Source organism: Lethenteron reissneri, chromosome 4 (genome assembly GCF_015708825.2).
Source record: "Lethenteron reissneri isolate LAM-NWPU_2019-01 chromosome 4, ASM1570882v1, whole genome shotgun sequence".
Lineage (NCBI taxonomy): Eukaryota > Metazoa > Chordata > Hyperoartia > Petromyzontiformes > Petromyzontidae > Lethenteron > Lethenteron reissneri.
In genome coordinates, this window is record NC_083782.1 from 6,361,528 (window position 1) to 6,432,387 (window position 70,860).

General features: G+C 53.2%; 3 protein-coding genes across 4 annotated transcripts in view; 2 read left to right on the plus strand and 1 right to left on the minus strand.

The window, feature by feature from the left end:
* The first annotated feature begins 14,597 nt into the window (after positions 1 to 14,597).
* LOC133349596 (succinyl-CoA:3-ketoacid coenzyme A transferase 1, mitochondrial-like) lies at positions 14,598 to 50,767 on the plus strand. Its single transcript, XM_061563165.1, has 17 exons — positions 14,598 to 14,753; positions 20,739 to 20,835; positions 25,079 to 25,169; positions 28,790 to 28,925; positions 30,057 to 30,206; positions 31,643 to 31,749; positions 32,464 to 32,524; positions 32,872 to 32,979; positions 35,558 to 35,672; positions 36,530 to 36,624; positions 42,237 to 42,285; positions 43,450 to 43,522; positions 43,912 to 43,987; positions 44,637 to 44,726; positions 45,847 to 45,927; positions 46,383 to 46,484; positions 49,486 to 50,767. The coding sequence occupies exons 1-17, from the start codon at positions 14,682 to 14,684 to the stop codon at positions 49,519 to 49,521; spliced, it is 1,539 nt and encodes a 512-aa protein (XP_061419149.1). The 5' UTR covers positions 14,598 to 14,681; the 3' UTR covers positions 49,522 to 50,767.
* Positions 50,768 to 51,611: 844 nt separating this feature from the next.
* On the minus strand, positions 51,612 to 67,881 carry LOC133349570 (hydroxymethylglutaryl-CoA synthase, cytoplasmic-like). Of its 2 annotated transcripts, XR_009755962.1 has the most exons (12): positions 67,613 to 67,881; positions 64,350 to 64,629; positions 62,939 to 63,113; positions 61,676 to 61,801; positions 60,723 to 60,887; positions 59,890 to 60,058; positions 58,238 to 58,408; positions 56,213 to 56,319; positions 54,995 to 55,120; positions 53,214 to 53,377; positions 52,378 to 52,533; positions 51,612 to 52,332 (listed from the first exon to the last, which is right to left on the minus strand). XR_009755962.1 is itself a non-coding variant. In XM_061563143.1 (11 exons), the coding sequence occupies exons 2-11, from the start codon at positions 64,626 to 64,628 to the stop codon at positions 52,447 to 52,449; spliced, it is 1,569 nt and encodes a 522-aa protein (XP_061419127.1). In that variant the 5' UTR covers position 64,629; positions 67,613 to 67,881; the 3' UTR covers positions 51,612 to 52,446. The 2 variants fall into 2 exon arrangements, 1 of the variants encoding a protein (XP_061419127.1); XM_061563143.1 differs by having other exon boundaries at positions 51,612 to 52,533.
* The window catches only part of LOC133350711 (uncharacterized), a 42,933-nt gene continuing 37,410 nt past the window's right edge, over positions 65,338 to 70,860 (plus strand). The window contains exons 1-3 of the mRNA XM_061565370.1: positions 65,338 to 65,440; positions 66,315 to 66,635; positions 66,851 to 67,025. Coding sequence (XP_061421354.1) covers positions 65,338 to 65,440; positions 66,315 to 66,635; positions 66,851 to 67,025 — 599 coding nt within the window. The remainder of the gene's footprint in view (positions 65,441 to 66,314; positions 66,636 to 66,850; positions 67,026 to 70,860) is intronic.

Here is a 70,860-nt window from a genome sequence, read left to right on the forward strand (position 1 = left end):
CTGTCATTTGTGAGAGCCAGATCGCTTCTGAAAAAGAGCTGCGTAACTTAGTGAGGCCTTACCCGGATAAAAATTAAAGACACATTGTTTCGTTTCGATGTAAAGCTTTCGTGACTGCAGGGATTCATCTTCTTGGTTCTTTCGGTAAAGTCACGTAGAAGGGAAATAATAAAATAAATAAAATAAAACATAATAAAATAATTATATTTAAAGCTTTCGTGACTGCAGGGATTCATCTTCTTGGTTCTTTCGGTAAAGTCACGTAGAAGGGAAATAATAAAATAATAAAATAAAACATATTAAATTATTATATTTAAAGCTTTCGTGACTGCAGGGATTCATCTTCTTGGTTCTTTCGGTAAAGTCACGTAGAAGGGAAATAATAAAATAATAAAAATAAACATATTAAAATTATTATATTTAAAGCTTTCGTGACTGCAGGGATTCATCTTCTTGGTTCTTTCGGTAAAGTCACGTAGAAGGGAAATAATAAAATGATAAAAATAAAACATAATAAAATAATTGTATTTAAAGCTTTCGTGACTGCAGGGATTCATCTCCTTGGTTCTTTCGGTAAAGCCACGTAGAAGGGAAATAATAAAATGATAAAAATAAAACATAATAAAATAATTGTATTTAAAGCTTTCGTGACTGCAGGGATTCATCTTCTTGGTTCTTTCGGTAAAGCCACGTAGAAGGGAAATAATAAAACAATAAAAATAAAACGCTGTCTTTCCGACAAACCTGTTCTTCACTTGAGGACGGCTGCTTGCGTTGTGGCCGAAACGTCGTGAGAATTATTTTATTTTATTATCTTCTTGGTTCTTTCGGTAACAGTCACGTAGAATGGAAATAATAATGTAATAAGAGTAATTTACAATGTTTTATTTTATTATTTCCATTCTACGTGACTTTACCGAAAGAACCAAGAAGATGAATCTCTGCAGTCACGAAAGCTTTAAATCGCAATTTATTTAACGTTTTATTTTGTATCATTTTATTATTTCCCTTCTACGTGACTTTACCGAAAGAACCAAGAAGACAAATTGTTTCGCTTACTCAGAATCACGCGCGAAAGTACAAACTCACGTCACGGCGTGGTGCATTTGCCCTCGTTTATCAGTCAAAAAAAAATAAAACCGGTAAAGCAGGAACCGTCGAGACTCGGAACAGGGAATCGAACCGGAGTTCTCCGGATGAGGGGTCCATTGGCCCATCGCTCTGCTCCTCAGTTGCGTAGCGGCAGCCGTCTTTGTATCTCGGTGCAACAAACAAACAAAAAATCCGGAACACGTGCCGCGTTTCTTGTCCTGTCGACATTGCGTATCTGTGCCGAAAACCGGCTTGAAGAAAAGCGGTAATAACCGGTTTTCTTAAAAAAAACCCGAAGTTAACCGGTTTTCTTTGTTAAACCGGGGATTTTTTTTTTCTCCGTGCGAGTTCCAGGTATTTGAGGACGTTTGAACGATGGCAATTTGTAACCCGGCGATGATCTCAGCTGGTCTGCATCTCCTGTCATCAGTATATAGGTGAAGTGATGCAACTCAAATTATGTATGCGCGTAGAACTTCTTTCGCGCCGTACGCAGCCAACCGTTGCTGATCGGAGGTGCAGGGAAGAACTACAAACTAAACACAAAAAAACAATTCTAAAGAAATGGTTTCAATCTAGATTTAAAAGTGCATAACTCCAGTGCTTTATAGTGATAGGTTTTTACCCTTTCAACTGGTACAAAAACTGACACCTTTATACAAGGCATCATGTTTGCAATAACCACAACACAAGCAGTCAAAATGCAAACAAAAAAAACAACTCTGATAATGGTATGCACTGTCCTTGAAGTTGATTGGTCCACATCCAAGACAGCTTTCCTTAGAGCCTAGTCTCCATTGGTGTTGGACCAGATGACGCCAAAAGGCGTACAACTCAAAAACAGTGCACTATCAGAGTATTGAGAGCTCGGGTAAGCATTTACACTATGAGACCTCCTTTACCAGTGGCAAAATATAGTGATAGTTTTTTACCCTTTCAACTGGTACTTGTATAAAGGTGTCAGTTTTTGTACCAGTTGAAAGGGTAAAAACCCTATCACTATATTTTGCCACTGGTAAAGGAGGTCTGATAATGTAAATCCAGTGTTTACTCATACAACTACGAACCATATTGTAAACTCATAGATACATAGAGATATACAGAGATACATTCAGACCCATAGGAACTCATCGAGACCCACAGAGATATGTACCATGGAGGCACACACAGATACAGAGTTACATAGAGACCCATAGAGATACGTCGAAGACACAAGTCACAATGGTGCGACTTTGGCCATGCCACCCACACTGTGGACCACACAGTAAACCCATACAGACTCACAGAGACTCATAGAGATGCATAGAGATACAGAGACTCGCAGAGACTCATAGAGATACATAGAGACTCACAGAGATACATAGAGACTCACAGAGACACATAGAGACTCACAGAGATACATAGAGACTCACATAGATACATAGAGACTCACAGAGACTCACAGAGATACATAGAGACTCACAGAGATACATAGAGACTCACAGAGACACATAGAGACTCACAGAGATACATAGAGACTCACATAGATACATAGAGACTCACAGAGACTCACAGAGATACATAGAGAGTCACAGAGACTCATAGAGATACATAGAGACACATTAAAGACGCAAGCCACAATGTGGCCATGCCACCCACACTACAGGCCACACAGTAAACCCATAGAGACTCACAGAGATACATAGAGACTCATAGAGACCCATAGAGATACATTAAAGACACAAGCCACAATGTGGCCATGCCACCCACACTACAGCCCACACAGTAACCCCACTGTGGTCTGCACCCCTTCAACGGAGCAGGAGGAGGAGGAACAGCAGCACCACACGAACTCTCTCTCTCTGCTGAAGCCCTCTCGCCGTGCCAGCAGCAGCAGCACCTCCACATTTACATCGAGATCCTGTACAGACCGCTGCTGCCATCACGCGCAAGAATAGACCAGAGTGGTTGATGATTGAGTGGTTTACACGTGCGTCACGCGTACCCCTACATTGACGCTTGCGTCACGTGTGGCCCTACATTATGCATAAGCATCACATTCAACACTGCGGTCGACGCGTCTTTTTGCCAAGGTCGTGTGTCATGAAACCATGTGTTGGGACGCGAACCGACCGGCCGAACTGTGGGGTCACGGAACGAGCACAATACAGTTTGATTTTACAATAGTATTATTACTACTAATAAGAACAAATCTTCTTGGTTCTTTCGGTGAAGTCACGTAGAAGAGAAATAATAAAATAATAAAAATAAAACATTATAAAATGCAATTCTCACGACTTTCGGCCACAACGCAAGCAGCCGTCCTCAGGTGAAGAACAGGTCTGTCGGAAAGACAACGTCTGAATGTGGGAAATAATAAAATAATAAAAATAAAACGTAATAAAATACAATTCTCACAACGTTTCGGCCACAACGCAAGCAGCGGTCCTCAGGTGAAGAACAGGGCTGTCGGAAAGACAGCGTCTGAATGGTGGAAATATAAAATAATAAAATAAAAAACGTAATAAAATGCAATTCTCACGACGTTTCGGCCACAACGCAAGCAGCCGTCCTCAGGTGAAGAACAGGGCTGTCGGAAAGACAGCTTTAAATCGAAAAATAAGAACAAACGTTTTGCTGGCTGACTGGCTGGATGGCTGGAGGGACAGACGGTCAGACCTGAAGGACGTGCAAGCTGCTGTAGTTGTTATCACTGTGTGCAAGGTAGCCACGGGGGATAGATAGCATGGAGCCTAGCTGGCCAGAGTTAGGGTTATTGTACGTACGTTGAACATCTTTCGCACCGGGCGTAGCCATCCGTTGCTAATCGGAGGTTGAGGGGAGGACAACGAACTAAACACAGAAAGTAGTTTTGAAGATTTCGATTTAAAGCTTTCGTGACTGCAGGGATTCATATTCTTGGTTCTTTCGGTAAAGTCACGTAGAAGGGAAGTAATACAATAATAAAAATAAAACGTAATAAAATAATTCTCACGACGCTGTCGCCTCGACAGACCTGGTTTTCACCTGAGGACGGCTACTTGCGTTGTGGCCGAAACGTCGTGAGAATTATTTTATTATGTTTTATTTTTATTATTTTATTACTTCCCTTCTACGTGACTTTACCGAAAGAACCAAAAAGATAGTTTTGAAGATTTCCTGCAAAAACGCCCTCGGCTCCAGTGTACAGCTGCGCTGCAATCCGATCGATTACCCAACCAATTATCGGTTCGATTGCTCGGCGAGTAGGTAATTGGATAACGCGGAAATACGTGGGCGCGGGGGGGGGAGGAATAAGTGTCACCTCCGTACCCACGTGTGCCGCTGGACGGGAGGTGACGTGTTGGGATTGGTGACGTCGTCTGCATCGTCGGCCGTGTCTCGCTGGGCCTGTGTCCCCTTGGGGGGGTTCACGCCTTCGGGGCGGTGGGGGGCGGGGTGATGTGGGGGAGGCAACCTTTTTTAAAGGGGGGCTCCAAGTAATCGTTGACTTCCCTACAAGGTTTCGCAACTCACACGCGCACACCGATATCTCAATATATGCATTTGAATCGGCTGTACGAACGGCGGATAGCGCCAATTGCTAGGCGCGTCGCGTGGGACGCGTTGAACAATCATCGGGCGCGTGCAGCGCGAGTAAATTTGGTGGGGACGCGGTGGAACCGTAACCAGCTCCGCTCCACTTGGATCTCAACTCAGAGGAACTGCCGGCCCACGATGGTGTCCATGGAGATGCAGGGCACGGATCGAATTACCTCCGCCGTTTCCAACATTTTTGTCCACCTTCCTTGGCCCATCCCTCCTGTCCCAGAGTCTCAACTCCCCGTGTCCCCCCCCCCACTGCCCCCCCCCCCCACTGCCCCCCTCACTGCCCCCACTGTCCCCTGCACCAATGCTCATTGTGCCTGACGCAGCCATCTCCCCCCACCACCACCACCACCCGTTCGTCCAATGCCCCCCCACTCATCGTCACGCGCCACGTGGGAGCACCGCGTGCGCAATTGCACAATCGCTGGGACGCCGCTCACGTGACGAGGCGCTCAGCTGACACCGAGGCCACGCGGACCGACTCCGACTGCCCCGCGCCTGTCTCCCCCCCACCCATCACCCCCCCCATCACCCCCCCCCCCACCATCACACGACCCCCGATAACCCCACTCCCACCCCCCATGACGACCACGCCACCACCCGTCCTCAGTGTTCCTGTCCCCCGCTGACCCACCCCCCCCCACCGTATCGTTCCTTTCCTCCCCCCCCACTTACCCTGTGTCCCCCCCCCTTGTCCTCTACACCCTCAATGAATGAGGGTCCCACTCAGGGCCAACGTGTCCCCGTGTCCCCTTTTCCTCTCTGAGTGAATCAATGACTGATGATCCCGGTTAGGGCCCCATGTATTCCAGGGTCTCCTTGCCCTGTGAGTGAATGAGGACCGATTCGGGTCCCATGATGCCCCCTGTGCTGTGAATGAATGAGGGCCCCTTCAGGGTATATTTATCGCGATGTTTCACGTTTTTTTCTCCCCCCCCCCCGAATGAACGAGGAGCCACGTGTCTCATTAATCAATTTTTATGAATTGATTAATGAGGACCCATTTAGGCACCTGATGTCACATGCTCTCGTCACCCTGAACGAATGAGAATCCCAATCAGCGCCCACGTGTCTCTGTGTCCCCTCCTGTGGGTTAATGAATCAGGGCCCACTTAGGGTCCTAGGTGGTTCCGTGTCCCCTCATCCTATGCATTAATTATGGTCCACTTTTTGTTTCTTCCTGGTAAAGTGACGTAGAAAGTAATAAAATAATAAAAATAAAACATAATAAAATAATTTTCACGACGTTTCGGCCACAACGCAAGCAGCCGTCCTCAGGTGAAGAATGAAACACCACCAAGCTTTCATTCTTCACCTGAGGACGGCTGCTTGCGTTTGTGGCCGAAACGTCGTGAGAATTATTTTTTTATGTTCTATTTTTATTATTGTATTACTTCCCTTCTACGTGACTTTACCGAAAGAACCAAGAAGATGAATGCCTGCAGTCACGAAAGCTTTAAATCGAAATTTATGGTCCACTTGATTCACACATGTCCCCTGTTATACGAATTAATTAATTAATTAGGACCCACTCAGAGCCCACGTGTCCCCTGTTCTATGAATGAATGAATTATGGCCCACTCCTGGTGTCCGTGGCTCCGCGTCAGGCTGTCTTCACGAAGGCCCATTCAGGGCCCACGTATCCCCCGCGTCCCCTCGAGGTCTCTGAGTGAGTCGCATGCCTGAGATTGTACAGAAAGATCGCTTGAAGCGCTTCACGCCGCTTGGACCGAGTGTGAGCTATGCTGTGCAGGGGACACGTGTGTGTGTGTGCGTGCGTCTGTCTTTGGGAGCGGTGGCGCAGTGGTTAGCGCATCGCGCTACGAATCCAACTACCCGAGTTCGATTCCCGCTCACTGTCAGAATCAGAATATTTATTTTAACTCGAGGAATCCGATGCGCTATAAAGCTCTTTTCACATATGTCCGGAAGGTCAGTGGCTAATATCTGAACTGGTCCTGGTCGACTCAGCCCTCGTTGAGTACCTCGTGAGATGTGGGAGACAGAGGCGACCAGGCGTGGTGTTGGCCACCCACCTCCTCCGACTTTCATAGGGTGCTACTCGCCAACAGTATTTGTCGTCATAACAACACACTCACCCATCTCACCCATTCACGCACCCACTCATCCGCTCGCTCAGTCACCCACTCAATATCTCACCCAACAACAACAAAAACCGCCATTCGCCACTAAGTGGCGGTGACGTCACCACGACGCTTGTGCCAGGCCAAGTGCACCTTGAGGCCACGTGAAGTGTCGAACGCCCGCTGGTAGGAGGTCACGGGGTAGACCCAGCAAGTGCCACGGGTCGACTGACCGAGATGACTATCTCACCCACCCACTCCACCACACTGCACGTCACAAGCACCTCTCTGTCTGCCTCTATCCATTGCACTGCTCCACCACCGTCTCTTGTTAATCAGAATCGGAAGTTGATTTCCCGACCAAAGCCAATAAGCTCATTTCCAAGCTCTCATAACAATCTTGCTCGATTTTTAAGGAACGCGTTCAACTCTCACCTACTGTTTGGTTCTTTCGGTAAAGTCACGGAGGTAAAAAAAATAGAAATAAAAAATAAATTAAATGAAATCACGACGTTTCGATTGCAACACAAGCAATCATCATCAGGTGAGAAAACCACAGCAAGAATTTTTTTTTTGCTGAAGTGGGAAGGCCATCCAGATATATCAACATAGCCACAACCTCAACCGAGAAGATGGACACATTTTTATTTTTATTTTCTACCTACGCGACTTTACCGAAAGAACCAGAGTATGAATCCTTGCAGTCACGAAAACTTCAAATCTAGAAACTCTCACCTGTCACAACTGTGGTGGTGCTGTTTGTTGCTGGTCGCCTGACCTTTTGACCCACCGACCAATTTCATTTTGCATTCGGCTGATGAAAAAATAAAAATGCCAGGGGGAGGGGCCTCGGTAGACAAAGGGGGAGGGGGGGGGTCAGTGGAGTATGGGGGGGGGGCTCACCTGGGCCAGGCGTGACCGGTAGCGCCAGGTGGGACCTGCCCGCTGGCTGAGTGGCGTGCAGGAGACGTGGACTGACGCGTGCCTCGCTGGTGACGTCAGGCAGTGGGAGGAGCTGGTAGCGTTGTGGGAGGAGCTGGTAGCGTTGTGGGAGGAGCTGGTAGCGTTGTGGGAGGAGCTGGTAGCGTTGTGGGAGGAGCTGGTAGCGTTGTGGGAGGAGCTGGCAGCGTTGTGGGAGGGGCTGGTAGCGTTGTGGGAGGGGCTGGTAGTGTTGTGGGAGGAGCTGGTAGTGTTGTGGGAGGAGCTGGTAGTGTTTGTGGGAGGGGCTGGCAGCGTTGTGGGAGGGGCTGGCAGCGTTGGTGGGAGGAGCTGGTAGTGTGGTGGGAGGAGCTGGTAGCGTTGTGGTGAGGGGCTGGTAGTGTTGTGGGAGGAGCTGGTAGCGTTGTGGGAGGAGCTGGTAGTGTTGTGGGAGGGGCTGGTAGCGTTGTGGGAGGGGCTGGTAGTGTTGTGGGAGGGCTGGGAGCGTTGTGGGAGGGGCTGGTAGTGTTGTGGAGGGGCTGGTAGCGTTGTGGGAGGGCTGGTAGTGTTGTGGGAGGGGCTGGGAGCGTTTGTGGGAGGGGCTGGTAGTGTTGTGGGAGGGCTGGTATTGTTGTGGGAGGGGCTGGTAGTGTTGTGGAGGAGCTGGTAGCGTTGTGGGAGGGGCTGGTAGTGTTGTGGGAGGAGCTGGTAGCGTTGTGGGGAGGAGCTGGTAGTGTTGTGGGAGGGGCTGGTAGTGTTGTGGGAGGAGCTGGTAGCGTTGTGGGAGGAGCTGGTAGTGTTGTGAGGGGCTGTAGTGTTGTGGGAGGAGCTGGTAGCGTTTGGGAGGAGCTGGTAGTGTTGTGGGAGGGGCTGGTAGTGTTGTGGGAGGGGCTGGTAGTATTGTGGGAGGAGCTGGTAGCGTTGTGGGAGGGGCTGGTAGCGTTGTGGGAGGGGCTGGTAGCGTTGTGGGAGGGGCTGGGAGCGTTGTGGAGGGGCTGGGAGCGTTGTGGGAGAGGCTGGTAGTGTTGTGGAGGGGCTGGTAGTGTTGTGGGGAGGAGCTGGTAGCGTTGTGGGAGGGCTGGTAGTGTTTGGGAGGAGCTGGTAGTGTTGTGGAGGAGCTGGTAGCGTTGTGGGAGGGGCTGGGAGCGTTGTGGGAGGGGCTGGTAGTGTTGTGGGAGGGGCTGGTAGCGTTGTGGGAGGGGGCTGGTAGCGTTGTGGGAGGGGGCTGGTAGCGTTGTGGGAGGGGCTGGTAGTGTTGTGGGGAGGGGCTGGAGCGTTGTGGGAGGGGCTGGTAGTGTTGTGGGAGGGGCTGGTTAGCGTTGTGGGAGGGGCTGGTAGTGTTGTGGGAGGAGCTGGGTAGCGTTGTGGGAGGGGCTGGGAGCGTTGTGGGAGGGGCTGGTAGCGTTGTGGGAGGGGCTGGTAGCGTTGTGGGAGTGGCTGGTAGCGTTGTGGGAGGGGCTGGTAGCGTTGTGGGAGGGGCTGGTAGCGTTGTGGAGGGGCTGGTAGTGTTGTGGGAGGAGCTGGTAGCGTTGTGGGAGGAGCTGGTAGTGTTGTGGGAGGGGCTGGTAGCGTTGTGGGAGGGGCTGGTAGTGTTGTGGGAGGGGCTGGGAGCGTTGTGGGAGGGGCTGGTAGTGTTGTGGGAGGGGCTGGTAGTGTTGTGGGAGGAGCTGGTAGCGTTGTGGGAGGAGCTGGTAGTGTTGTGGGAGGGGGCTGGTAGTGTTGTGGGAGGAGCTGGTAGCGTTGTGGGAGGAGCTGGTAGTGTTGTGGGAGGGGCTGGTAGTGTTGTGGGAGGAGCTGGTAGCGTTGTGGGAGGAGCTGGTAGTGTTGTGGGAGGGCTGGTAGTGTTGTGGAGGGGCTGGTAGTGTTGTGGAGGAGCTGGTAGCGTTGTGGGAGGGGCTGGTAGTATTGTGGGAGGGGCTGGTAGTATTGTGGGAGGAGCTGGTAGCGTTGTGGGAGGGGCTGGTAGTGTTGTGGGAGGGGCTGGTAGTATTGTGGGAGGGGCTGGTAGCGTTGTGGGAGGGGCTGGGAGCGTTGTGGGAGGGGCTGGTAGCGTTGTGGGAGGGGCTGGGAGCGTTGTGGGAGGGGCTGGGAGCGTTGTGGGAGGAGCTGGTAGCGTTGTGGGAGGGGCTGGGAGCGTTGTGGGAGGGGCTGGTAGCGTTGTGGGAGGAGCTGGTAGCGTTGTGGGAGGGGCTGGTAGTGTTGTGGGAGGGGCTGGTAGTATTGTGGGAGGAGCTGGTAGCGTTGTGGGAGGGGCTGTAGCGTTGTGGGAGGGGCTGGGAGCGTTGTGGGAGGGGCTGGGAGCGTTGTGGGAGGGGCTGGGAGCGTTGTGGGGGCTGGAGCGTGTGGGAGGGCTGGGAGCGTTGTGGGAGGGGCTGGGAGCGTTGTGGGAGGGGCAGAATACCACGTGAGACCGCCATAGGGCGGTGGTCCTTATAACCTTTACTGCAGCCTTGCATCCCTTTTGGTTCTCCATCGAAAAAAAATGTAATTCTGTTAATAGATCTTCTTGGTTCTTTCGGTAAAGTCACGTAGAAGGGAAGTAATAAAATAATAAAAATAAAACATAATAAAACAATTCTCACGACGTTTCGGCCACAACGCAAGCAGCCGTCCTCAGGTGAAAACCAGGTCCGTCGAGGCGACAGAGTCTGAATGAAACAGCACACGGGCTTGGAGCATATATATAAGCTGGGCGCATTGACAAAGGAATTTGCATATCAACAGGAATTTAGCATATTTATGGGAAATGCAGGAATGTGATTAGTACTGCATATGCATGTGCATTATGCAGGATTAACAGCATCAAAGGGAGCTGCAGTTACTGCTGCTGCAGCAGTTGCTGCTGCTGCTGCAGTTTCTGCTGCTGCTGCAGTTTCTGCTGCTGCTGCAGTTTCTGCTGCTGCTGCACTTGCTGCTGCTGCTGCACTTGCTGCTGCTGCTGCAGTTACTGCTGCTGCTGCAGTTGCTGCTGCTGCAGTTGCTGCTGCTGCTGCACTTGCTGCTGCTGCTGCAGTTTCTGCTGCTGCTGCACTTGCTGCTGCTGCTGCACTTGCTGCTGCTGCTGCAGTTGCTGCCTTATCCATTTTAATATAACACTATGTATTATTCTACCCACCCTAATGTGTATCATACTGCTATATGTTTACTATACAATTACGACACCATACATTACTCTGCACACTGCACCATGCCAGTGAGTGGAACGCGGTCTGAAAGTCACCGTTAACGTGAACACAATCAGTTAAGATCCGAAATGGTTTATTACGTCCTTCCAATGATTGCTAAGCCAGAATCCATCTTCTCGGTTGAAATTGTCTCTGTGTTTGTATATGTGGATCGCCTCATGAACGAATCTCTCATGATAGCCAGATGGCTTGCAGAGAACCTCTGTCTTGGAGAAGTCAATGTCATGTGAGCCCACTGAATTGTAACAGTGATCTGCCACGGCTGAGGTGTTTGTCCTACCGTGTTTCAGGTCTGCCTTATGTTCACGGATGCGGTCCGAGACATGTCGTTTGGTTTCTCCAATGTAACTGCTACCACAGAGGCAACTTAGTTTGTAGACGCCAGGGTACTGTATGTCTGGAACCACATCTTTTACAGACGGGACCAGATCACGGATTTTATGTACTGTGTTGAATCGGACCTGGATCTTGTGTTTAATCAGGATTTTGGAGATCTTTTTTGTGACCCCAGCAATGTAGGGTAAGGTGATGGTCTTGAAAGGCTCCTCAACAGGATCCTTCTTGATGGTTGGAGTGATGGCTTTGCGGATTGTGTAGTCGGAGTAACCATTAGCCTTAAGAGCTTGGCGTACGTGTTTGAGTTCACTGGAAATGTGTTCATGGTCGGAGATGCATTGGGCTCTATGATATAGAGTCTTGATGAGGGAATTCTTCTGGGATGGATGGTGGTGGGAATCCGGTTTTAGATAAGCATCCGTGTGGGTGGCTTTCCTGTAGACAGAGTGGCTCATTGAACCATCAGGTCTCCTTTTGATTAGGACATCCAAAAAGGGTAGCTTGCCATCATTTTCGACTTCCATGGTGAATCTGATGGCTGGGTGTATGGAATTGATGTGGTCGAGAAATTGGTCTAGAGCAGGCCGGCCATGTGGCCAGATGACAAAAGTGAGAGATTCGTTCATGAGGCGATCCACATATACAAACACAGAGACAATTTCAACCGAGAAGATGGATTCTGGCTTAGCAATCATTGGAAGGACGTAATAAACCATTTCGGATCTTAACTGATTGTGTTCACGTTAACGGTGACTTTCAGACCGCGTTCCACTCACTGGCATGGTGCAGTGTGCAGAGTAATGTATGGTGTAGTAAACATATAGCAGTATGATACACATTAGGGTGGGTAGAATAATACATAGTGTTATATTAAAATGGATAAGGCAGCAACTGCAGCAGCAGCAGCAAGTGCAGCAGCAGCAGCAAGTGCAGCAGCAGCAGCAAGTGCAGCAGCAGCAGCAAGTGCAGCAGCAGCAGCAAGTGCAGCAGCAGCAGCAAGTGCAGCAGCAGCAGCAAGTGCAGCAGCAGCAGCAACTGCAGCAGCAGCAGCAACTGCAGCTCCCTTTGATGCTGTTAATTCTGCATAATGCACATGCATATGCAGTACTAATCACATTCCTGCATTTCCCATAAATATGCTAAATTCCTGTTGATATGCAAAATCCTTTGTCAATGCGCCCAGCTTATATATATGCTCCAAGCCCGTGTGCTGTTTCATTCAGACTCTGTCGCCTCGACGGACCTGGTTTTCACCTGAGGACGGCTGCTTGCGTTGTGGCCGAAACGTCGTGAGAATTGTTTTATTATGTTTTATTTTTATTATTTTATTACTTCCCTTCTACGTGACTTTACCGAAAGAACCAAGAAGACGAATCCCTGCAGTCACGAAAGCTTTAAATCGATATGTTAATAGATACCAAGGCCGTAGCCATGGAGTCAACATTGGGGGGGGGGGGGACCAAATCTTCCAGGGGGTCTGGTGGTCCCCCCCCCCCAGAAAAAAATCTAAATTTGAAAACGAATATCGTGCCTAAAATATTTTAAAAATTCACTAACACATAGGATGGGCTTTTTTTACAATAATGTCTAATAGTGTATTGTATTACATTGCTCTGTTGTTTTCTTTTTACCTTTTCTTGTTTCATTGTATGTAATGGCAGAGATGAGGGATTAATCAAGTACAACCATAACGATTATTTGGTTCTTTCGGTTAAGTCACGTCTAAAGATAAAATAATAAATTAAATTAAATAATTTATTATTTTATCTTTAGACTTAACCGAAAGAACCAAATAATCATTTACTGCAGTCACGAAAGTTCTAAAATTAAGATACAACCATAACCACAATCATTTAAACAAAAATACATTTTATAACAATATATTGGGAGAGGGGGGGGGGGGGCATTTTGAGCACATTTGAATATTGGGGGGGGGATGTCCCCCAATATATACAATAATTACGGCCTTGATAAATACACAGGTTTAATGAAACAAAGGAAGTTGTAACTTATGTGCCCGTGCTTAATTTTGTGTTTTCGATGATTTACCTTCTCAACAAATCTGGCCAATGTCTCGCACCCCAGGCTCAGAAGAAGAACGACTGCCACAGACGGTGAGATGCGTAAACATGCACACACTATGAAGAAGAGACGCTGCTCCCCAATGCGTAAGATGCCTTTGTGTGTGCTATAGGATGATTGCTAGAAACGTCGCCTATTATATAGTTTCATTTTGAAGGCCACACGCACAGTTGTCGTTGTGCTGTTAATTGTGCTTGTGCACCACTTTCATCGCAGCAGCAGCAGCAGCACCACCACGTGATTTGTGTAATTTGTTTAAATTACCAGATGGGCGGGGCTAGACTGTGTGTGGGGGGGGGAGGGGGCGGGGCTAGACTGTGTGTGGGGGGTAGGGGGCGGGGCTAGACTGTGGTGTGGGGGGGGGAGGGGGCGGGGCTAGACTGTGTGTGGGGGGGGGGGGGTGGGGGCGGGGCTAGACTGTGTGTGTGGGGGGTAGGGGGCGGGGCTAGACTGTGTGTGGGGGGGAGGGGGCGGGGCTAGACTGTGTGTGGGGGGGGGGAGGGGGCGGGGCTAGACTGTGTGTGGGGGGGGGAGGGGGCGGGGCTAGACTGTGTGTGGGGGGGGGAGGGGGCGGGGCTAGACTGTGTGTGTGGGGGGTAGGGGGCGGGGCTAGACTGTGTGTGGGGGGGGGGGAGGGGGCGGGGCTAGACTGTGTGTGGGGGGGGTAGGGGGCGGGGCTAGACTGTGTGTGGGGGGGGGGTAGGGGGGCGGGGCTAGACTGTGTGTGGGGGGGGGAGGGGGCGGGGCTAGACTGTGTGTGGGGGGGGGAGAGGGGGCGGGGCTAGACTGTGTGTGGGGGTGGGGAGGGGGCGGGGCTAGCTGTGTGTGGGGGGGTAGGGGCGGGGCTAGACTGTGTGTGGGGGGGGGAGGGGGCGGGGCTAGACTGTGTGGGGGGGAGGGGGGCGGGCTAGACTGTGTGTGGGGGGTAGGGGGCGGGGCTAGACTGTGTGTGGGGGTAGGGGGCGGGGCTAGACTGAGTGTGTGGGGGTGTGGGGGCGGGGCTAGACTGTGTGTGGGGGGTGAGGGGCGGGGCTAGACTGTGTGTGGGGGGGGGTAGGGGGCGGGGCTAGACTGTGTGTGGGGGGTAGGGGGGCGGGGCTAGACTGAGTGTGGGGGGGTGGGGGGCGGGGCTAGACTGTGTGTGGGGGGGGTAGGGGGCGGGGCTAGACTGTGTGGGGGGGGTGGGGCGGGGCTAGACTGTGTGGGGGGGGTGGGGGGGCGGGGCTAGACTGTGGGGGGGTGGGGCTAGACTGTGTGGGGGGGGGTGGGGGCGGGGCTAGACTGTGTGTGGGGGGTGTGGGGGGGCGGGGCTAGACGTGGTGGCGCGCGCCTTATAGAAGTGGCTTTGCGCGCGCTCTTTCCGCCACTCGCTCCTAATCATCATCAGCAGCATCATCATCAGCAGCAGCAGGCGAAGATGTTCTCCGTGCGCCACGTCCTGTCGGGGGCGACTCGCCTCAGCGGCACGAGCCGCGTGCCGTGGACTCGGGTGAGTGGTCCACCCCGCTGCGAATGCTCTACCCACTGCTGGATGAAGGCCCCTGTAACGTGGCCGCCTGCTGCGTCCGTGCGTTGCGTCGTTTTTGCGTGGAACCACAAAGGGGGGAGCCCCCCCATTGTCTTGAGAGTGAAGGGAAGGCTTCCACTTCGTTATCTCTTGAGCGTTTGGCCGTTCGCCAGCGTTTGTTTGAAGCAAAGCTTTGCCTTGGCTTGCCTTGCGTAATTAATCGATGATGCTGTTTTAATTAATGCACGCGTGGCTGATTGGGATGTGTAAAACAAAAAAAAAACTGTGAAGTTGAGGCGAATGTTGCTGTTGTGTATGCGTATCGTTTAGTAGAAATGCATTTCGTCGCTGCCGTGATGGTGAAGTATGACCCCCCCCCCCGCTCATCCAGCAGTGGATTGACACATGTGCCGCACGTGTGCACAGTCCACAAGCAACGCACATCTCGTGCACATCGCTGTTAAGCCACTAGCATCTACCACAACGTTAGGCACGGCCAGCAACACGAACGACCCGCCTTTGTCTCCCCATTTGAGGCCGAGTAGACCCAGACGAGGCCCAGTACCCGTTCAGAAAATCGTCACCGGTGTTGGTCGTGAGCGGGAATCGAACTCGGGTCGCCGGGTTCGTTGCGCAGTGCCCCTAACCACAGTGCCACCGCTCCCCGTACACAGCAATATTGTAATGCAAAGACAAAGCTCACCCGTATGGCCTCAACGTAACCTTTGGGGCAAGCTGCTCTTCGCTAACACCTAATGAATACTGTACCGAGACCAATAATCGATTTTCGCCACGAAGTGACGGTGACGTCGCCACGGCGCTTGTGCCAGGCTAGGTGCACCTTGAGGCTGCCCCGTAAAGTGTCTGAAGGCGCCGCTGCTGATGGGGAGGTCACGGGACAGACCCTGCAGGTGCCATGGGTTGACTGAGATGACCGGTAGATGCACCACCAGCTGTACTCCCCACTGTGCCAGGCTAGGTGCAGGAGGTCACGGGACAGACCCTGCAGGTGCCATGGGTTGACTGCGATGACCGGTAGATGCACTGCCAGTTGTACCCCCCTACTGTGCCAGGCTAGGTGCAGGAGATCTCGGGACAGACCCTGCAGATGCCATGGGTTGACTGAGATGACCGGTAGATGCACCACCAGCTGTACTCCCCACTGTGCCAGGCTAGGTGCAGGAGGTCACGGGACAGACCCTGCAGGTGCCATGGGTTGACTGCGATGACCGGTAGATGCACCACCAGCTGTACCCCCCCTACTGTACCAGGCTAGGTGCAGGAGATCTCGGTACAGACCCAGCAGGTGCCATGGGTTAACTGAGATGACCGGTAGATGCACTACTAGCTGTAACCCCCTACTGTGCCAGGCTAGGTGCAGGAGATCTCGGGACAGACCCAGCAGGTGCCATGGGTTGATTGAGATGACTGGTAGATGCACTACCAGCTGTACCCCTACTGTGCCAGGCTAGGTGCAGGATATTTCGGGACAGACCCAGCAGGTGCCATGGGTTGGCTGACTGAGATGACCGGTAGATGCACTACCAGCTGTAACCCCCCTACTGTGCCAGGCTAGGTGCAGGAGATCTCGGGACAGACCCAGCAGGTGCCATGGGTTGGCTGACTGAGATGACCGGTAGATGCATCACCAGCTGTAACCCCCCTCCCCCCTATTGTACCAACTTGCTGTATTTATCCGCCCGGCGCTCCGCGCGTTGTTGTGAATACTGTACACGCACGTTAGCACACCCACGTGTTCACAACACGCGTTGCATAGACACGTGTACTCTCCACTGTGCGTACACAAACACACGCGCGCGCCCCTTAACACACGTCGCGAAACGTCAACAACCTTTCATTGTGAAGACGCCAACCTGCCACTCCTGTGCAGAATGGACTTGTCCCCGGCATAGTGCCGTGGGCAGCTGCTGTTGCTAACCACCGCCAGCGTTGCTGCTATTTCCGCAGCCTGTTGCTGCTGCTGATGATGAGAACGATGATGATGAAGTTGTTGGTTCTCCCTGTGCCCAGGACTGCTGATCACACCCGCCATATTTCCTCACTGACACTCTCCCCTCGCTCTCCCCTCCCTTCTCCCTGCCCACTGCTCGCGCTCCTTTATTCCCTAGATCTCTCTCAGCTCGCCCAGTTCGCAACGCCTCTGGCTTTTGTGGGGTGGAGAACGCAGGGTCAGGCCTGTGTGTGTGTGTCAGGGCTGTGTGTGTGTCTCAGGGCTGTGTGTGTGTCTCAGGGCTGTGTGTGTGTCTCAGGGCTGTGTGTGTGTGTGTCTGAGGGCAGGGCTGTGTGTGTGTGTCTCAGGCCTGTGTGTGTGTCCCAGGCCTGTGTGTGTTAATGTCAGGGCTTTGTGTGTGTGCAAGGGCAGTGTGTGTGTCTCAGGGCTGACTGTGTGTGTCTCAGGGCTGTCTGTGTGTGTGTCTCAGGCCTGTGTGTGTATGTCAGGGCTGTCTGTGTGTGTGTCTCAGGGATGTGTGTGTGTCCCAGGGCTGTGTGTGTGTATGTCAGGGCTGTCTGTGTGTGTGTGTGTCTCAGGCCTGTGTGTATGTCAGGGCTTTGTGTGTGTCTCAGGCCTGTGTGTGTGCAAGGGCAGTGTGTGTGTCAGGGCTGTGTGTGTGTATATCAGGGCTTGTGTGTCTCAGGTCTTTGTGTGTCTCAGGGCTGTGTGTATGTCAGGGCTGTGTGTGTCTCTGGGCTGTGTGTGTGTGTGTCAGGGCTTTGTGTCTCTCTTGGCTTTCTGTGTATTAGGGCTGTGTGTAAGGGCAGTGTGTGTCAGGGCTGTGTGTGTGTGTCAGGACATAGAGTGTTGTGTGCCTCAGCTATGAAATTAGGGCAATCTCCGTGTTAGGGCTGTGTGTGTGTGTGTTAGAAATGTTGTGTATCATGACTATATGTAGTTTCAGGGTTGTGTCGGTGTCACAGCTGCGTGTGTGTGTGTCTGATAGGATTGTATCTGTATACAGCTGGCGCGTGTGTCTGTGTGTGTGCCTCAACTATGGGTATTCGGGCAATCTTCGTGTGAGGGCCCGTACATGTGTGTGACCGTATGTGTGTGTGTCAGGGTTGTGTGAGTGTGAAGGCTGCGTGTGTGTGCGTGTGTGTCAATCGTGTGGAGTGCGGTAGTGTCGGGGTTAGTGCGCTGCGCTACAAACCAGGCGCCCCAAGTTCTATTCCTGCTCACGGCCAACACCAGTGACGATTAACAGAACCGGTCCTGGGCCTCCCCTAGGTTGACTGAGCCTCAAATGAGTACCTGGTGCGATGTGTAAACATCGCCACTGGGGAGACAAAGGCGGCCGGGCGTGCTGTTGGCCACCCACATCGTGTGCCGTGCCAGCCTTCATAGGGTGCTCCTCGCTAACAGTACTTGCCCCAACAGTCTGTTCAGGCTATACGGGGGGGATCTTTGTCATGCTTTTGGGTTGTGTCAGGGCCATGTAAGTCCATGTGTCAGGGTTGTCCATGTGTCATGGTTGACAGCCCCCCTGATCCCTGACCATGGCCTGGTTTGCCCTGTCAGTGTCACCGTAACCTCTGGCCCAAATACGCCGCTACCACGATGGCTGCTTTCCCCTACTGCTGGCGGTCAGCCAGTGACGGAAATTCCAGCAGATTTGTTTTTCTTTCTTCGCAGGGCACGGTCCGTCTCTCTCTCTATCTCGGCCAAAAGACCAGTGGCGCGGGCCCCGCGTCTTGGTAGCGCACCCACCACTTCACAGGAGCAGCAGCAGCAGCAGTAGCTACGATCACTTGTAGCCGCTTGGTCGATCCACTGCTGGATGAAGGCCTACCCCCGCCACTCCCCCACACTCATACAAGTTAATGGGGGTTGTTTGACTGTACTTTACCGCACTGGTCAGCGCGAGGTTGGTACAGGTCGGGTAAAGAAGGAGACTCAGGACAGGTTAAGCTATCGTTCACCACTGGCCATAGCCGTGTGGTCAACGTGTGATCAACGCGCATTCGTGATGGACTGGACTCATAAGAGTGCGCAATCACAAATGTTCTTACTTACTTGGTAGCTGAGGAGAGGTTATTGGGTTCGTGGCACGGCGTGCTCAACTCCGTGCCATGGCCACGCTAATCCGCTGTTTACATCACCGTATCGTCTTAACAGCCGTACCGCACAGATTGGATATCCCCCTTGGTCATTGACGCAGCGTGACGTGTTCTGTGTCGTGGTTGATGTGTGTTGTGCAGTGCGTTCTGTGTTGTGGTGTGTGATGTGGTGTGTGATGTGGTGTGTGATGTGGTGTGCACTGTCCGGTGTCCTGTGCCCTGTGCTGTGCCCAATGTTATCCTGTGTGGTGTACTGCATGGCGTACGGTGCAGTGTATTGAGTGGTTACTGGCACGGCGGTTATTGCACTGGGCTATGAACCCAGTGATCCCGAGTTCATTTCCTGGACACACCTAACATCTGTTGCGAGTGACATTGGAACCAGTCCTGTCCTCTACCCGTCCCCCACCCCTCCCCCCACACTTCCCCCCTACCTTCCCCAATCAGCACGAACCAGCGTGGTGAAGTATGGTAAAAAAAAAACTGTCATGTCCAGCATGGTGTGGTCAGACTCTCATCCATTGCTGGCTTGAGAATGCCTGTACGTATTTCTATCCGGTCTATATGTACAGTGCTGTGTGACCTGCTTTTGTGCTGTGCGCTATGCCGTGTGATGCGGTGTGGTGTACGGCGCATTGCACCGTGTATGATTGACTGCCCGCTGGGCCGTCTGTGCCATGCGATTCGCTGCGCTCGGTGCGGCGCGTGCCTGCGGTGTTGCGTGCCGCGCGAGAGCGTGCGTATTGCACCACCACTACCACACGTCACGTCACACACCACACCACGCCGCCTGTCCTGAACTATCGGGGACAATCTGTGCCCTCTAACCCCATCGCGCCACCGCTGCCACCACCACCGCCGCCGCCCCCGTCGCTGACCTCCACCGCGCCTGTTCCTGTCGCCCTTGACCCATCATGCTGTCTGGCCATCGCTGGCCCCTGCCCGCCCACCCACCCACTCGGAGGGGCGACTCGGGGGGCCAGCGAGCTCTGGCCGCATTCAGCCTCCTTACACCCTGCTGAACTTGGCCGACTGGCTGTGCGTTCCCGCACGCGCGTCGGCGCGTTGCGCGTGTTTGCCCTACAGTTTGGCCAGTTCTTGCCCTAACCTTGAGAAAACATGCGCTGCTGGTACAGTATTGGCTCAGGTAAAGGGTGTGTGATGATGGGGGTTGTGGTGGTGGTGGTAGTGGCGGCGGTGGCCTGGGGAGGCGGTAAGCTGCCACGCGTGACTGTCCGCTGCTACCACACCCCCACCAGAGCAGCATGTGACCAGTTTTTGTTTTTACTGAAGGGCGAGTTTCGTTTTGTTTCAAGGAAATGTGGGCATCTTGCTGAATGGGGGCTCGTACTGAGCCCCCTCCCCTCCCCCACCCAACGTCCGGGGTGGCGGGGGGCTCAGCCCCCCTTGCTGAAGGTTCAGGGGGGCCCCCCACCCACACCCACTAAATTGTTATCGTCAAGTCTAAATATGAATGTTGATACAAAAATGAGTGGAATTAAGCGATGGGTGCATCGCAGCCTTTCCTCCTACACACGGCGTTTGTGAGCGGGGGGGGGTTAGCACCAGAGCAGAACGCACGATAGACACAAGCGGCTCGCGTTGTTAATCATTCCGTTTACAGTTTAAAGCGAGTCTAAGGTTTTGTTTAACAATGACCGTATCGTGCTCCCACCAACCTCCCCTCCCCCGGAGTGCACGCCGTCCCTTTACGCAAGGTCACAGCGCAGCGTTGCGTCGCGCTCTCCGTTTGTGCCGTCGAGGTGCGTGCGTCCTAACGCGTCTCGCCCCCTCCCCGAAGAAGAAGCCCCCGGCGCGTGGGGCGAACCGTCGGACTCCGTGGCAAAAACAGGGGTTGGCGGTTGACGCTGTGGCGTGTTGTGTCACCCGCAGGCCTTTTCGGTGACGTCGTCGCGCGACGCCCAGTTCTTCAACACCCCCGAAGAAGCCGTGAAGGACATCCCCGACGGGGCCACCATCCTCGTGGGGGGTGCGCGCCGCCACATCCACCGCCGCCACCACCACCACTACCGCCATCACCACCACCACTACCACCATCACTACCACCACCATCACCGCCACCACTACCACCACCATCACCGCCACCACCACTACCACCATCACCGCCACCATCACTACCACCACCACTACCACCACCATCACCGCCACCACCACTACCACTACCACCACCATCACCACCACTACCACCATCACCACCATCACCATCACCACCATCACTACCACCATCACCACCACTACCAACATCACCATCACACCATTACCACCATCACGGCCACCACCATCACCACCACTACCACCATCACCGCCACCACCACTACCACCATCACCGCCACCACTACCACCACTGACACCATCACCGCCATCACCACTACCACCATCACCACCATCACCGCTACCACCATCACCGCCACCACTACGACCACTGACACCATTACTTCCACCGACGCCACTACTGCCACCACCAACCATCGCCGCCACCACCACTACCATCATCACCATCATGGCCACCACCACTACCACCGGCACCATTACTACCACAAACACCATCACCGACACCATCACCATCACCGCCACCATCACCGTGACCGCCAACCATCACTGCCACTACCACTGCCCCCATCACTGCCCCCATCACCACCACCATCACCACCACCATCACTGCTACTGCCAACATCACGGCCACCATCACTTTGATAACACCAAGCCTGGTACACCTTGACACACCAAATCTGGCATACCTTGACACTATCCCTGTCACACCCTGGCACACCTTTCCACACCAAGCCTGGAACACCTTGCCACACCAGCACGTGACGAGCAGTGACGCCGCCGCAAATAGCACGCCGTCGACGCACTCGCTAACGATCGCGAGGTGGGGGGGGGGTTTAATGAAAATCAGAAACGCGAGCCGGGCTGGATGACTATTTCCGCGTTAAGCGCCGTAGTCCGCTGCGTTGTCGGGTTTCGCTGGCGTCGCACCGGAAAGTTTGCACGGTGCGGATTGAGCGCTGCCCGCGTTGTATACAGTAGGCAGCGAGCCAGCGGCCGTGTTAACAAAACAACAACGGCGCAATCCCCCCGCCACCACCGCCGCCGCCGCCACCACGATCATTCACTTTGATAACAAGAACACGGGAGCTGAATTTACAACTTCCCTCCTCCCTCTACCGCACCCACCGCCCCTCACTTCCACAGCCTCTTGCCGCCCCCACTCGTCCCTCCGCACGACACAAACGGAGTTCTACAGCAGTGGTGCACCGTGGGGGTTACCACGGCCCCCCTCCCCACCCCCGTGCAAGGGAAGAGATGCGGAGGGGGCCCCTCTGTTGAATTTCTGCCAACCTTTCGTAGTCCCAACGCCTGCACCCCCCCACCACTGCATCCCACTTCTGCCCGTGGGATCTAGTGCAGTTACAATGCCTGCACGCTCTGTGTGAGTCTATGGGTTTCCATGTGGTGAGTCTATGTGTCTCTATGTGGTGAGTCTATGGATCTATCGGTGTGTCTATGGATCTATATGTGACTTTAGCATCTCTCTGTTAGTCTCTGAGTATCTGAGATGCGCTTGCAACCCGAGTAGCACCTGAAAACAACCACGTCAACAACTGCGCAATCCGCATTGTGTTGCATTGATCTCCATGCGAGCCTATGGGGCATTCTCCGTGTAAGCCTGCGGTTTTTTCTGCGAGTTGCACGTGGGCCAAGTGGCATGAGCGTTGCTTGACATTGGGCCCTGATATCGCGGCGTGGAGGGGCCTCCAGCCACGGTTCCTCGGTGCAGTCGCCACGCCTGCGCCACTCCACAGCTAACGCCACCGCTCACCGCAAAACTCTCCAAACCACTCCCCACCCCGCCCACCCGCCCGCCATCCCCCGCCCCCACCACCTCCTCACTTCCCCTACAGGCGATGTGTCCCCTCCACCCCGCCCCCCCCCCCCACTACAGCAGCAGCACGTGCCACCCGAAACTCTCCCGGCGCGACGCAACGTGTTCCGCGGCACGTAGTGCGCGCCGCCGCCGTCGCTGCGTGTCCCCGGTCGTGTCCTCGCGTGCACCCTCGAGCGTTTGCAGAGAGGCGGCGGCGGCGGGAAGGGGGCAAAGTGCGTCGAGAGCGCAGTGGAGCCCGCGCCTCCGCGCTCTCCCGGGCCGCATGGGGAAACGTCGTCCCAAAGTCCGGTCGGCTGTTTTGGCCGGACGAATATTCTTGTCGCTTTTTCCTACGGCGCGGGTATTTATAGAGCGCCGGTGACCGAGCGAAAATGGAAACGGGGCGCGGAGGGGGCGGCAGTGAGAGTGGAAGGCGCGCGCCTGCTCAGTTATTATTAATATTAGTTTACAATATCTCGAAATTGCCTGTGTTCTCTCATCCATAGATTCCACTTCCTGTCTCTCAGTGTAATTGCAATCATCTATCCCCCCCCTTCCCCGTGTAACTGTTTCGGTAATTTTCACTTTTCGGTCCATTTTATTTGTCAGTGCACATGTTTCTGAGTTACAAATTGTAGCACGGAATTTCTGAAATGGGGGGGGGGGGAACACTTAGCCTGGTATGCTTGTGCCAGGCTAGGTGCATACTTTGATGCCTTCATGAGAAGTGTGGAAGGCTTGCTGGCAGGAGGTCATGGGACACACATGTGACTGACTCTAGATGACTGGCAGATGCATCGCCCGTGCTCCCCACTGCGCCACCATGTGCCACAAAGATCGCCCGTGTAGCCTGTAACAGACTCTTGGGGTAAGCGCTGTTAGCGAGTGGCACCGATAAAGGCCGGCACGGTACACGAGGGAGTTGGGTGGCCAGCACCACGCCCGGCCGTCTTTGTCTCCCCGGTGCTGATGTTTGCACATCGCACCAGGTACTCATTTGAGGCTGAGTCTACCGGGGGGAGGCCCATGAGCGGTTCAAACATTCACCGCTGCCATTGGTCGTGGGCAGGGATTGAACTCGAGTCGCCGGGTATGTAGCGCAGTGCGCTGACCACTACGCTGCTGCCCCTCCATGAGTGGGGTGTGGTGGGGGGGGGCGGCATAGCGTTGGAGAGCCACTGTCATGCCAGGTCATGTAACTACTGTATGTTGAACTTTTGCACCATACGTAGCGAACCGTGCTAATCGGGAGTGCGGGGGAATTACAACACACTAAACACGGATCATGTGTACTGTCCATGGCTGTAATGCCACCAGCTGTGACATCACCAGCTGTGATGCCACCAGCTGTCACGCAGGCACCATCACGTGTGGTCCCCAGAGGTGGGACAAAGTCATTGTTATGCAAGTCCAAGTCGAGTCTGAAGTCATCAAATTCATGACTCGAGTCTGACTCGAGTCCAAGTCACATGACTCGAGTCCACACCTCAGAGGTGGGACAAAGTCATTGTTATGCAAGTCCAAGTCGAGTTGCAAGTCTTTGTACATTTTGCCGAGTCGAGTCTGAAGTCATCAATTTCATGACTCGAGTCTGACTCGAGTCCAAGTCACATGACTCGAGTCCACACCTCAGAGGTGGGACAAAGTCATTGTTATGCAAGTCCAAGTCGAGTTGCAAGTCTTTGTACATTTTGCCGAGTCGAGTCTGAAGTCATCAAATTCATGACTCGAGTCTGACTCGAGTCCAAGTCACATGACTCGAGTCCACACCTCAGAGGTGGGACAAAGTCATTGTTATGCAAGTCCAAGTCGAGTCTGAAGTCATCAAATTCATGACTCGAGTCTGACTCGAGTCCAAGTCACATGACTCGAGTCCACACCTCAGAGGTGGGACAAAGTCATTGTTATGCAAGTCCAAGTCGAGTTGCAAGTCTTTGTACATTTTGCCGAGTCGAGTCTGAAGTCATCAATTTCATGACTCGAGTCTGACTCGAGTCCAAGTCACATGACTCGAGTCCACACCTCAGAGGTGGGACAAAGTCATTGTTATGCAAGTCCAAGTCGAGTTGCAAGTCTTTGTACATTTTGCCGAGTCGAGTCTGAAGTCATCAAATTCATGACTCGAGTCTGACTCGAGTCCAAGTCACATGACTCGAGTCCACACCTCAGAGGTGGGACAAAGTCATTGTTATGCAAGTCCAAGTCGAGTCTGAAGTCATCAAATTCATGACTCGAGTCTGACTCGAGTCCAAGTCACATGACTCGAGTCCACACCTCTGGTGGTCCCACCCATGGCGTACGTGCGTCTTAACGGGGCGTTTCTCTGCGTTTTTGACATCCACAGGCTTCGGCCTGTGCGGGATTCCCGAGAACCTGCTGGAGGCGCTCGTGCAGTCAGGCGTCAAGAACATCACTGCCGTCAGCAACAACGCCGGGTGAGCACGCACGGGTGCTGGTGTTGGTGGAGGTGATGATGGTGGAGGTGGTGGAGGTGACACGGTTTCTAAGTTACGCATCATGACCCCACAGGTCCAACAAAACTGGTTATCAATAATGAAAAAAAAAATCTAAAACTAAAAAGCTTCATCTTCTTGGTTCTTTCGGTAAAGTCACGTAGAAGGGAAATAATAAAATAATCAAGTAAGATACAGCTATCGTGCTGTGACGGTTCCACCTGAAGACGGAAGCTTGTGTCGCCTCCGAAACGTCGTGAGAATTATTTTATTATGTTTTATTTTTATTATTTTATTATTTCCCTTCTACGTGACTTTACCGAAAGAACCAAGAAGATGAATCCCTGCCGTCACGAAAGCTTTAAATCGAAATATAATAAGCTTTAGTCTGGACTGCTGCGTTTTCAGTGACGGGTCTCCCAGCAGGTTGTGGGTGACTGGGTTAATCTGTCTCGCCGTGTGTGTGTGTGCGCGCGTACACGTGTGTCCATTTATTCAGTTCCAGGTATTTAATTGAACCCTAATTTGGCTAATTAACCGATTCGCGACAACGAGCTCGGGCGGATCGCATGCGTCTTGGCAGCCGATATCAAACGGAGCCTTGTGTAATTGTCTGCTTGAATGCTCGCTAAACGACGCAAATAATTAACGAGCTAAAGGACTCCGATGGTTGTAGTTAATGATGAAGCAAGGGGCGGGGGGCGGGTACCTCCTGTCCTTCCACTTGGTTCCGTGTCGGATCCCGTTACATTCTGTGTTTCCACAGAGAAATAACAACATTTGTTTCTGTCCGTCGGCAACCGGGTTGAATTTCGGCTCAGGGAGGAGAGGCGCATTGGCTAATCAGCAAGAGGCGCATCGGCTAATCCTGCCGATTAGCTGATGCACTCGTTAAGACACACCCGACAAATCCGACAAATTGGCGATCAATTATGAATTACCTCGGCGCCTTTCGCGATGCCTCGCAGCAGCATGACCCCCCCCCCCATCCCCTCTCTGCTCCCGCTCCCCCGACTTTGCCCTGAATGAGATCATTTATTTGGTGACACTGCTGCTGCTGACGCATTGGCAGTGGCGGTGCACAAGCGCAATTGGGCAACGTTATTCGACACGTTCGTCAAGAACAACAACAACAACAACAACGATGTGCGGCCTTAAAATGGGCGAGAGAAAACAAATCCATAACAGGCGACGTTTTGAGGCGATGGCACTCGCACATTGCACGCGATCTGCTTCGTGGCACACGATAGGAGCGCTGGTGATGTGCTACGAAGGGTAGGGATGTTGGGTTCAGTGGGGTTCGTGTGATCTCCCTCCTACAGCCACTGGAATCGGCTGCGTCCCCTCCCCTACCCCCCACCACCCCGCCCAAAATTGAATGGAAAATCTAATTCTCTTGAAACTTTTGGAAAAAATGTTATTCGCCGCCGCCGTCGCATCGTTCCCGCACTGTAAGGAAGTAACAGTGGCAAAGATTAGACGGAGGATGTCGATTTATCAGTGTGTGCACGACCACTGGCCAACCGCAGCGTCCTTCATTTTTTTAATCGATTCCTTTCCGCTCGCGAATCAGTCCGGCATTAAGTTCGCTGCCGTGATCATCGACCTGCCGACGTATTATTGTCGACCGACTGCCCATTATGACTGCCAAGATCCATCGTCATCATCAGCCGTGATTGATCTACTGCTGGATCAATCACGGCTGATGATGACGGACGGGTTGACGATACGAATCTGGATTACATCACTTGTGTAAATTGACAACAAAAAAATGGGGAATTTACGACGATGAACCAATCCATTTGGTTATTGCTTCCGGCTGCCGGGGGCACTTGGCAGCGCTGATTGGCAATAAAAGTGGACGGGCTGGAGTTTGATATAGGCTTTGTTTACATTCATGTGTTTTTATTTTTGTGAACCCGAGTGTGACGACTTTGCCAACAGTGCCCTCCGGTAGCAGTGCAATCCAGATAACCTCCCCGAGTGGGAGTTGGGCAAATCATTGACTACGCCGCTTGCGAGCAACCGCGCGCCAGCGTTGGGCTATGAGAAGCGGCCAAGTTTGCTTGTGGGACGTTTAATCTCCTGGGCACTGCTCGGTTTTGAGTCGGGGATTAATTTCTCACGAGTTGTTTTCTGGAACGCTGAGTTTAGTCGACGGCTGGGCTGTTTCGGCTGCAATTGAGCGCTCGTTTGACTCTATCATCAACCGTCTGTCATCGTCAGTCGTGATTGATCCAGCAGCAGATCGATCACGGCTGATGATGATGGATTGTGGCCGTCATAATGGCCAGTCGGTCGACAATAATAATTTGTCGGCAGGCCGATAATCACGGCAGCTCACTTCATCGCGGACTTATTCGCGAGCGAAAAGGAATCGAAATGGATCTCAAAACTCCTGCTGTAGAATTCGTAACGCGGCAATGTTTTTTTGTACGTACGTACGTGTGTTCAACTTCTTTCGCACCGCGCGTAGTCAACCGTGCTACACGGCGGTGCGGTTAGCACTGGGGGTGGGGGGTGGGGACGGGACACAGATGAGAGCCGGGGCGCCTGCAACCGGCACCGCCCACAGTTGCCCAAGCTCTGCCATCTTATTTTGGGATGTTTGGCACAATTTCATTGAGTGTAGGAAGGAAACCGGAGTAGCCGGCGAAAACCCACGTGTGCATGGTGAAGGGCGGGGGGGGTGTAACGCTCACTCCCCGCCGTACGGATGTCAAATGAACCCACTTTCTGTACTGCCAGCGCCCGCCTGCCTGTAACCCGGCACCGTGGTCTTTGACCTAGTTGACGACGGCCTGTGGTGTTCCAGTCGAGTCTCGGTGTGTGGATGTCTCGCGCAGTTGCCCCCTCAGTCTACGCGGCTGGAGCTGTCGCACATGCAGGCGGACGCTGCTTGGTTGTTAGATGTTGCTATGAGGGAGAGTTGTGGTGGTGGTGGTGGTATTGGTGGGCAGCAGCTGCAGTCATGGTCGACTAACATACGATGATTGCACCTGGCGCTGGTGAACAATGCGGATTTGTGAACCATTCGCAGGCTGCGTCTGCTACAAAGTGGACTTCAAAAATCCTGCGGCGTTAATCGTAAAACATTCGGCCAGCTTGCTTCCAAATTGACCACGCAAAAAAAATATTTTTAACTTCCAAATTACTAAATTGGGTAAAGGCGTGCAATAGCATCCACCCCCTTACTGCGAAACCACCGCGGCAGACTGAAACCCGCCTGTGAAAACGTCGCGATAAGAATGGGACGGCGCAAATACCAAACGTACTCGCGATGAGATTTTTGGCAAAACGCCTTCGCCAACTGGTTTCGTGCAACAGAATTAACATTACTAATAGGGGTTTTCCCCTTTTTTCTGGCAACAAAACTGACACCTTTTGCAAGGAATCATCATTACATTAACCACAATACTTGCAGTCAAATGCAAACAAAAAACAATACTCTGATAATTTATGCACTGTCTTTGAAACTGATTGGTCCACACCAGAGACAGCTTTCTTTAGAGCCTAGTCTCATATGGTGTTCGACCAGATGACGCCAAAAGGCGCAGAATTAACATTGTACCCCCCCCCCTCCCCCCGCCGCTCCCCTCCAGAGTGGATGGATTTGGGCTGGGGAAGCTGCTGAACACGCGGCAGATCAAGCGGATGGTGTCCTCCTACGTGGGCGAGAACGCCGAGTTTGAGCGCCAGTACCTGTCTGGAGAGCTGGAGGTGGAGCTCACCCCCCAGGTAACTCGCCACCCCCACCCTCCCACCCCCCGCCAACCAACTACTCTCCCCTATCCAAGATCTAAAGTAAAAAAAAAACAAGGTGAGAGGTCGTGAGACTGGAAGAAGATAGGGGGGAGGGAGTGTGTGTGTGGGTGGGTCTTTGTCAGCCGTGCGTAGTGTTGGCCACTCGCCCCCTTGTGTGTCGTGCCGGCTTTCATAGGTGCTACTCACTAAAAGCACTTGCCACAACAGTCTGTTACAGTCTATATGGGGGATCTTTGTGTTTGTCTTTGTGTGTAGTGGGGAGCGGTAGTGTAGTGGTTAGCGTGCTGCACTACGAACCCGGCAACCCGAGTTCGATTCCCGCTCATGGCCAACACCAGTGACAATTATTTGAACCGGTCCTGGGTCTTTCCTAGGTCGACTCAGCCTTAAATTAGTACCTGGTGTCATGCGTAAACATCGCCACTGGGGAGATAAAGGCAGCCGTGCGTGGTGTTGGCCACCCACCCCCTCGTGTGCCGTGCCGGCCTTCATAGGTGCGACTGTCTAACAGCACTTGCCACAACAGTCTGTTAAGGCTACACGGGGGATCTTTGTCTTTAAATGTCTGTCTAGCCTGTATGTCTCTGGGTTTCTTTCTCCACGTGTCTGTCTCACTCTATATCTGTCTCACTCTCTCTGTCTCCGAGTCTCCCGATCATCTCCCCTCTTTGTGGCTTTGCTGGTCAGGCACGAGGACTCTGAATTTGCAAACTCTTTGGAATTCACTGCGGATACTTTGTCGGGGATCTAAAACAGCGTGGATGAGAGGATATTTGTGTTGTTAGTGCGCCATAAGTAAGGCCGGAAGTGACCCTAGCAGAGAAGAAACCTGCACAAAGCGCAGAGGTATTTACTCCTTGGATCAACAGACTCCGAATTAGCACAGTTTGGCTACATACGGTGCAAAAGAAGTTCAACGTAGGAACATTTCTCAGTCTGTTGAGACTGCTGGTGGCGGACTTGGACATCGTACAACGGCATCGGTCCCGCTTTGTCAATCCACTGCTGGGCGGATGAAGGACCTCTTCCCCCCCCCGTGTCGGTCGTGGGAGTTGTTTGACACGTTAAGAGGCTACACGGGGGACCTTTGTCTTTTGTGTCCAGGGCACGCTCGCGGAGCGAATCCGCGCCGGCGGCGCCGGCATCCCGGCGTTCTACACGGCCACGGGCTACGGCACGCTGCTGCACCAGGGTGGCGCGCCCATCAAGTACCGCTCCGACGGCACCGTTGCCATCGCCAGCGAGCCGCGCCCGGTACCGCGCCACACCACCGGCGCCAGCCGCAACACCAGCAGCCGCACTAGCGCCAGCCTTAGCATTTACAACAGTGACAGCTGTAACACCAGTAGCGACACTAGCGCCAGCCGCAACACAAGTACCCACACTAGCGCCAGCCTTAGCATTCACAACAGTGACGGCTGCAACACCAGTAGCGACACTAGCGCCAGCCGCAACACCAGCAGCCGCACTAGCGCCAGCCTTAGCATTCACAACAGTGACAGCTGTAACACCAGTAGCGACACTAGCGCCAGCCGCAACACAAGTACCCGCACTAGCGCCAGCCTTAGCATTCACAACAGTGACGGCTGTAACACCAGTAGCGACACTAGCTCCAGCCGATACACCAGCAGCCGCACTAGCACCAGCCTTAGCATTCACAACAGTGACGACTGTAACACCAGTAGCGACACTAGCTCCAGCCGCAACACAAGTACCCGCACTAGCGCCAGCCTTAGCATTCACAACAGTGACGGCTCTAACACCAGTACTGACACTAGCTCTAGCCGCAACACAAGTACCCGCACTAGCGCCAGCCTTAGCATTCACAACAGTGACAGCTGTAACACCAGTAGCGATACTAGCGCCAGCCACAACACAAGTACCCACACTAGCACCAGCCTTAGCATTCACAACAGTGACAGCTGTAACACCAGTACTAACACTAGCTCCAGCCGCAACACCAGCAGCCGCACTAGCGCCAGCCTTAGCATTCACAACAGTGACAGCTGTAACACCAGTCCCCACACTAGCTCCAGCCGCAACACAAGTACCCACACTAGCTCCAGCGTTAACACCAGTATCAACACAGGTGTCAGCCTGACCATTACATCGATGCTGCTACAGCACCTCGCGCCGCGTGTATCGGATGGAAGCGGCGATGAGGGATATGCGGCCATTTAGTTAGCGTCGAAACGGATTAACCGTGCGGTGTGGGTAATGACGCGAATCCGCCGTAAGCACAGCCAGCATCACGGTCAAGTGGCCGGCGGTTGCTCGGCAACGCGCGTGAAGTGCCTACCTCACTGTAAGTGGCCCCTCCCCCCTGGATACCCCCTAAGTGGCTGACCCAGCGGGTCATCGACACGCTCGCGTCAAACTACTCGGGTGGAATTCATTTTGCTGTCGTCACGAGAGGCACCGTTGGTTGAGTTGTGAGTGGGTGGGTGGGGGGGCGGTTGGGCACAAAACAACGGGGGAGGGAGCCAGGGAGGGAGGGAGGGAGGGAGGGAGACTCGGAGGTAGGAAGAGGAAAGGAATCCAGCCAGGCGGTGATCCGGCTCAACCAATAGTCGAGTGGTGGAATTGTCGTCGTTATTGTCGGCAGTGAAATGCGTGCGCGTGATCGTTCGGTGATTTTTTTACTTTTCTCCCACCGAACTAAAGTTCTCGCGTTCCCTCTCCGCGCGCAGGCTGCCCAGTTCAACGGAAGGAACTACATCCTGGAGAAATCGATCGTCGGCGACTACGCGCTGGTCAAGGCGTGGAAGGCCGACCGTGCTGGCAACCTTATCTTCCGGTCGGGCCCCCGCGCACACACACACGCGCACGCACTCACATACCTGACATACACAGACAAAGATACCCCGAATAGCCTTCAACAGACTGTTGGGGCAAGTGCTGTTAGCGAGCACCTATGAAGGCTGGAACGGGAGGGGGGGGCAAGCACCACGCCCGACCCGACCGCCTAGTGGCGATGTTTACACAACTGCACCAGGTACTCCGTTCAGTTGACCAAGTGGAGGACCAGGACTGGTTGGCCTTGAGCAGGAATCAAACCCGGGTCGCCGGGTTCGTGGCGCAGCGCGCTGACCGGTACACTACCGCACGCACACGCGGACACACGCACAACTGACATGCACACACGCACGCGCACACGCATACCCAGGGATGGAGTGAATAGTTGGAAACTGCACTGCAGGGCCATGATCAGGCTTTGTTTCAGGCAGGTGCCGCTACATTGGGATGTTTGGCCAAGAATTCCATGAGTAGTGAGAGTTTGGTTTGGTCTGCGAGGAAACCGGAGAACCCTGATAAAACCCACTACGCTATTAAACCAGGGTGGGGGAGGGTGGGGGGTTAAAACTGAAATCTGCACACGGATCGGTGACTAGACTGCCCGGCCTGTGTGGTCTCTGCTACGGGCGTAACGACGACGTGATCCACGCGTGAATTTGCGAGTGTGACATCATTTTTCTACGTGAATACATTTTTTCATTCATTTGTGTTACAGGAAGACGGCCAGAAACTTCAACCAGCCCATGTGCAAGGCTGCTAAGTGCACCATCGCCGAGGTGACGACCGCCCTCTCTACGGTTGTTGCGTCGTCGCGTTTCAATCAGGGGGGGGGAGGGGGATTGGTGGTGGCCAGGATGATTGAGGACCCGCGGTCGCACGCCGCTGTCCAGAAATGTGGCCAGATCGTCGCTTTGCCAAACCCAGAAATCTACTGCGGATTTATAGTCACCACGAGCAGCTTTGCATCCTTCCACTTGTCCCCGTTTTGATGGCCTCGTCGCGAGCGACGGCTTTGGCGTGGGGGGGGGGGGGGTTCCGTTCCCGAGCTGCTGCTGTGTGAACCTCTGGGGCCGTGCCCCCACTCACCTCCCCCCCCCCCCCCCCCACTGCGGGCGGTCACCAGGTGGAGGAGATCGTCGACGTGGGATCCTTCGTCCCCGAGGACGTCCACATCCCCGGCATCTTCGTCAAGCGCGTCATCAAGGGAAAATCGTACCAGAAGAGGATTGAGGTGCCCCCCTAACACCACCTCATCCCCCACACCGCCCCCCCCCCCACCAACACCACCTCATCCCCCGCACCGCCCCCCCCCCCACCAACACCACCTCATCCCCCACACCGCCCCCCCCCACCAACACCACCTCATCCCCCGCACCGCCCCCCCCCCCCCCCACCAACATCACCTCATCCCCCGCACCGCCCCCCCCCCCCCCCCACCAACACCACCTCATCCCCCGCACCGCCCCCCCCCCCCACCAACATCACCTCATCCCCCACACCGCCCCCCCCCCACCAACACCACCTCATCCCCCGCACCGCCCCCCCCACCAACACCACCTCATCCCCCGCACCGCCCCCCCCCCCCCCCACCAACATCACCTCATCCCCCACACCGCCCCCCCCCCACCAACACCACCTCATCCCCCGCACCGCCCCCCCCACCAACACCACCTCATCCCCCGCACCGCCCCCCCCCCCACCAACATCACCTCATCCCCCGCACCGCCCCCCCCCCCCCACCAACACCACCTCATCCCCCGCACCGCCCCCCCCCCCCCACCAACATCACCTCATCCCCAACATGTTCACCACAAGTACTGTCTGTGGTTAATGCAGGCTTGAGTCCTTTAAAAAGGTTTTTATTTGGTGTTTGAACATCTGACCACCATTGCCAGAAAGGTTAAACCCTATTCTTATTTTTTCATACTTAGTATAGTTTATTATATTCTTTCAGGAGCCCTCCCCCAACTCAACCAAAAGGCCCCCCCCCCCCCCTCCCCTCCTCCCCACCAATATATGCGGGGCATTTCTCTGTCCATGGTAATTCGAGAACAGAATATACAAGTAGTGGGATCCTTAGCACAACCACGCAGAGACGGGGTGGTGGGGACGGGCGCGCGGGTTGCCTCGTGCGCGCATTTCCCGAACTCGTCAATTGCTTAACGGTGAATTAAAACTCCCCCGGCGATTCGCACGGCCTGTGTCAGCCCCCCGCTTGACGGAAGCCTCCCACACGCCGCGCCGGCCGTGGAGGCGGGGGGTGGGTTGCGTTTGACCGTACTTCACCACGCTGGCCGGTTGCGGGTTTGGTGAAATGGAAGCGATTTTCCTCCTCCGGTTGGCGTTGAGGCAACGGTCGGCGCTCGCCCTCCTGTTCACGGCCCCGCAGAGCGAGTGGTGGAAACTTCACGTTCCCATGGCGGGGGCGAGTCTGTTCGTATGACATCCCCCCCCCTGTTGACTTCACCGCAAAGTGGTAGAGTACTAATTTTCACAATCAGAATCTTTATTTAGACTGCAGGAGGAATCCGATGAGCTATGAAGCTCTTTATGTCACATTTGTCCAGTAGGGGCACGGGTCATAAAGTCACAATAATAAACAATACAAACAATTCTAGGAGTGCAAAGTATAGGAAAGGTAAGCGAATCGCTAAAAATAAATACGTAAAATAGATCAAGTATATAAGTTCAAATTGCATAAGGTACACCACCAATTCCCAAGCTTGGGCAAGCCAGCAAAACAACAGCAAGAACAGTCCCAGACCACACCACGACAACAACACACAAACACACACTCCCTCAGTAAAATTGCACATTTAACATTGAACAATCGCTACACGGGGTAAGGGTGATATATACAAAATCACATTTGCTAATGCAGTTGTATCGAGCCTGGAGGGATGATGGGGCTGAGTCATTGCCCCACCCCGACCAGGATTTGAACTCTCGACTTCCGGTGGCGAGGAGCCCGCCCGCTCTACCGCTAAGGCAGCCCGGCCAGGACCAGTTCAGATATATTCGGACATCGCCTGCCACCCACGTTGAGCCGTGACCGAGAATGCAACTCGGGTGGCTAGGTTCAGAGTACGGCGTGCTGACCGCTGCACCACAACGGGGCTGCCCGGCTAATCCGTGGTGCCCGTCAGCGCGGTGGCCCTGATGAACGATTCGGGGGAAGGACATTGCAAAGAAATGCTACCGGGCTAAATTTAAAGTTTTCCACGTGCGTGACTGCTGTTTGGAGGGTAATGGTGGGCAGGGCTTCTGTTTGCCTCATTGCTATATTTACATTTGAGGGGGCAGGCAGGCAGGCAAGCGTGAAGCGCCGCCCCACTTGAGACAAAAATTGTAAATCTTCTTTCGCCGTGACTGTGCTGCTGCTGGCGAAAAAATCCAGCGGGAACCCGGGCGCAGCGGTGTGTTGGGGAACGGCCCGCAGAAGCGGATATCGTTGAGCCACTTCTAAAATGCCTTTTTTTCTTAAGTAACGTCGGGCCCACAAAGTAGTCAACCGATATTATAACTACTCAGAGATGGAATTTAGCGATGAATTTTGTTTGTTTGTTTAGTGCGTGCAGTCGTTGGGGACCAGACCAGCGACTCGCTACGCACGGGAACCCGGCTTCTAAAATCACAATTGAGTCTCCGCGAGTCCGTGGTCTCCGCGTGAATCTTTGGGTCTCTGGATCTGGGTGCGAGTCCATTGGTGACTGACCGGGCTGACACCACCTGTTGGTCTGAAACCCAGATTGCCACGTTGACCCCCTGCCCCCCGCTCTCTCCCCGGCCCCCCCCCCCTCCCCACACAGCGGCTGACCCTGCGGAAAAAAGGGGAGGATTCTCCCCGCCCCACCAAGGAAGCCGACATCATCCGCGAGCGAATCATCCGTCGTGCCGCACTGGAGTTTGAGGATGGCATGTACGGTATCCTCACCGCGCCAGGCTAGGTTGCCCGACCCACGAGAGTAATGAATGAATGTATGTATGCGAGTGATCTTCTTTCGCACTGTGCGTAGCCAACCGTGCTAATCGGAGGTGCGGGGGCAAGGACGACAAACTAAACACAGAAAGCTGTTTTTAAGATTTCCTGCAAAAATGCCTTCGGCTCCAGTGTACAGCTGAGCTGCGATCCGATTAATTATCTGCGATTCGATCAATTACCCCCACCGATTATCGGTTCGATTGCTCGGCGAGTAATTGGGTAACGCGGAAATACATGGGGGGGGTGGGGGGAAATCAGTGTCACCTCCGTCCCCAACGTGTGCCGTTGGACGGGGATTGGTGACGTCATCTGCGTCGTCGGCCGTGTCTTGCTGGGCCTGGGTCCCCTTGGGGGGGGTTTCTCACCTTCAGAGGGGTGGGCGCGTGGGGGAGGATGTCAGGGAGGCCACACTTTTAAAGAGGGATGAGACGGGCCGAGCGAGCGGGCTGGGCGGGCTGAGCAGGCTGAGCGGGCTCGCTCAGCCCGCTGGGCCAAGCCGGACAGGATCAGTTCAGAAATTGGGATATCACTCGCCACCGATATTGAGAATGCAACTCGGGTTGCTGCGACGGGTTTCAGATATCCGCCGCCACCGACGTTTGGTGATCACAATCGGCAATCGAATTCGGTGGGGGGGGGGGGGTGGAGTGGGTGGTGTGGGGGGGGCGCCGGTGTTTGTGGCGGTTGCGTTACTCGGCGCGGGGTTTTTTGGCGTTCCGCGTGAAATCGTCGCGTGGCGCGGGAGCGAGCGTTGATGGGCCTTGACGATGGTGGCGCCGCCCGCCCTGCTGCCGCCCAGCCAACCTGGGGATCGGCATCCCCATGCTCGCCAGCAACTACATCCCCGCCAACATCACGGTCAACCTGCAGAGCGAGAACGGCGTGCTGGGACTTGTGAGCACTGCACACATGCTCGCACACACATTGTCTCACGCACGCTCACATGCACGCTCACACGCATGCTCGCACGCACGCTCACACGCGCGCACGCTCACACGCTCACACGCACGCTCACACGCACGCACGCTCACACGCACGCTCACACGCACGCTCACACACACGCACGCTCACCTAGAGGAGGCCCAGGAACGGCTCAGATAATCGTCACTGGTGTCGGTGGCCGTGAGCGAGAATCGAACTCGGCACGCGAGCCGCCACACACACACTCGCACAACAGCAACAGCAACAGTCGTTCGCCACCGAGTGGCGGTGACGTCGCCACGGCGCTTGTGCCATGCTTGGTGCCGTTTGAGGCCACGTGATGGCAACCGTATCGAGCAGTGTTCTTCATTTCGATGTAAAGCTTTCGTGACTGCAGGGATTCATCTTCTTGGTTCTTTCGGTAAAGTCACGTAGAAGGGAAGTAATAAAATAATAAAAATAAAACATAATAAAATAATTATATTTAAAGCTTTCGTGACTGCAGGGATTCATCTTCTTGGTTCTTTCGGTAAAGTCACGTAGAAGGGAAGTAATAAAATAATAAAATAAAACATAATAAAATAATTATATTTAAAGCTTTCGTGACTGCAGGGATTCATCTTCTTGGTTCTTTCGGTAAAGTCACGTAGAAGGGAAGTAATAAAATAATAAAAATAAAACATAATAAAATAATTATATTTAAAGCTTTCGTGACTGCAGGGATTCATCTTCTTGGTTCTTTCGGTAAAGTCACGTAGAAGGGAAACAATAAAATAATAATAAAAACCAAGAATAACTAAATTTCGATTTAAAGCTTTCGTGACTGCAGGGATTCATCTTCTTGGTTCTTTCGGTAAAGTCACGTAGAAGGGAAGTAATAAAATAATAAAAATAAAACATAATAAAATAATTATATTTAAAGCTTTCGTGACTGCAGGGATTCATCTTCTTGGTTCTTTCGGTAAAGTCACGTAGAAGGGAAACAATAAAATAATAATAAAAACCAAGAATAACTAAATTTCGATTTAAAGCTTTCGTGACTGCAGGGATTCATCTTCTTGGTTCTTTCGGTAAAGTCACGTAGAAGGGAAGTAATAAAATAATAAAAATAAAACATAATAAAATAATTATATTTAAAGCTTTCGTGACTGCAGGGATTCATCTTCTTGGTTCTTTCGGTAAAGTCACGTAGAAGGGAAACAATAAAATAATAATAAAAACATAACAATTTCGATTTAAAGCTTTCGTGACTGCAGGGATTCATCTTCTTGGTTCTTTCGGTAAAGTCACGTAGAAGGGAAGTAATAAATAATAAAAATAAAACATAATAAAATAATTATATTTAAAGCTTTCGTGACTGCAGGGATTCATCTTCTTGGTTCTTTCGGTAAAGTCACGTAGAAGGGAAACAATAAAATAATAATAAAAACCAAGAATAACTAAATTTCGATTTAAAGCTTTCGTGACTGCAGGGATTCATCTTCTTGGTTCTTTCGGTAAAGTCACGTAGAAGGGAAGTAATAAAATAATAAAAATAAAACATAATAAAATAATTATATTGAAAGCTTTCGTGACTGCAGGGATTCATCTTCTTGGTTCTTTCGGTAAAGTCACGTAGAAGGGAAGTAATAAAATAATAAAAATAAAACATAATAAAATAATTATATTTAAAGCTTTCGTGACTGCAGGGATTCATCTTCTTGGTTCTTTCGGTAAAGTCACGTAGAAGGGAAGTAATAAAATAATAAAAATAAAACATAATAAAATAATTATATTTAAAGCTTTCGTGACTGCAGGGATTCATCTTCTTGGTTCTTTCGGTAAAGTCACGTAGAAGGGAAGTAATAAAATAATAAAAATAAAACATAATAAAATAATTTCGATTTAAAGCTTTCGTGACTGCAGGGATTCATCTTCTTGGTTCTTTCGGTAAAGTCACGTAGAAGGGAAATAATAAAATAAATAAAATAAAACATAATAAAATAATTATATTTAAAGCTTTCGTGACTGCAGGGATTCATCTTCTTGGTTCTTTCGGTAAAGTCACGTAGAAGGGAAGTAATAAAATAATAAAAATAAAACATAATAAAATAATTATATTTAAAGCTTTCGTGACTGCAGGGATTCATCTTCTTGGTTCTTTCGGTAAAGTCACGTAGAAGGGAAGTAATAAAATAATAAAAATAAAACATAATAAAATAATTATATTGAAAGCTTTCGTGACTGCAGGGATTCATCTTCTTGGTTCTTTCGGTAAAGTCACGTAGAAGGGAAGTAATAAAATAAATAAAATAAAACATAATAAAATAATTATATTTAAAGCTTTCGTGACTGCAGGGATTCATCTTCTTGGTTCTTTCGGTAAAGTCACGTAGAAGGGAAGTAATAAAATAATAAAAATAAAACATAATAAAATAATTATATTTAAAGCTTTCGTGACTGCAGGGATTCATCTTCTTGGTTCTTTCGGTAAAGTCACGTAGAAGGGAAGTAATAAAATAATAAAAATAAAACATAATAAAATAATTATATTTAAAGCTTTCGTGACTGCAGGGATTCATCTTCTTGGTTCTTTCGGTAAAGTCACGTAGAAGGGAAGTAATAAAATGATAAAATAAAACATAATAAAATAATTGTATTTAAAGCTTTCGTGACTGCAGGGATTCATCTTCTTGGTTCTTTCGGTAAAGTCACGTAGAAGGGAAGTAATAAAATAATAAAAATAAAACATAATAAAATAATTATATTTAAAGCTTTCGTGACTGCAGGGATTCATCTTCTTGGTTCTTTCGGTAAAGTCACGTAGAAGGGAAGTAATAAAATGATAAAAATAAAACATAATAAAATAATTGTATTTAAAGCTTTCGTGACTGCAGGGATTCATCTTCTTGGTTCTTTCGGTAAAGTCACGTAGAAGGGAAGTAATAAAATAATAAAAATAAAACATAATAAAATAATTTCGATTTAAAGCTTTCGTGACTGCAGGGATTCATCTTCTTGGTTCTTTCGGTAAAGTCACGTAGAAGGGAAGTAATAAAATAATAAAAATAAAACATAATAAAATAATTATATTTAAAGCTTTCGTGACTGCAGGGATTCATCTTCTTGGTTCTTTCGGTAAAGTCACGTAGAAGGGAAGTAATAAAATAATAAAATAAAACATAATAAAATAATTATATTTAAAGCTTTCGTGACTGCAGGGATTCATCTTCTTGGTTCTTTCGGTAAAGTCACGTAGAAGGGAAGTAATAAAATAAATAAAATAAAACATAATAAAATAATTATATTTAAAGCTTTCGTGACTGCAGGGATTCATCTTCTTGGTTCTTTCGGTAAAGTCGCGTAGAAGGGAAGTAATAAAATAATAAAAATAAAACATAATAAAATAATTTCGATTTAAAGCTTTCGTGACTGCAGGGATTCATCTTCTTGGTTCTTTCGGTAAAGTCACGTAGAAGGGAAGTAATAAAATAATAAAAATAAAACATAATAAAATAATTATATTTAAAGCTTTCGTGACTGCAGGGATTCATCTTCTTGGTTCTTTCGGTAAAGTCACGTAGAAGGGAAGTAATAAAATAATAAAATAAAACATAATAAAATAATTATATTTAAAGCTTTCGTGACTGCAGGGATTCATCTTCTTGGTTCTTTCGGTAAAGTCACGTAGAAGGGAAGTAATAAAATAATAAAAATAAAACATAATAAAATAATTATATTGAAAGCTTCGTGACTGCAGGGATTCATCTTCTTGGTTCTTTCGGTAAAGTCACGTAGAAGGGAAGTAATAAAATAATAAAAATAAAACATAATAAAATAATTATATTTAAAGCTTTCGTGACTGCAGGGATTCATCTTCTTGGTTCTTTCGGTAAAGTCACGTAGAAGGGAAGTAATAAAATAAATAAAATAAAACATAATAAAATAATTATATTGAAAGCTTTCGTGACTGCAGGGATTCATCTTCTTGGTTCTTTCGGTAAAGTCACGTAGAAGGGAAGTAATAAAATAATAAAAATAAAACATAATAAAATAATTATATTTAAAGCTTTCGTGACTGCAGGGATTCATCTTCTTGGTTCTTTCGGTAAAGTCACGTAGAAGGGAAATAATAAAATAAATAAAATAAAACATAATAAAATAATTATATTTAAAGCTTTCGTGACTGCAGGGATTCATCTTCTTGGTTCTTTCGGTAAAGTCACGTAGAAGGGAAGTAATAAAATAATAAAAATAAAACATAATAAAATAATTATATTTAAAGCTTTCGTGACTGCAGGGATTCATCTTCTTGGTTCTTTCGGTAAAGTCACGTAGAAGGGAAATAATAAAAGAAATAAAATAAAACATAATAAAATAATTATATTTAAAGCTTTCGTGACTGCAGGGATTCATCTTCTTGGTTCTTTCGGTAAAGTCACGTAGAAGGGAAGTAATAAAATAATAAAAATAAAACATAATAAAATAAAATAATTCTCACGACGTTTCGGCTACAACGCAAGCAGCCGTCTTCAGGTGAAGAATGAGACACTACCAAGCTAGGAGCTTATATATAAGCTGCGTTGGAGGTGGAAGAGCGCCTTAACAAAAAGAATGTGCATATGAAGAGGAATTTAGCATATTCATGGAAAATGCGTAGGAGGTGGGCGGGGGGTTTCAAAGTCATATTATGCCCATGCATTATGCAGGATCAGCAGCACCAAGGGGGGGTGCAGGGATTAGCAGTAACAAAGGAAAGGAATGTTAATGATATGTAGCTGCAGTTACTCAACAACCACGTAGAAAACTAAAGTATAAACTGCATAGCACCATCAGTATAATTACTATACTCTACAATAAGCTGAGTTACTAACAGCAAGTAATACATTACAATTCTACGTCGTAAAAATTATATAATATGCTTCCATCTAAACTTTATTCTCTTGCATCACACGAGCATATACCGTACTATATACTGCCATAGATAAACCCAACATTAAATTATATACTGTATTGCTGTAAACCAACCTATACCTTATACATTTTAATATAACACTGTATTATTCTACACACCCTAATGTGTATCGAAATGGTTTATTACGTCCTTCCAATGATTGCTAAGCCAGAATCCATCTTCTCGGTTAAAATTGTCTCTGTGTTTGTATATGTATATGTGGATCGCCTCATTCCTCTTCATATGCACATTCTTTTTGTTAAGGCGCTCTTCCACCTCCAACACAGCTTATATATAAGCTTCTAGCTTGGTAGTGTCTCATTCTTCACCTGAAGACGGCTGCTTGCGTTGTAGCCGAAACGTCGTGAGAATTATTTTATTTTATTATGTTTTATTTTTATTATTTTATTACTTCCCTTCTACGTGACTTTACCGAAAGAACCGAGAAGAGTGTTCTTCATTGCAAGGCCCGTGGGCCACTGGAGGCTCCTGGTGGCCATTAGTTGCGGCCCCTGAACACTGGTTACAGAACCTCCGATTAGCACGGCTGGCTACGTACGGTGCGAAAGAAGTTCAACGTACACGCACGTACAGAACTTGCCGCGGGTGTAGAGAGAGAGGGTGTTGATGTTGTCGCCGTTGTCCGGTGCAGGGCCCGTACCCGCTGGAGGGGGAGCAGGACCCTGACCTCATCAATGCAGGTACGACAGCCTCAGCCAAGCCGCACACGCACATTGCTAGAGACAAGTCGGACGAACGATGCCCACGCGTGCGTTCTCTGACTCCCGTATATGGAGGGCGATCGCGAGCACCTGCCCTTGCCATCTGGAGAAGGAGGACATGGAAATGAGGTGGCACCGCGTGCGATGCCGTCGCGGTGGAGGGACGGGGAACGGAGCCGCTGGGTTCGGTTGGGTTTTTAAAAATGGTTCTGGCCTCGTGATGTGGGCAGTGGGCGGAGCTACTGGAGTAGTGGGCGGAGCTGCCAGAATAATGGGCGGGGTTAACTGGACGATGGGGTGGGGCTATGTAAATAATGGATGGGGCTACCTGATAAAGGGGCGAGGCCGCTTGGGTCGTGGGTGGGACTACCAATTCCAAGACCCACCATTCGTCCACGAAGTGGCGGTGACGTCACCACAGTGCCTGTGCCAGGCCAGGTGCACTTTGAGGCCACGTGAAATGTCGAAGGCTCGCTGACAGGAGGTCTAGGGACAGACCCAGCAGGTGCCATGGGTTGGCTGACTGGGATATGCACCACCAGCTGTACCCACTGCCGGATTATCCTCGTAGCAAAAGTAGCAAAACAAATGCTACGGGCCCCGCACTTTCAAGGGCCCCGCGCTAACTGCTTTCAAGCTATCAATTCCGGTTCAGTGATTCTGCACTTGCTCTATTACCATAGTACTATACCGCCTTCAACTTTTACGAACGACTGGGTGTTTAAGGTTAGCGGTTTGTCGTATTATCTGGCTGTATTGCAAATTAAAAAATACAATAACTTTACTGTGCAAGTTAAATATTTGTGTTTTTAATATTAAAATGTTTTTATTATTTCGGGCTCCTTTATAACATATGCTACAGGCCCCGCACTATCTTAATCGGGCACTGGCTGTACCCTCTACAGTGCTAACGAGTGGGGGTACAGCTGGGACTACCTGAGCAGTTGGCGAGTGAGAATCTCTATTCGGTTGTTTTTTGCTGTTGCTCCGATTGCTATTTAGGCTTCACTGCCGTACTTTATTTCGATGTCGTATCGCTCGCTGCTGCCGGTGGGACACTCCCTGCTCTCTGGAGCTCTCTCCCACCTCGGTGCAACGGCGCCGTGACCTTGACCCTGCGGTGTGTGTGTCGCGGTTCCCCAGGCAAGGAGACGGTGACCGTCATCCCCGGATCGTCTTACTTCTCCAGCGACGAGTCCTTCGCCATGATCCGCGGGTCAGTTCTAGTGGAACGTGGCGCGCCCCCCACCTACTACTACCACCCCTCCAAGTTGTGTGGTGGGGGGGGGGGGGGGTTAAATGAAGTCACGTGACAAAATGGGGGGGGGGGGTGCGGGGGACATTGCTTGGGACGATGTCGGCAGATGTTAAGTAGAGGGGAGAAATAAAAAGTCAGTTTATTCTGCGTGGAGAAACGGTTTAGTTTAACAGCACAAACCGCGCGCACGCCGCTCCCGCCTTTAATAGGTGCTCGCAAACAGCACTCGCCCCCCCGTCCTGCCCCCAATACCCCTTGCGAAAGGCTAAGCAGGGTCAAGGGGAAGAGCCCTTGTGTGCTGTGCGGGGCGTTGACATGCGCGGTGTGCCGGCGTGTGCGGACCGCAGGGGCCACGTGAACCTCACCATGCTGGGCGCCATGCAGGTGTCGCGGTACGGTGACCTGGCAAACTGGATGATTCCGGTAGGAGCTGGAGCTGTGCCGCCTTGCGTCAACGCACGCACGCACGCACGCACACGGCAGCAGTAGCAGCCACTTCATTGGGGGGAGAGTAGGGAGGGTTGCGCGTCTGTCCGACGCGCTGTTTGGCCGTGCCGCAAGGCGTCGCTCGCCTAGACGCCCGACACGCCGCTCCACAACCCAGGCAGCTTCCTTCATTCGGTTTTGAGAAATGAAGGAAGCTGCCAAGCGCTGTTGGGGGACTGGCTGCGGGGGATGGGCTCTGCCTCTCTGCTTGGCTTTGTTCGGGGGTTACGAAAATAAATGTACGATGCTACGTGTGGCTTGCGTCAAGGGTGGGGGAAGTTTTGCCTTTGTCTGTACAAGTGTGGGGAACGTTAGCGGAGCGGTTAGCGCGCTGCACTCCGAACCCGGCGACCCGAGTTTGATTCCCGCTCGTGGCCAATACCAGTGACGATTATCTGAACTGGTTCTGGGCCTCCCTTGACTCGATGTGTCAACATCGCCACTAGGGAGACAAAGGTTGCTGGGCATAGAGCTGGCCACCCCCACCCCATTGTGTGCTATGCCGGCCTTCATAAGTGGCACTCTCTAACGGCACTTGCCCCAACAGTATGTGAAGGCTATATGGGTGGTCTTTGTCTTTGTGCAGGGTAAAATGGTGAAGGGCATGGGTGGTGCTATGGATCTGGTGGCCAGCGCTGGCACAAAGGTGGTCATCACGATGGAACACAACGCCAAGGTAGGGGCCGCCCTATGTCGTTCAACACACATAATCACACATTCACATGTGCGCACACACACACGCATGAGCACACACACACACACACACACGAGAACACACATGCACGCGCACATACGCACACACGCACGAGCACACACACACACACACACGCGCGTGTGCCGTACGTACGCCCCGTGTAAATCCGAGCTGTGTGCCCGGCACACGATGTTATCACTGGGCCTTTCATTCGGAAACGCCATAAAAAAACACAAGCAGCATCATTATCCTCCTCCACCTCCACGGTGGTTGGGGGAGGGGGAAGCGGTGTGGGGGGGCAGGGTGGGGTGGCAGGGTGGGGTGGGGTGGGGGGGCAGGGTGGGGCGGGGTGGGAAGACGGGGGCGGGGTGGGGCGGGGTGGGGGGGCAGGGTGGGGTGGGGGGGCAGGGTGGGGCGGGGTGGGGGGGGAAGACGGGGGCGGTGGGGGGGCGGTGGCGGGGGTGGCCGTGTTGCTCAGGACGTCCTTGCAGGTTGCGTGCCGATATCCTGGGAACCGCAAAAGCTGCGCCGCGTCGCCACGAGTCGCCCACCAGCCGTAGTCCCCCCCCCCCCCTCGATGCCGGGCACTCGTTCTCCGTGGCGTGACGCAGCACGGCGTGACGGTGCTGGTTCTGCCGCTCCACCCGTTCCGCCTGCCTTGCGGGTGATGTTGTACACGGCGATCGATGGGCTCTTGTTCCAGCGAGCAGCATATCGGCACGCGCCCTGCAAGTGACTTGGACGAAATGAGTCGGCCCTGGTCGGTCAACAGCCGTTTTGGGGTGGGGGCGACAAAGCCCGTTGGTAAAGACCTCTGCAATGGACCGTGCGTTGTACGGTCCGCTGGGGGTCAGGCCATTGGCCGGCGAGGGTAGAAGTCGGTCCGCCACCCGCTCACCTGCTCGTTTGTGAGCGGCCTCGATCGTAAGCACAGCCGCTTGTTTGCTATCGAGGCTTTGTGTGTTTGTGTGTGTGGCGCGTCCACTGAATTATTAACCGGTGAGCCGCTCGAGCAATGGAGGCCGGTCTAAAGTTATGACAAACGGGCTGAATGGGTCAGGCAAGCCTGTTAAGGCGACACGGGGGATCTTTGTCTATGCAGGGCGGTGGTTTCAAGATCCTGGAGGAGTGCAAGTTGCCCCTGACTGGCAAGAACTGCGTGGACCGCATCATCACGGAGAAGGTGACCACCGCATGTACCTGTGACGTGTGATGGCGTGCGGTAATTAGTGATGAGGTGTAGTGATGAGTGATGATGCGCTGGTGACACGTAATGACGTTTGTGTGACGTTTGTGTGACGTTTGTGTGACGGAGGTTTGTGCTGCGTGGGGAACGCCCCGTTGGGTGTCCGTTTGGCTGTCGCTGCGAGCGAGTCTGGTTGTGCATCTATCCACGTGGCCTCAACGTGCACCTAGCCTGCCACACGCGACATGGTGACGTCACCGCCACTTATGGTTGTAGTTGGTGCATCTGTAAGTCGAGGCCCAGAATGCCCTCGAGTCTCCACCGCATCCCGGAAGCTCAGCATCTCGTGCTCGGATGTGCTCCCGGTGCAGCAGCAACACACCTCTTGTTGTTGTCGTTGTTGTGCTGCCCCTCTTCACGATGCGACGCTGTTCCTGCTGCCGCTGCCCCAGGCGGTGTTTGACGTGGACAAGGACCAGGGCCTGACTCTGACCGAGGTGTGGAATGGCTTCTCCGTCGAGGACATCAAGGCCTGCACTGGCAGCGGCTTCCAGGTCAGTTGCCCTCCCCCAACCCCATCCCTCCCCCCCCACCCCCCCACGCCTTCGGCCATGCGACGAGGTCATCCGTGTAAATAAATGTCGCTGGACGGGAGGTCACGGGGCGTGGCTCTGGAGCAATACCGATTGTAGGTCGCCGTGAGACGTTGGGCGTCAGATACAGCAATCGTGCTGCGACGGTTCCACCTGAAGACGGAAGCTTGTGTTGCCTCCGAAACGTCGTGATTTTTATTTTATTTTTATTTTATTTTACTTTCATTAATTTTAAATTTTTTTACCTACGTGACTTTACCGAAAAAACCTAAGAATAACAAGCGGGTCACTCGCGTTGACACCCTGCTCGTTTTGGGGTTGGATCCGATTTGTGTGAGCCTGCGTGCGTGCGTGGGTGCGTGCGTGTTTTTGTACGGTGCCTTGTGAGCTCTGGGTGAAAAGCGCTTCAGAAGTGTACACTCTTATTTTTAAATCCTTTATATTAAGTTCACTTGCTTGCTTGCTTGCGCGCTTACGACCGTGCAAATCTTTCGGTCATTTTTTAACCCACTTCCCGTGATCCAATCGAGCTGACATTTTGCACACAGACTCGTGCGTGACAATTTATTTTCGTGAAAAAAATTTTCCTAAATTTTCCACTTTTTAGGAAAAAAAAAATTTCATATTTAATTTAAAATACCAATGTGATAAAGATGAAACTCTTACTCAAGAAAAACAGAAGTGAATAATAAAATAAAACCGATGCCACGCATATAAAGGATTTATAGTGAAAAACTTTGTTTTTACGGGTTAATTTTTATTCACTCTACGATTAACGTGGCCGGTTTTCTGTCGGGCGAGTTCCAAATGGCAACACGAAGTTTCTATTACGGTTTCGGATGGAGACATTGCACCCCCCTCCCCCACACCACCCCCTCTCCCCACGTTACAGACGGACACAGCTAATACACGAACGCTTTCAACCTTAGTTGGACAGCGTTCATGAAATGCTCACTTGTGTGGCCCGACTTGGCTGCTGCAATTGCATTCCTGTTCAGTCACCCACTACCAGACAAGAACAACCACCAAAGACAAAGATCCCCCGTATAGCCTTAACAGCCTGTTGGGGCAAGTGCTGTCTAGCAAGCACCTATGAAGGCCGGGCACGCCTTTGTCTCCCTAGTGGCGATGTTTACACACCGCACCAGGTACTAATTTGAAGCCGAGTCGACCTAGGGGAGGCCCAGGACCGGTTCAGATAATCATCACTGGTGTTGGCCGTGAGCGGGACTCGAACACGGGTTGCCGGGTTCGCACCGCGGCGCGCTAACCGCTACACCACCGCTCCCCATCACCACCACGACGACTCGCTTGTGCAGCTACACTACAGCAGAGGCATCAGTGCCAGATTAAGCCGGTAGAGGAGTTCCTTTAATCGCCCCCCCCCACCCACCTCTCCCTATCTCCACCATCCCTGAAAAGAAACCCCGGCGCTCGGATTTGAACGCAGCGTTGGGCTCACCTCCCCAACTGCCTGTTGACTTTTGGCAGCCGGGCGTCGTCGCTCGTCACGATAGCGTTGTGTAACGTCCATGTAACGTCACGCAACAGAAGTGGTGGCAGCCATTTACACGAGACACGCGACACGTGTCACCCCGAGGATTATTCCTGGCGGTCACGGATAAAAAGGATGCTTTCTCGGAGCGTTCCGGTGTGCTTTGGGGGAGCGGTGGGTGGGGCTGTGGTTGATCAGCAGCATTCGGTTGGGCACAATTACTAAAACTTTTCATTAAAATTTTACCAGGTAAGGCCCACTGAGCTATGTAGCTCTTTTTCAGAAGCGACCTGGCTATCACAAACGATAGCTCAACGAAGTAGCTTTTCACGTGGAAATGTACAGCAGCCAAATACTCTAAATCAGTGGTTCTTAACCTGGGTTCGATCGAACCCCAGGGGCTCGGTGAGTCAGTCTCAGGGGTTCGGCGGAGGTTAAGACACACACCCGACTCATATGATTGTGCACCAGTAAAACATATACCTATGTTTTGAATTTGAAAACATCATATTTTATTTTTCCAATTAAGAAGGGTTCGGTGAATGCGCATATGAAACTGGTGGGGTTCGGTACCTCCAAAAAGGTTAAGAACCACTGCTCTAAATGCATGTTGATTCTTAATGTGGAGGGAAAAACCGGAGGACCCGGAGACAAATCCATGCGACCACAGGGAGAGAGACACGCAAACTCCAAATATATAGCAGCAGGCGCCAGGGTTGGGATTGAACCCACAACCTCCTGTATACCAGGCGAGGTAGGTCACATCTTGTCGCCCTGGCACCCGACGTTTCACGCCGTGCCTCGGGACCATCTTCAGGATCCGATTTTGCAGAAAGCTGGCTCGGGCCCACCCACGAAAGCGAAACGTCTTTGGACGTCGTGCCCAGCGGCGCGTGGCATGACCCGTAGACACCGTCGAGCGGGGGGGGGGGCGTTAGTGGTTTCCTTTGCCTGAACTTGCACAAACGATTGATTTCCAGGTTACGTTTTAGTTTTTGTTCCTAGAGGGCGCCAGTGGAGGGGATGTGTTCAACGTCGGTGCAAAGAAGCTCGTGGCGCGGACACCCGTGGCGCCGTTGCGCTCGACGCGTCTCAAAAACATTGGCGGCGCGCCACGTCGATGCAACGGGATTGTCCGATTGGCCGCTTTATTTTTGCACTTTAATGACTCGGATTTGAACGACCGTGAATATTGAGTTGGGAAGCGGCCGGGGCAGCGGTGCTCCTACGATGTCCCCGTGGAGTCGGCCAAACGGCAATTGTTGGCACCGCTTTCTGGCCGACCCTCCACTGCCTGTCGTAACCCAACGTCGGGTGGTGGAGGGCTCTCGTATACCATCGATCCGACCAGACGGTTACGTGGCCTCGTGCAAATTTTTTTTTAACAAAAACAACAACTCTGCATCGTCGTCATTGCATCGGGGGTGGTTGGGTTGCTAACGGACGTCGTCCCCTTCCCTTGCACAGGTTTCTCCGGACCTGAAGCCCATGCAGCAGGTGTGAGGAGCCATGAGGAGCCACGCAGCCGCCCACGCGGCGCATCAAACCGGGGTCGCGATCATCGACACAGCGTTACCATCGACCTACCCCACCCCCCCCCCCAAAAAAAAACTGCAGAGTCGGCGGAGGGGGCGTGGTGTAGGTGCTTTTCCATGAGCCAGTTACGGGGGGGGGGGGGGGTGGGTGCATCACCTTTTTTTATGGTAAAACTTTTAATCGCACGCCGGTGAGCTCCGGAACCCCGCTCGATCGTGTGGCTTCGGCTCGCACGCCGGCATTCCTGTCAAAGCAGCAGCGGCGGCGAGCAGGAAGGTTGCCACCCATCCTTTGGTTTTCCCAGGATCCTCTTCTGCCCGCGGCAGCTGTCCCGTGGGGAGAAATCTGTCCCGAAGTCTTCCGATGTATGTTGACAGTGTCCCTGGTGTTTTGTCTGTGGTGCCTACGACCGGCACACCGCCGGTCGTTCGGGATTCCTCCTCTCTGCTGGGCACCGAGAGAGGATCATCAGTCTTCTTACCGTCCGTGTGTTTTTTTTGTGCGTATTATTTGGAGGTGGCAGCCGCTGTATCCGCGCGAGCGCTTTCTCTCAATGTGAATTACCGCTCAAGGTGTTACGCTTTTATACTGCTATAGGCGGTCGTGTCGTACACACACGCACAAGCCCGTATATGTAGAAATCGGGTGCACTAATCACCCTGTGAAGTGAAACTGAGATGGTATTGCAGGATATATTATGCAAAATGTAAATCGATTTTAGTAATAACTGCTCGGCGTTCCGCCAGTTTCTCCGCTCGCCGAGAGCACATTTTCGCGTCCGCCCGCGAAATCTCGCGGCTGCCGGTGGTGGTGGACGTCCGACTTATTAATACTACTCTTTTAATCAAAGTAGTGAGCAATATCATACTCCACCCCACCTCCACGCTCACCCTCCCCTCCCCCCACTCGTGGCGCAGCAGTTATCATAGTTTGGCACGCACTGCGTGGCTCATGCAGCAGCCGCCGTTCGGTGTCGCGTTGGGTGCACGGTTTAGTTGTGACGTCACCACGTCAACCCCCCCCCCCCCCCCCTGTTGTACATTTACACACGCGACATGACTCTGGAGATGACCCCCCCCCGCCCCCTTCCACCCATAAAAGCACCATCTGTACAGCAAGCCACCAAATCCACTCCTTTGGAACGGGGGCATCCGCCCCCCCCACCCCACCATTTTTTGTGCAAAGTTGTAACCGTAAATAAACATATCGATAGGATTTTGCTGTATCAGTGCCGCTTGATTTTTTCATGTTACGGTGTAAAGTCTGTGTGGTTTACACGACAGAGACTAAGGTCCCCTGTGTAGCCTGCGCAGGCTGTTGGACCAAGTGCTGTTGGCCAGCACCCTGTGAAGGCTGGCAGGGCACAGGAGGGGCCGATGTTTGCACATCACCACCAGTTACTCATTTTAGTCCGAGTCGGCCTCAGGGAGAGGCTCAGGATCAATTTAAATATTCGCCACTTATTGGGCACGAGCGGGAATTGAACTCTGGCCGCCCGGGATTTAACGCGTGGCATGCTATTGCCTACGCCACCACTCCCCAGGCACAAATGTCCCACCCTCCCCCCGTGCAGCCTTGCCACAGGCTGTGTTGGGGCAAGTGCTGTTAGAAAGCAGCCGCAGCTGTGAAGGCCGGCATGGCGCACGAGGGGGTGGTGTGGCCAGCAACCCTCCCCACACACGGGGACGCCCCACACACACACACAGGGATAACACACACACACACAGACGCCCCACACACACACACAGGGACGCCCCACACACACACACAGGGACGCCCCACACACACAGGGACGCCCCACACACACACACAGGGATAACACACACACACACAGACGCCCCACACACACACACAGGGACGCCCCACACACACACACACAGGGACGCCCCACACACACAGGGACGCCCCACACACACACACAGGGATAACACACACACACACAGACGCCCCACACACACACACAGGGACGCCACACACACACACACAGGGACGCCACACACACACAGGGGAGCCACACACACACACACGGGGGACACAGCACACAGAGGCAGCTCAGATCGAGAGTAAATGGGATTTTACTGTGGTGGACCAGACTTTGCTATCCGCAGCCGACAGTACCACGCGCCGCACTCTCCGGGCAGAGGAACAGTCGGGAGAGACGTCGCAAACACAGGACGGGGGGGGGGGGGGCGGCAATCGGCACGCACATCTACAGCAACCAAAGAGATATTACTACTATTATTATAATATATACAAGTTCGTCACGTGCTCGTGGTAATCACAAGATACGTTTGTGCTATACAGTACAAATGAAATGCAGCTTCATGCTTCCAACGGTAAAAGCGCTCTTTTCCCCCCTCTCTAACCTCGGTAGCAATCGATCCGTGATGACTGGGGGCACGTGCGTCTGCACCGCTTGCAGTCACAGCCTGGCCTTTTTTTTGTTTTTTGAGACTGGGCCTGGCATCAGCAGCGGGCAGCGGGGTAAACCGCACGGGACGGCAGGAACGTGGGTTTCTCTAAACAAGCAGCAGCAGGGCGACGATGGCAGATAAGCAGAGAGGCGAGCGGGTGAGGTGAGGGGACGGGGCGAAAGATGACGAGGGGGGGTAGGGGTGAGGTGGTGGGGGAGAAGATGACTCCGGCAAGGGAAAAGTGGGGAAAGAAAGGCGGCGGGGGTCAGGAGACGGAGCGGACCGGGCGGTCGATTTCAAACCGACTTGCCATGTAAATACCGGGCCACGACCCGTCACGCGACGACGTTAGAACACACGAACCCGCGTGGGGGGGGGGGGGGCGGGAATCGTTACAGGCCGAACGGGACGCGTACAGGTGAAGCGATTGGACAGGGCGAGGCGAGCGAGGGGAGTTCGCCGTTCTACTCGCCCCCCCTTAGTGCTCTCCGTTGCTCTCCACTGCGGCTCCCTCGCCTCCGGCGCCCGGCGTGCGCGGGACCTTCTTGAGCGGACTGCTGGACACCTGCTCCATGCGACACGGGGGGGGGGGGGCGGGGGGAGGGGGGATTGATCTCGGCTCGCTGGGTCCGAGGCGCGGCGCACAAACCACTGCCGCAACAGTCTGACCGCTGTCTTACACACACGCACCGACAGCCGGGTGACGTCACACAGCTACACACACACACATACTCTCCCAGACGCACGCTCTCACGCACACTCACTTGCACTACCCCGCGCAAAGACAAAGAATCCCCCGTGTAGCCTTAAAAACTGTTGGGGGAAGTGCTGTTGGCGAGCACCGAAAAGCGGGCGGGGTGGCCAACACCACGCCCGGCAACCTTTGTCTCACCAGTGGCGATGTTTACACACTGCACCAGGTACTCATTTGAGGCCGAGTCGACCTAGGGGAGGCCCCGCAGCGGCTCAGATAATTGCCACTGGTGTTGGTGACCGTGAGCGGGAATCGAATTCGGGTCGCCGGGTTCGTAGCGCAGCGCACTAACCGCGACACCGCTGCTCCCCACCAAAACCAATACCCGCCATTCGTCACCAAGCGTCGGCGATGTCACCACGGCACCCATGCCAGGCCAGGTGCACTTTAAGGCCACGTCAAGTGTCGAATGCCCGCTGGCAGGAGGTGACGGGACAGACTCGGGTGCCATCGGTTGACCGACTCACTGACACGCCCCCCCCCCCCCGCACCTCGGGCGGCACGGGCGTGGCGCTGGCGACGGGCGACAGGTCGAGGGGCCCGTCCTGGGCGAGGGCCCGCCGCTCGTACCGCCGCCGGTGCTTGTCGTCCACGTGCACCAGGAACCACGTGCCGGGGAAGAGCCCCTCCTGCGCGCCCTGGGGGGTGTAGGGGGCTGGGGGGGGGAGGGACGACAAGGCCGGACGGGGGGGTTGGTGACGGGGGTTGGTGACGCGCGTGTGTGTGTGCAAGAGGGTGTGTGGAGGAGGTTTGTGAAGGACGCGATTGGAGGATAAGATATCGCTGACGACAGATGGTTTACGGAGTTTACAGCGCAGCGGCGCTGGGGCGCCACCTATAGCGTGCAACTCACGTCCCCCCCCCCCCCCCCATTAGCGGGGGCCGGCCCCCGCCCCCCCTCCACGCACTCTCCTACCTCTCATCTCACTCTACTCCCTTCCACGCACTCTCCTACCTCTCCCCTCCCATCACACTTTACTCCCCTCCACGCACTCTCCTGCCTCTCCCCTCTCATCTCACTCCACTCCACTCCCCTCCACGCACTCTCCTCCCTCTCTCATCTCACCCCACTCCCCACCACGCACTCTCCTGCCTCTCCCCTCTCATCTCACTCTACTCCCCTCTACGCACTCTCCTACCTCTCATCTCACTCTACTCCTCTCCACACACTCTCCTCTCTCTCCCTTCTCATCTCACTCTACTCCCCTCCACGCACTCTCCTACCTCTCTCATCTCACCCCACTCCCCACCACGCACTCTCCTGCCTCTCCCCTCTCATCTCACTCTACTCCCCTCCACGCACTCTCCTACCTCTCATCTCACTCTACTCCTCTCCACACACTCTCCTCTCTCTCCCTTCTCATCTCACTCTACTCCCCTCCACACACTCTCCTGCCTCTCCCCTCTCATCTCACTCCACTCCACTCCCCACCACGCACTCTCCTGCCTCTCCCCTCTCATCTCGCTCTACTCCCCTCCACGCACTCTCCTGCCTCTCCCATCTCATCTCACTCTACTCCCCTCCACGCACTCTCCTGCCTCTCCCCTCTCATCTCACTCTACTCCCCTCCACGCACTCTCCTACCTCTCATCTCACTCTACTCCTCTCCACACACTCTCCTACCTCTCCCTTCTCATCTCACTCTACTCCCCTCCACGCACTCTCCTACCTCTCCCCTCCCATTTCACTCTACTCCCCTCCACGCACTCTCCTACCTCTCCCCTCCCATCACACTCTACTCTCCTCCACGCACTCTCCTACCTCTCCCCTCTCATCTCACTCTACTCCCAGCGATCCGTGCTGCCCACTCCCCGCCCGCGTTTGTCCCAGGCTCCACACCTCCCTCCGCTCAACGAGAGACTCGGCGAGTGACCTCTCCCAGCTAAACGAGCGGAGCTGGAGTTGTGACAATGATAATAACCAAAACACTCAACTGGAGACGTTTACTGCTATAAACTTTTCCACATGTGCGGCAAACCGGTTTTGTAAATTGAACGATTGTAAACACCCTAATTACGCCAACCACAAATTACTCAGGTATTGCTGCTGCCGCTGCCAGACTCGACGCCTCCCTGTGGGCTCTGAAGGGCCATTGCCTGAAATTGTCGCCTATTGTCTTCTTGGTTCTTTCGGTAAAGTCACGTAGAAGGGAAGTAATAAAATAATAAAAATAAAACATAATAAAATAATTCTCACGACGTTTCGGCGTTGTGGCCGAAGCGTCGTGAGAATTATTTTATTATTTGTGTCTGTGTGCGTGAGTTCGCTTACCCAGGTGGTGCGTCTCCTCACGGAGCTTCATGGCGGAAGCGAAGTCCTGGGGCGGCACACAGGTGCGCGCGGAGAGGCGCGCGGGCAGGTCCGACAGGGAGCACAACAGGCGCTCCAGACTCGAGCCTGCACCACCACCACCACCACACACATATCGCCCGTGTTGCCTTTCAACAGACTGTTGGTGAGCAAGGGCCAGCACGGCACAGCACACGAGGGGGGCTGGGGTGGTTGGCACCACGTCCGGCCAGTGGCGAGGTTTCCACATCGCACCAGGTACTCATTTGAGGCCAAATCGGCCTCGGGGAGGCCCAAGACCGTTTCAGATAATCGTCTCTGGCGTTGGTGACCGTGAGCGTGTATCGAACATGGGTCGCCTGGTTCGGAACTGCTACACTACTGCTCCCCGCACAGTACACACACGTGAGCGAGTGAGTATACACCAACATACGTGTGCGTGTTTGAGTAAGTACACACGCACACCCATTGGCTGCGAGCTTGTCTCTGACCTTCTTCCCCATAGACTCCGCGCTATTAACCAGGGTGGCCGCTGGGCTCGAACTGCGAACGTCTCTGTCGCGTGAAGGTGGTGTGGGCAAGCCCGGTGGTGGTGGTGTGGTAGGAGTGGGGTGGTTCTGGTGGCTGTGGTGGTTGTATGGTGGTGTAGGGTGGTGTAGTGGTGGTTGTGTTGGTTGTGTGATCATAGTCGTGTGGTGATGGCGGTACGGCGGTCGTGATGGCGGTGTGATCTCGGTGATGGTGGGAGGCGGTGTGGTTGTATGGTCATGGTTGTGTGACCGTGGACATAGTGGTATCTGTGTGCCCGTGGCAACGTGAACGTGACTGTGGTGGTGGTGGCGGTTGTGCGGTGGTGGTGTTTGTGTGATAGTTGCGGTACTAAGATAGTGGTGTTTATGTGACTGGCAGTGGTACTTTTGCTGGTGGCGGCGATGGTTGTGCAGCGGTGGAAGTGTTTGTGTGATCGCTGCGGTGGCAAGATTGTGAGTGGTGTTTGTGTGATAGTTGCGGTACTAAGATAGTGGTGTTTGTGCGACTGGCAGCGGTACTTTTGCTGGTGGTGGTGGCGGCGATGGTTGTGCGGCGGTGGTAGTGTATGAGTGATCGCCGCGGTGGCAAGATCGCGAGTGGTGTTTGTGTGAGCGTGGCGGCGGTGCTTTGGTGGTGGTAGCGGTTGTGCGGTGGTCGTGGTGGCGGTACCTGGCGTGGCATCCGACGATACTCGCAGCGAGTACATGGAAGCGGCGAGGCCGGAGCCGTAGGAGAAGACGCCAACACGAGACCCCGCCAACGCCTGCGCACAGTTCCTGCCACCACCAAAGACAAAGATCCCCCGTGTAGCCTTTAACAGACCGTTTAGACAAGTGCTGTCAGCGAGCAGCACCGATGAAAGTCGGCACGGCGCACAAGGGAGTGGCGTGGTTGGCACCACGCCCGGCCACCTTTGTCTCCCCAATGGGGACGTTTACACACCACCGCACCGATTTGAGTCGACCTAGGGGAGGCCCAGATATTAGCCGTCACACTGTTATTGGTCCGAGAGCGGGAATCGAACTCGGGTCGTCGGATTCGAAGCGCGGCGCAGACCACTTCGCCGCCACCGCTCCCCACTTTCAGAACGGACGTCCGGCAACGTCGCGTGCTCATCATCGTCCGCGTACACCATCCAGAGAAGGCTAATAAGCGCGCACACGCCGCGGTAATAACCGGGGCGGCCCGCCTTGATCCAAACCGCGAGCCTCCTGCAACAAACGCGGCGGCGGCGCCAAATAGTTTCCACGCGGTGGGACGGGGTGGGGGGGGCGGCCCCCCCCTCGTTAATATCGACCCGGAGCGATCCTGCCTAAGCTGCTGCACTTGGGAGACGGCTACCCCCCCTCTCCAACTACCCCCCCTCTCCAATTTGACGTTCTCCCACGCCTCAGGTTACTGCAACAACAAGTCGATGGGGGGGGGGGGGCGCCGGCCCGGCCCAAGTTGTGCAACGCGTGGGGTGCCGGTGGTTTACATTTTCCCTTCTCGCTAATCTGCCCGCGGTCTGGGAGATTTAGGTGAAAGGGTGCTCGCGATTTTGTGTTGTTTTTTTTTTCATTCTTCCTGGCACAGCATCGGATATCTGCCACGTACGTCGCACAAAGACAAAGGTCCCCCTCCAACCCCCCCCCGTGTAGCCTCTGTTGGGGCAAGTGCTGTTAGCGAGTGGCACCTAACAACAAGGCAGGCACAGCACACGAGGGGGTGGGTGGCCAGCACCACGCCCGGCCGCCTTTGTCTCTCACCATTGCTTTTACGCACACCGCACCGGGTACGCAATGAAGGCCGGGTCGATCTAGGCGAGGCCCAGGACCGGTTCAGGTATTTCGTGGCGTTGCACGCCAACCACTGCACCACCGTTCTAGGGGGTTACACAGACCCCGGTCATCGTGACCTCCCCTCTCAATACCCTTCAACGCCCCCCCCCCCCCCACCACCTAGCCCACTCTCTGCCAACCCCCGCCGGCATCCTGCGTTAACCAATCGTAAGGCGTGCGTGGCGGCATTATTGTTCGCAAAGCGTCGATTCGTTGGTGAGTATTTGCACTGGAGTATTTGCGTTGGCGAGTATTTGCCTTGGGGAGTATTTGCCTTGGGGAGTATTTCCCTTGGACTGTGAAGACGCGGGTCAAGGTGTCGCCCCGGCAGTTTGCCTGACGTCCCCCCACACCGAGGGGAGTTTCATAGAACCTGCGCGGTGATTCACCAACCCTCGCCTGGATCACAGTCGCGCGTGCGCCACCACTGCCCGGGTGACGACTGTGGTACTTGATGATGGTGATGATGACGATAGTGATGATGACGTATGTATATATTTTGAACTTCTTTCACACTGCACGTAGCCACCCGTGCTAATCTGAGGTGCGGGGGAAGGACAACTAACTAAACACGAGAAGGAGTAACCGAATGAACAAGCGGACAAGATGCCTCCTTCACGTATCTGTCCTTTCAAATAAAACAAATGAAGTTAAACAACAAGAGATCGCCCGACCAATTTATGGGTTGGGGGGTGCGGGTGATGAGGTGGTGTTAGGGGGTGGTGAAGATGACAATGATGATGATGATGACGATGGTGATGACGATGGTGATGACGACGGTGACGATGGTAATGATGACGATGGTAATGACGACGATGACGATGGTAATGATGACAATGGTGATGATGGTGACGGCGATGGTCGCGGAACGTACTGCGCTAGCAGCGAGGCCAGGCACCCGTAGACGGAGGGCGTGTACATGTTCCCGTTGAGGTTGGAGACAAGCAGCGAAGGCTGCGTCTTCTGGACAAACGTCTCGGAGCTGGCCTTCATGAAGGCCTTCTCAACGTCGCGGTCGAAGTACGTGTCCTCCAGCTTCACCGTCCTGCCGGCACAGAGGTGGAGAGACGCGGGAGAGCGAAGAGAGGGAGAGAAAGAGACACGGGTGAGATTGCAGGCCGAGGAGACATTGGTGAGCTATGAAGCTGTTTCACACATGTCCAGTAGGTGCGGGTCAAATATTAACAATAACAAACAATTCAAAAACACAATCGGAATGCAAAGTACATAAAAGGTAAGCAAATCACAAAAATAATTTCACTATTTTTTATTTTACCAGGTAAAGCCCACGGAGCTATTAGCTTCTTATTCATAAGCGACCTGATGACCACAAACGATATAATCAACAAAGTGGCTTATCATGTGGAAATTTTTAGCGGCCAAATTGGTCTAAACGCATTATGTTGATTCTAAATGTGGAGAGAAAAACCGGAGGACCAGGATAAAAATCCACGCGACCACGGGGAGAGAGACACGCAAACTCCAAATATACAGCAGGCGTCAGGGTCGGGATCGAACCCACGACCTCCTGTATACTAGGCGAGGTAGTTAACATCTCCCGGCTACCGTGATGATGATGATTAGAGAGAGAGAGACACGCAAACTCCAAATATACAGCAGGCGTCAGGGTCGGGATCGAACCCACGACCTCCTGTATACTAGGCGAGGTAGTTAACATCTCCCGGCTACCGTGATGATGATGATTAGAGAGAGAGAGACACGCAAACTCCAAATATACAGCAGGCGTCAGGGTCGGGATCGAACCCACGACCTCCTGCATTCCAGGCGAGGTAGTTAACATTTCCCGGCTACCGTGATGATGATGATTAGAGAGAGAGACGCAAACTCCAAATATACAGCAGGCGTCAGGGTCGGGATCGAACCCACGACCTCCTGCATTCCAGGCGAGGTAGTTAACATTTCTCGGCTACCGTGATGATGATGATTAAGAGAGAGAGACGCAAACTCCAAATATACAGCAGGCGTCAGGGTCGGGATCGAACCCACGACCTCCTGCATTCCAGGCGAGGTAGTTAACATTTCCCGGCTACCGTGATGATGATGATTAGAGAGAGAGACGCAAACTCCAAATATACAGCAGGCGTCAGGGTTGGGATCGAACCCACGACCTCCTGCATTCCAAGTGAGGTAGTTAACATCTCCCGGCCACCCTGATGACAATGAGAGACGCAAACTCCAAATATACAGCAGGCGTCAGGGTCGGGATCGAACCCACGACCTCCTGTATACCAGGCGAGGTAGTTAACATCTCCCGGCTACCGTGATGATGATGAGAGAGAGACGCAAACTCCAAATATACAGCAGCAGGCGTCAGGGTCGGGATCGAACCCACGACCTCCTGCATTCCAGGCGAGGTAGTTAACATCTCCCGGCCACCCTGATGACAATGAGAGACACCAAACTCCAAATATACAGCAGCAGGCGTCAGTATTGGGATCGAACCCACGACCTCCTGTATACCAGGCGAGGTAGTTAAGATCTCCCGGCCACCGTGGGGGCATTCACCTGAAGGCGTCGAGGCCGGCGTATGGGCCCTGCTCCGTGTCGGAGCTCGGCTCCGACAGGAAGTCGTTGAGGGCGAGGCGAGCGACCGACTTCTGCACGAGCTTGCAGTAGGGCGAGTGGAACACCATGTGGTCAAAGTCGGCCAGAGTGAAGTGCCGCTCTTCCCCGTCTTGCGGCCCACGGAGACAAAACAACGACGACGATAAAACTTTCAACTCAACTACGAACCATTTTTATTTTACCACGTAAGGCTCCATTGAGCTATGTAGCTCAACGAAGTGGCCTTTCGTGTGGAAATATATAGCAGCCAAAATACTCGAAACGCGTGACGTTGATTCTAAATGTGGAGGGAAAAATCGGAAGACCCGAAAAAAACTCCACGCGACCACGGGCAGAGAGAGAGACGCAAACTCCAAATATACAGCAGGCGTCAGGGTCGGGATCGAACCCACAACCTCCTGTATACCAGGCGAGGTAGTTAACATCTCCTGGCCACCGTGATGATGATGATTAGAGAGACAAGCAAACTCCAAATATACAGCAGCAGGCGTCAGGGTCAGGGTTGGGATCGAACCCACGACCTCCTGCATACCAGGCGAGGTAGTTAACATCTCCTAGCCACCATGATGATGATGAGAGAGAGACACGCAAACTCCAAATATACAGCAGCAGGCGTCAGGGTCGGGATTGAACCCGCAACTTCCTGCATACCCGGCCAGGGAGATAACATCTCCCGGCCACCGCGACGGCCTCGTCTTAAATCGCTGCCGGGATCGTTCGTCGCGTGCGCAGGTTCGCTGCGTGGGGGAAGGCGGCCAGAACCGGGTTCTCACCTTTCTGCCACTGCGCCTGGACCTTGCGGCGGTACGTGTGGTAGCAGCGGTCTAGGGCGTTGAGGTAGCACTGGATGGACAGCTTGCCGTCCACCACCGGGTACTCGGACAGCATGTCCGGCTTGTAGAAGTCGTACGCGTGCTGCATGTGCGTTGCGCGCAAGCCTGGCGGCGCCGTCACGAGGACGACGGAGAGGGGGACGCGGGAGTGAAGAGACGCAACAACACTGTTGGCGGCAAGTGGCGTCGTCGCGAGCCGTGCGCGCGCTGTGCGTGCTGTACATGCGACGTGCCCAGGCCTGACAGTGTTACCCACACTTGACCCCACCCGCAACACACGACGAGCCGTTTGTACCACTGGGTGGACAGGGGGTGCTGGGGAGGAGATTTAGATACTGATTAGAGGTAATTAAATTAAGCGTCTATTTGAGTGCCTTTGTGGGGAGCGGTAGTGTTGCGGTTAGCGCGCTGCATAAGCTGAATTCCGGCTCATGATGATTATCTGAATCGGTCCTGGGCCTCCTCTAGATCGTCTCCGTCTCAAATGAGTATCTGGTGTGGCATGTAAACATCGCCACTGGGGAGACAGAGGTGGCCGGGCATGGTGTTGGTCACCCACCCCCTCGTGTGCAGTACCGGCCTTAATTGGTGCTCGCTATCAGCACTTGCACCAAACGTCTGTTGAGGCTACATCGAAGATTTTGTCTTTGTTGTGCTCGCGCAAAAATCTCGCAACGTCGATTGATGGGTGCGATTGTGAGGAATACAAACCCAGACACAGAGACCCACAGACTCGCACAGAGACCCATAATCACACAGAATCACAGAAACCCACAGTCACATAGACTCACACAGAGACCGATATTCACAGAGTGGCCTTTTGCTGACCGTGACGCTCGTTGGGGTCACCGTGACATTCGTTACGACGCGAGTGGAGGCGCGGCGCTCCTCACCTCTCTCGATGACCAGCGGGGCGTTGGGGCCCACCAGCATGGCGACAGCGCCGGCGCCGCCGGTGGGGCGTGCGCTGCCCGTCGCGTACACCGCGATGTCTCCGGCCACCACCAGGGCAAAGCGACCTGCGGTGCACGGGCGTCGGGTCAACGCAAGACTCGCGATCTGGATTCAAGACAATTGGTCCATCTGTTGGGCGAGGGTGTGCATCTATCCGTGCATAGTGCCCACCATCACTCGACAACACTGCACACCACTCAACACCACTGAACACCAACCACTCAACACCAACCACTCAACCTCTACGCTCCCACCGCTCAAAGTCTCACACCACCCAACACCGCATACCACCGCACACACGACTGCCCGGCGGTGATAATTTTCTGGCACGCACACAACCACCTCTTCAATCACCCCGACCAACATCGCGACGCACGCGACAGCAACCGGACCCACCCGGACCCTGCTCCTCTCCATATCCCCATGTCACCCCTACCCCCCCCCCCCCCCCCAGTGAGCCTGGCTGGGGGTGAGCGGTGGGTTTGAAGGTTGAGGCTGCCAAACAGTCCCGGGTTTAGGCCGGGACAGTCCCCAGAAGTTTCAGAAAGCCTGTCCCGGTGTCACCCCGCCCCCCAACCCCCCGGGAGCTTTGACTGTCAATTGGGATTTTGTCTCCAGTTTAAAACGTTCTGGCCTCATGTTGAACCCATGTTGCTGGCAGGGGGAGGAGCTAGCGACTGAGTAGACGGGGCTACCTGAGCAGTGGGCGGGGCCGGCAGAGCAGAGGGCGGTGCTAGTGGTCGAGTGGGCGGTGCTAGTGGTCGAGTGGGCGGTGCTCGTGGATGCACGGGCGGGACTATGCCAAGCTCACCATGCGTCCCAGTTGAGCCTCCCAGGTTGAAATTTGGCCTCAGCCGTAGAGGGAGTGGCTCGCAATCAGAAGGTTGCAAGTTCAAATCCCGGTTAGGGTGTCGATAAGGGCCATCATCCCTCCGGTGTCAGTAAAGTGCAGAGCGAGTACCACTTTGTGGAGAATTCAACAGCGAGTGGTTGTACTTGATGAGACGCATATCATCCCCCCCCCCCGCCCCCGTCATAGCAAAGTGGACTTTCCTCCACTCGCTCAGTAAATGACCTCTGCTTCCAATGTTCCATTCGAGCAGGAAATCAGTGTCTTGTGTGTTTTTTTTTAAGGAAGTTAAAGTGGCGATTGGGGGGCTGCATACAATTGGTAAATGTGGGGACGGGTACGCGCCCCTTACCATCCCAGGCGCTGGATTCGACCCAGTTGGCGGCGTTGAAGAGGGCGGCTGTGCCGCCATAGCAAGCGTTGGTCGTGTCGATGCCCTCCACGTCGGTGTTGCCCGACTCCTCGAAGAGCTGCATGAGAACGGTCTTCACCGACTTGGACTTGTCGACCAGCGTCTCCGTGCCCACCTGCGCCACCGGCATGACCGCACGCCGTCGTCACTCGCAGCCTCCACCACCCCCGTCACTCACTGCCTCCACCACCCCCGTCACTCACTGCCTCCACCACCCCCGTCACTCACTGCCTCCACCACCCCCGTCACTCACTGCCTCCACCACCCCCGTCACTCACTGCCTCCACCACCCCCGTCACTCACTGCCTCCACCACCCCCGTCACTCACTGCCTCCACCACCCCCGTCACTCACTGCCTCCACCACCCCCGTCACTCACTGCCTCCACCACCCCCCGTCACTCACTGCCTCCACCACCCCCGTCACTCACTGCCTCCACCACCCCCGTCACTCACTGCCTCCACCACCCCCGTCACTCACTGCCTCCACCACCCCCGTCACTCACTGCCTCCACCACCCCCTTCACTCACTGCCTCCACCACCCCCGTCACTCACTGCCTCCACCACCCCCGTCACTCACTGCCTCCACCACCTCCGTCACTCACTGCCTCCACCACCCCCGTCACTCACTGCCTCCACCACCCCCGTCACTCACTGCCTCCACCACCCCGTCACTCACTGCCTCCACCACCCCCGTCACTCACTGCCTCCACCACCCCCGTCACTCACTGCCTCCACCACCCCCCGTCACTCACTGCCTCCACCACCCCCCGTCACTCACTGGCCTCCACCACCCCCGTCGCTCACTGCCTCCACCACCCCCGTCGCTCACTGCCTCCACCACCCCCGTCGCTCACTGCCTCCACCACCCCCGTCACTCACTGCCTCCACCACCCCCGTCACTCACTGCCCTCCACCACCCCCGTCACTCACTGCCTCCACCACCCGTCACTAACTACCTCTCCCATCTTATCTCACCGCTCCCCTGCATGCACCCTCCTACCTCTCCCCTCTTGCGTACACGCGCCTCTATGCGAGTCCATGGGGTCTCTATCGATGGGTCTCGAGATGAATCTGTACCGACTGTGGATCTCTGCAAGTCTGTGGCTGTCTCTGTAAGTCTACGGGTCTCCATGCGCATCTGTGGGTTTCTGCGAGCCTTACGGGTTGTGCGAGCTCGTGTGTATGTGTGCGCACGCTTGTGTGTATGTGCGTACGCCTCTGTACGTGCTTGTGTACGTGCTTGTGTATGTGTGCACGCGGGCGTGTGTACGTGCTTGTGCACGCTTATGTATGTGCTTGTGTACGTGCACACAAACACACGTCATTGTGTGTGTGCGCGCGCACGTCACCTCGAGCCGGCCGATGCTGCCGTAGCTGAGGCCCGCGCGCTCCATGAGCCGCTGCGTCACCGTGAGGCACAGCGAGTTGATGTCCTCGCGGTCGGTGCAGAAGCCCATTCGCGTCTGGCCCAGGCCCACCGTGTACTTGCCGGCCGGCACCCCGTCGTAGCTCTCCAGCTCCGCCTGGTCCACGCACTGCGCTGGCAGGTACACCTCCAGCGCCAGGATGCCGACGTCCCGGGGCCAGCTGCCCCCTCCCTGTGCTCCGGTCTCCATCGTGCTGGGCATGCTGACGCGGCGACAGCAAACGGGCGGGCGGCAACAGAGATTAGAGACGGGAAGGGGTGGGGGGGGGAGCAACGATTTATCCGAGTCACACGTGCGTGTCAGTCTTCTCGTTATCGCGCGGAGAGAAGAATGAGGGGACTTTCTACGGCGTGCGGGTCGTGCGGGCCTTATGACTATACTTCACCGTACTGGCCACCGTGTGTCGGTGAAAAAGTGGGAGGAGGAGGAGGCGCACCCGAGACCGATTCGGATATCGCTTAGCCACCGATGTTAGCCATGGGCGGGAATCGAATTGAGTGTGCTGGATTCACAGTGCGGTGAGCTAAATACTAAGTCACCCAAAATTATCTGAATCTCAAGACTCTTTGTCAAGAGGACCCTGCTACATTGGGTTGTGTGACCAAATGGCACGAATGGGAGTTTGGCTTCTCCGAGAATCCCCACCACATCGTAATACGACAGCGACACTCAAAGCTCCACATAGATGCGATTCAATCCCCCCGATTGGCTACGTGCGGTACGCGAAAGAAGCTCAACATTCGTACATACAATTCGGCGAGTGGAAATCTACCTGTGAACCACACCCATTGGCTGTGCTGTCATCTCCTGTTACCTCGCACAGGCCTCAAGAGCCAAACGCCTGCAGTCATTTTAACCCGTGACGCGCTGGCAGCCGGCGCCGCTGCACAGAGAGCGTGCGACTCAGGGGATGAGCCACAAGAGGAGCGGGGAAGGCAGCAGCCACGCGATGAGCCCGTACCAACAACAAGTGCAGTCCGACCTCTGCTTCTATAACCATACGGACGAAACAGGTGGAAGTCCGCATCTTTGCTGTGCCGCCATCCGTTTGCGAGCCACTAACCCTAACCTAGCTGCCTCCACGGTGCTGGACTGCAGCACACGTGCAGAGTAGCCGCCGCCACCGCTGACCAATAGCTGGCGAGCATCCGCAGCTACTCATCCGGTCGCTAACCGGGCTCAAACGTGCTTAGCTTTCCGAGATCTGACAAGATTGGACGGGGCACTCACGCGAGGGCTCGGATCGTGCATTATTTAGCGACTTGCCATTTCCCCTACCGTGCACTGCGATTGTGTATTGTGCATTGTTCGCCGCTGTGACTTGCTGACGCGTCCATACTGGACATCTGGTGATAAAAAAAGCTTCGTAACTCATCGGATTCCTCCTCGAGGCTAAATAGAAAATAAATATATTCTGATTCTGAGCAATGGTTTTGTGTGTGCGTTGCGGGGTTTTCTCCGGGTTCTCCGTTCTCCTCCCACACGAAGCCAAACGACTCGTCGCATTATTCACGGGATTCTGGCCCAAACATCCCAAAGCGGCAGGGCCCTCGTGCGCAAGGAGACTTGAGACTCGGTGAGGGTTTCAAATTTGACATTCGCTTGCGGAGCGCAAGTCACTCTCTAAACAATGCACCCACGGTCTATCCACTCCCGGATGAAGGTTTCCCCGCATGCTATCAGCATCATCCACGGCAAGGACATCTGTGAATAAAAAATAGCTTTATTGCTCATCGAATACCTCCAATAATAACGCCAGCAATGAGCTCAGACCCCCAATGCCTGACCACAGGCACCCGAGGTGATCGCAGTCATAACCGCCAACTCCCCAGCGATATCCCAATCCCTGACACAGGTCACGGGGACCCCCCCCCCCCCAGATCCCAGGTCCACTTAACGACCCCCAGATCCCAGGTCCCCTCAACGACCCCCAGGTCCCCGGTCCCCTCAACGACCCCCAGGTCCCCGGTCCCCTCAACGACCCCCAGATCCCAGGTCACCTCAACGACCCCCAGGTCTCCGGTCCCCTCAACGACCCCCAGGTCCCCTCAATGAACTCCAGGTCCCAGGTCCCCTCAATGACCCCCAGGTCCCCTCAAGGACCCCAGATCCCAGGTCCCCTCAACGACCCCCAGGTGCCCGGTCCCCTCAACGACCCCCAGGTCCCCTCAATGAACCCCAGGTCCCCGGTCCCCTCAACGACCCCAGGTCCGAGGTCCCCTCAACGATCCCCAGGTCCCCTCAACGATCCCCAGGTCCCCTCAACGACCCCCAGGTCCCAGGTCCCCTCAACGATCCCCAGGTCCCCTCAACGACCCCCAGGTCCCAGGTCCCCTCAACGACCCCCAGGTCCCCTCAACGACCCCCAGGTCCCAGATCCCCTCAACGACCCCCAGGTCCCAGGTCCCCTCAACGATCCCCAGGTCCCCTCAACGACCCCCAGGTCCCAGGTCCCCTCAACGACCCCCAGGTCCCAGATCCCCTCACCGACCCCCAGGTCCCAGGTCCCCACAACGATCCCCAGGTCCCAGGTCCCCACAACGACCCCCAGGTCCCAGGTCCCCTCAACGACCCCCAGGTCCCCTCAATGAACCCCAGGTCCCAGGTCCCCTCAACGACCCCCAGGTCACAGGTCCCCTCAACGACCCCCAGGTCTCAGGTCCCCTCAACGATCCCCAGGTCCCCTCAACGATCCCCAGGTCCCAGGTCCCCTCAATGAACCCCAGGTCCCCTCAACGACCCCCAGGTCCCCTCAACGACCCCCAGGTCCCAGGTCCCCTCAATGATCCCCAGGTCCCAGGTCCCCTCAATCACCCCCAGGTCCCCACAACGATTCCCAGGTCCCCTCACCGACCCCCAGATCCCAGGTCCCCTAAACAACCCCCGCCCTAGTTACGACCTCTCTCTCTCTCCCACACACCCCCATTGAAGCCCTAACCCCCGCGCGCATCTAACGGGACTGCGACCCCCCAAAGACCCTTGGGCAAAATCCCCCAAATGTTTGAAAACCCCCCCCCCCCAGCCTCCATGATTGTTATAAGGGACGCCTTATAAATGTAAACCAACATTTTTTTTTTAAATCACCTCATAAATAATTGCCGCCTGTGTAAATCCCTTCACGGGGGCCTGCGAACGCGGGCCGCACAGACAGAGGGAGACGACAGCGCTCGTAGATTTGTGTTTACCTGCTAGGGCGGCGAGGCGGCTTGAGGGAGGATGAGGAGGATGATGATGATGATGATCCAACAGCCTCTTCGTCTTCACACCGAGAGATACCCCCGTCGACTGCCTTTGGGCTTCTTGTAACTTCCACCACCGCCGCCGCAACCAACCCGCGTCTCTCTTGTCCACTGCACAGGACCGGAGACTTCACTAAGAGCACGGGGGAAGGGGGGGGACTGGAACCAGCGCCGTGAGGGGTGAGGGCGAAGTCGCTGAGGGAGGCTGACGGTGAGGCGACTACCACCCCCCAACTTCCCCTACGACCACCACGTGGTTTCTCCCGCGCGCTCACACGTGTGAGGGGGGGGAGGGGCTACCCCGTGACGTCACGGGCGCTTAGCCAATTGCGGCGGGGCTCGCCACGGCACCGTGCGATGGCGCGAGGCGGAGGCGACCAATGAGCGCGCGTCAGGAGACACCGCCGCGCGCTGCTGCCACGCCCCCCCACACCCCCCCCCACCTCACGTGAGGGGCGGGGCTTAAGAGGGGGGGGTGGAGGGGAGGGGCCGACGAGACGCATTGAGATTCGTGCATAGACTGCAAAACGGTGGCACCCACCCAGCCAGCCCCCTATGATGATGATGATAATTCATCATTGAGATGTCTAATGCGGTATTCCATCCGAGGGTGTTCCCAATGCGCATTGCATGAAAAGCAGGAAACAAAACAGCAAACAGAATCAGGGGCAAGCGGCCGAGCTAAAGAGGCTCACGTTAAAGCGACTTAAATATATCTCCTGTGAAGAAGGCCGTTGGTCCGAAACGTCGCCTGTAATTTTTTTTTACATTTTAAGGCCACGCCAGCACACACACAGAAGAGTGCTGATATTGACGAATGTGTCGAGTTTTGTGTTGTTTGTTAATTTATTCCAATTGCTCGCGATGGAATATTTTTTCCGCCTCCACGATTTTAGAATCAAAGTGCGTTTCAAAGTATTTTGACTACTACCAGACACGTCCACACGGTAAGCCCGCCCATTTCGTTGAGCTATCTGAAATAAAAGCTACTGTTTAGCTCAGCGCGCCTTACCTGTGCGCCTTTTGGCGTCATCTGGTCCAACACCATGCGAGACTAGGCTCTAAAGAAAGCTGTCTCGGGTGTGGACCAATCAACTTCAAGGACAGTGCATACATTATCAGAGTTATGTCTTTTGTTTGTATTATGACTGCAGGTATTGCGGTCTATGCAAACATGACTCCTTGTAAAAAGGTGTCAGTTTTGTTGCCAGATAGAAGGGTAAAAAAACTATTATCAAAATAAAAATAGTTAAATAGAAATAGTTATTCTCCATCAAGCGTTGTATCCCGTGTCAGATTATCCGTGTAGCAAAAGTAGCTGCTACATATGCAGCTACGGGCCCCGCACTTTCAAGCTATCAATTCCGGTTCAGTGAGTCTGCACTTGCTCTATTACTATAGTACTATACCGCCTTCAACTTTTATGAACGACTGGGTGTTCAAGGTTAGAGATTTTTCGTATTATCTGGCTGTATAGCAAATTTAAAAAATACAATTACTTTACTGTGAAAGTTAACAGTTTATGTGTTTTAATATTTCCGTGCTTTTTTTGTATTTAGTGCTCTTTATAACATATGCAATGACAGGGTGCCACCTATCAGCCTGAAGGGGTAAATGCGGTTATGGGCATGCAGCATATGTAGCTATATTCTTGGTTATTTCGGTAAAGTCACGTAGAAGGGAAATAATAACATAATAAAAATAAAGCAATACAATTCTCACGACGTTTCGGTTGCAACACAAGCAATCGTCAACAGGTGTGAAAACCACAGCAAGAAAATTTGAAAAAAGTGGCGTTTTTTTATTTTCTTAGCAGTGTTCATTAGGACGCTGTCTTTCCGACAGCTCTGTTCTTCACCTGAGGACGGCTGCTTGCGTTGTGGCCGAAACGTCGTGAGAATTTTATTATGTTTTATTTTCATTATTTTATTATTTTCCCTTCTACGTGACTTTACCGAAAGAACAAGAATACGAATCCCTGCAGTCACGAAAGCTTTAAATCGACATCACATGTAGCTACTTTTGCTCCTAGGATAATCCGGCACTGCGAGTACGTGCGCACATTTGAGACTTTTGAAAGCCCTCGTCATCGACAGACATCGGCCCACGTGGGTTGGGGCAACCTGTGGCTCCTTGCTAAGTGACGTCACTAATTATTGCGGGTCTTTAAATAGAGGCTGCCTAAAAGAAAAAAGTTAACACTCATACGGGACTATCGTTTTTTTAATGAAAAAAAAAGAAACGGATAATACTATATTGTAACGTGATAACAAATCTGACGTTAATATCTTCAAAAGTCTAAAAGTCTCCCACTTCTTCTTGGTTCTTTCGGTAAAGTCACGTAGAATGGAAAAAAATACTTTAGTTGTTTACGTGGTGGTTTTAGTTACGGCAGCTACATACTATTCTTGATATGCAAATTATTTTGTCAAGGCGCCCTTCCCCCCCTTCCAACCTAGCATGGTGCTGTTTCATTCAGACGCTGTCTCCCCGACAGACCTGGTCTTCACCTCGAGGACGGCTGCTTGCGTTGTGGCCGAAACGTCGTGAGAATTATTTTATTATGTTTTATTTTATTATTTCCATTCTACGTGACTTTACCGAAAGAACCAAGAAGATGAATCTCTGCAGTCACGAAAGCTTTAAATCGAGAAGTCTCCCACGTGTTCGCCATAATTGTCAACGCGTGCCTGTAATCTTCTCCCGGTGGTCTCCAGAGCCAGGAGGAGGCAAACTTCTTGTGATGTTGTTGCAAATTCTCAGAAGTGTTAACACTTTTTTTTTTAATCACCCTGTATTGAGTTTTTTTTTTTAGAAAAATACCGAATTCTAAAGAAATGGCTGTTCCAATTACGTTGGTTTTCGACACATGGCCCATGGTCAATCCACTGCTGGATGAAGTAATTCAAGATCACCCCACCCCCCGGCCGCCTGGTTAAACAAAACAACCTGACAGTTGAGACCTCTCACAATCCTGCACCGCAACGTAGCTACGGACATCTGTGAAAGAGCTTCATAGATCATCGGATTCCTCCAGTGTAATAATCCACCCAGCACCTTGCCCACGAAGCGATCTCCACGCTTCCATCTCCTCCCCTGTGGAAGTGCTGTCAGACGCGTTCCATCCCTTGGGCCTGCCGCTCCTGTATTAGTCTCGACCATGTGCAATCAGTGCCCATAACCGGGGAATCAGT

Coding starts and splice junctions, on each gene's coding strand:
- LOC133349596 (XM_061563165.1), top strand. CDS start 14,682: ATGTTCTCCGTGCGCCACGTCCTGTCGGGGGCGACTCGCCTCAGCGGC. Junction 28,926..30,056: donor AGGTGGAGCTCACCCCCCAG/GTAACTCGCCAC, acceptor TTTTGTGTCCAG/GGCACGCTCGCGGAGCGAAT. Junction 35,673..36,529: donor GTTTGAGGATGGCATGTACG/GTATCCTCACCG, acceptor GCTGCCGCCCAG/CCAACCTGGGGATCGGCATC.
- LOC133349570 (XM_061563143.1), bottom strand. CDS start 64,628: ATGCCCAGCACGATGGAGACCGGAGCACAGGGAGGGGGCAGCTGGCCC. Junction 60,888..61,675: donor CCCGCTGGTCATCGAGAGAG/GTGAGGAGCGCC, acceptor CGGCGCCGCCAG/GCTTGCGCGCAACGCACATG. Junction 53,378..54,994: donor TGAGGAGACGCACCACCTGG/GTAAGCGAACTC, acceptor TCCCCCCCCCAG/CCCCCTACACCCCCCAGGGC.